The sequence below is a fragment of the Hypomesus nipponensis genome, chromosome 18 (genome assembly GCF_054491055.1).
Source record: "Hypomesus nipponensis isolate SF chromosome 18, ASM5449105v1, whole genome shotgun sequence".
Classification (NCBI taxonomy): domain Eukaryota; kingdom Metazoa; phylum Chordata; class Actinopteri; order Osmeriformes; family Osmeridae; genus Hypomesus; species Hypomesus nipponensis.
In genome coordinates, this window is record NC_140378.1 from 1589849 (window position 1) to 1661937 (window position 72089).

Here is a 72089-nt window from a genome sequence, read left to right on the forward strand (position 1 = left end):
CTCCTAAAACCTCAGGGAGGGCTGCTTTTTGTAGACAACTATATATGAAACTATATTAGTTTTATATATTTCGTTTTGGCTATTGAAAACCTCCCATATGGAGGCATTTGAACTTTCAAATAATCATCATTATTCACACTTCATCACCAAAAACGTATAAATTAATTAAAATGATCAAATAAATAAAATATTGAATTCCTATTATTCATACTTATCTCAGACCAATGCAATACAAATATAAAAAGTTCATTGTTTTCTGTGTCTCCGCAGATTTATTTATTACCCCACGATTCCGTCCATGTTTTGCGAATCATGGAAATTATGTGGTGCTAGTGGTGGCATTGCTAAGGTTGACAATAGAGGCAGACTACAAATGACAATATGTTCCATAAAGCCTTATAACAAATAGAGCTGCATCAAAATCACTAATAGCAGCGGATAAATGTGAACAATGACTCTGGGGGTTCATAATTTTGTAATAATCTTTTTTTATTTTATGTTTAAATAGAGAGCAGGCTTTTGCTTTTCAGAAGGCATTAACAGATTATTTGACATAGAATCCTGTTTCATAACAGGATTACTATTTTAGATAACATTTGTGTTAAATCAATTTTGTAACAACAAAACATGTTGCAATGCAGTGTGGAACATCAAAACATTCACATAGCAAAACATACTTTTCAATTATTGCAGGTTATATCAACTGTCATCATGTGCAAGTGAAATTTGACTTCAAACGCACAATTCCACTGTTTCAATAAGTATATAAACCCACACGTACTCAAAACAAAATGTGAGTTTTAGAGTATCTCCAGCCAACCAACAAACTCCCTCTCCGGGATTACATTCCTCATCGGTTATCTTAACACTGAAAATGTGTCAATCCACACACATGCCTCCCATCCCTCACACACTAGCAAGCTCCACACAGACATACACAAACACAGCCTTAAGGTAAATTTTCTAACTAATACAAATATTATGACCTTAAACTGTTAAGCTGTGTAAAGCTGTTTGATACAAAAAGTAAGTACTTACTTTTGAGTAAAGTAAGTTATTTACTGAACACATAGCCTATTTAAGTATATTTTCCTGTGACATTAACTGAAGAACCACTGTTATTATTCTGTAAAAGCTTCTCCGGTATCATCTTGTCTCAGAGAAGGTGTCCACAGCAGTGTCCCAGCTTGCAGGGACTAATCTGCTAGTCACATGCAGACACAAACACACATGCAGACACAAGTACGCAGACACAAACAGGCATGCAGAAACAAACACATATGCACACAGAAAGTACGTGTGAGAAAGATATTATGTTATAAAAAACATTTCCCTGTGCCAGGAAGGCAGACACCAGTTTACTGAAAAATGAATTCCAGTAATGCACAATACATATTGCAACACTTAAGGTAACTACCATGTAGCTACATAGATACCTGTGCAAAAGCATTGTAGGAACTGCTATGTAATCAAATGTAATAGAAGTATTAGCGGTATAGGTTATTACAAAACTGCAGGAAGGCACAGTATAGGTGAGGGGTGTAAGTAGTGTTTGTGTTACCAAAGAAAGATCACAACTTAAAATACACCACCTATTATCTTCATATGAATGAACAGAAAAGGCTAGAAGGGTCTTCAATGCCATTAACATTTTGTCTGAAAATAAAGAGTATCAGAATGTGTTTATTTAACACCTGCAGAAGCCTTTAATCAAATGGAGTAAGTCACATGGAGACATTTCTAATAAAATTGTTGAAATACATACTAAGATTGAAACATGGTGAATGACACCAGCAGGGCAAAGGTGTTTCTGTTCCCAATGTATACATTGAAATACAGAAAAAAAAGCTGTATGCTTTCAACAGGCTGACCAATGACTTCATAAATATAAAGCACTGGTGAGAACAAGAAATCCAAATAGGAGGATCCCTTAGACCAGCTTGTTTTAGTGCTCACAAATGAGACAACCTCTCAAACACCTTTATCTCATATGAAATATGAAACTATTTCAACATAAACCAAAAACAATTATTCTACTGAAACGTTTTTGTTCAATGTACTGTTGATTGTTTTACTCTGTGATTTGGAAAGTATTTGTTCATTTATTTATTGATTACTTCGGTTTTCATTCTATGACAGTTCAAAAATGTATGTGAACACTTACCTCAGTCACTTCCTCAGTCTACGACCTGCACTGACTTGTGGACCGCAGTAGTTGTGTCATTGACAAACACAGACTTGTTCATTCCAAGCTGTAACACACACACACACCACACAATAATACCTTGTTAAATTAAATGTCCCTTACGTTTCCTAAATCTTATTTTCTCATTTGGTGGTGTATCATACACCATATTTATGTTTAACTAAATATAAAAAATATTGATAAACTATTTGGTATCACTGTGCTTTGCATGTTTTGCTCATCTGATTATAGAACTCTCTACATCATATTAAAAATCCCTTCTCATCTATCGCCTTTGTTTTGGTTTCGTTGAGAACCTGTATTCCAGGATTCCTTTCCTTCCTTTGTGCTTGGTCAGGCCAGGTGAGGCAGCGAGCTGAGAATAAGGATTAGTGAATGCAATGGAAAGAAACACCCCTGCATGTGTATGTATTAGCCCCTACGGTACCTTTTTCAGCAGCCCTTGCGTACTCCTTTCATTCCAGAGGCTATATAACAAGAGGGAGGCTGCTTTGCTAGCCTTGGGAAAAGACCTGAGAGACACAGAGAGTGAGAGAGGCAGATAGAGAAAGAGAGACAGAGGAGAGAACAGACTAAAGATATATGTGATAAATGTACTGAAAGATCATCTGGCAGAGGTGGAACCTGTTTTTTGAGTTGTATACGGGGCCAGATGGCTGAGCAGTTAGAGGATAGGGCTATTAATCAGAAGGTTGCCGGTTCGATTCTGTGCAAAATGATGGTTGTGTCCTTGGGCACTTCATCCTACTTGCCTCGGGGGAATGTCCCTGTACTTACTGTAAGTCGCTCTGGATAAGTCTGCTAAATGACTATATGTAAATGTATAATTGCCGAGGACGTTTTGAAGGATGTCTTACCCGTTCTCACTGAGGTCACAGAGTGATGTCACCAGGTCTGGAGTAACAACTTTCTTGCCGATCTCAGGGTCTGCTAATAGCAGACTGCGGGCAGTATGAGACGTGGTGGCCATTAGGTCATCATTGTTGCCCATATTCTTGCTGCCAGAGGATAGGAGGGTGACCAGGTCAGGGAGAAGCTGTTTAGCTGGACAAAAAATAAGAAGCAAATCCATGTCAGTTGGATGCATCTGGTCAGAGCTAAGAACTTGACTGATGAATACTTTTTTCTTATATTTAAGTTACATTACCTACCACTAGGCCTACATGTAATTTATGGAACTAACTCTAATGTTCAACTAAAATGCACATTTGCATATTTCGGGTTGCAGGCGGGAGAGTAAGGGTCTCGCACTCTCTTGTGCAGAGAGAACGAGACTACCAAAAACTGAACTGAACGAGAGACGAGAAGAAAGATAGAGAATTACATTTACAGAAAAGAAAGAGAAAAAAAATATACTGGTTTCCTGAGTTATTTCTGTTATTGTTTTGTGAGTAAATAGAGAGTAGGGTAGTTGATTGAGAGAAGATTTGTTGTTTTGCCTATAGCTAAAGTTTTGTTTTTCGGTTGGCTAAGCTAACCGAAGAGAAGTCCGAGAACTGTAGGTTAGCTACCCCGGCCGTGTCTTTCTCTTTCTCCTTCCCTTCTATTTTTTTGGGAAATGTAACAGACTGAACTATCGTCTGCGGCGTGCTCAGTTCCCGGAGTGCTGGAGTGGAGTACAGACTGGCAAGCCATCACCATCCCTTTCTAGCTAACCGGGAGGCTAGCGACATCTTTTGAGGTACCAGTCTACGACTGGTAGGACAAGTACCTGTTTTTTTATTTATTTATATATATATTTTTGGGGTCTACATTGGAGCGATTTGCCGGCCATTTGGACCTGAGCTGATCGCTGTTTTGACAGACTGAGTTGGACATTAGATCACAACATCGGTTATACAGGGTTTTCACCGATGTCACGTTCTGGGCGGTAACCCGGATGCGCGGCCATATTGGAGGCACTCGGTGTAAACAACTGAACAGAGTACAACCAAAGAAAGTATATTCTATACTCTTTGGTACAACTGTAGCCATGTCTAAACGACCGAAATGGTCATCAAAACGCGTCCAAGATCCAAAGGCATATAGGGAAGGACTTGGACCACAAGAAAAAGGGTCGATATTTTGAGAAATTAGGATTTATTGGTGGTGCAGATCCCTACCAGTTAACCTAGCTCCACTTGGATTCGTGACGACCCGGTGATTCTGCCTTCAGTTGGATATCCCGATATTGTTAACTACCTTTCTCGCCGAACCCATACACATGCAGTAGTTTGATATGAATTATATTATGTCAATGTCAGCTTTACAGTAAAATAAGCACAGTCAAAACTATAAAAGCAGTAATTGTTTTTACTATTTACTATAAAAAATATTATCATTACAATAGAACATTTGTTATGAGCCGCTGAAATAAACATTTCACAATACCTGACAAGAAATGTGCCGAACAAATACGGATGTTGTCCAGATTTTTCCCTCGTAGATCTTGGTTGAGCTTTGCCAACCACAAGCACCACCTTTACTCAGATAATCTCTGGCATTCCTCTCCCTGGTTTTTAATACCTTTGGATAGGGCTGCACGATTAATCAAATTTTAATCACAATCACGGCTTCCCACGATCAAATTCGCGTGATCGAGCGATATTTAAAATGCGTCATTCCGTTCATAGAACGCTCCGTATCAAAGTTTTTTTTTGCAAAGCCAATCTAGCGCTCCGTAAACCAACCCAGACAGCAAAATGTGTTTGGGCCAGATCTGGCCCAGGTCTTCATTAGCATTTGGCACAGATCCGCTAAACGGACCTGGGCCGGGCTCATCCTTTCCAACGGCCCAATACTGGAACAGGTCGGAATTATGGATCAGAGACAGATCTGGCCCAGAACTGGCCCAGAACAGTTATTAATGCCATGACGTGTGGTGCGGATCTGGCCAGATCCGCGATTCATATCTGGGGCTCATCTGGCCCTGATCTGTGATTCATACTTAGGCTATCAGACAATTAAGGGCCAAACAAATACCCACACAATTTGTAATTTTCAAACGTTTTATTTGAATTTTAAACAGGCACAAGAGAACATTACAGCATAAAAAAACATCTGTTACGGGATTATGTACCAGTTCATTTCAATTTTATTTCATAGCGTGTTGATGTTGAAGACTATATGTGTATATACAGTGAGACTTTGGTACTGACGTATGAGCTAGTCAATGTGTTTGGACGTGAGAAGTCCGTGCTAGCAGTAGCTAGCAGCGATCACCGCAGTATAGTACTATTAGTACTAGCAGCTTGGCTAGCTACAGACAAAAGAGTGGGTATAGTGGTTAGCGCTAACATGGCTACGATGTTGCAGCTAACACACAATGGATACGATATTCAGCCATGTTTGTAAATAATAAGCAAGGATAACCGATTTGGCCTTATGTTCACATTAGTTGTGGATGTTTAAAAGAACCTGCTGTACCAGCTAACTGTAGATATGCTACTAGCTTGTTGACTAAGCCACTTGTTGCACGTAAGCTACTAGTACGTAGGGTGACCAGAAGCATGACCCTGAAAAGGAGGACACTTGGGTCCAAAAAGGAGGACAAAGGGTCGAAAAGGAGGACAACCCCAAAAAGTTAAGGGGGGGGGGGGGGGGGTTCAGAGCTAACTTCAGACCTATCAGTCAGGGGGGGGGGGGTGCCCGGCAGACCTAGCATTATCCTTGTGCAGTTGCGTATAGCAGGCATGCTTTAAGCCCTTTTCCCCCTACTACTCACGTCAATGTCAATGTGACAGAACTTACAGAAGGTATGACATTGATCTTTGCTGCTCTTATGGCAAAGTGGAGTTCTGAACTCCACGTAGGTTAGAAGGAGGTCTTCCTTTTTGGCATCGGAAAACTTACGCGAGTGGTAAATTGCGACGGTGGGCAGGAAGGGTCTGTCCATCCGGACGTCTGGTCACCCTACTAGTACGTCTGAGGTTGTCAGAATAATGTGGTGTAAACTATAAGTTTGTAAACTTTTATGTTTAAAATATATATTTAACAGACTAACATGACTTCAACACCAGGCCTACTAATAATGCACTTACCAACAATCATAAATCACAACAATCACAACGACGTTGCAGCCTGCGGTCTTCCACTCGGTAGTCAGATAGAGTGGCAGGTTTATGCGGGGGAAAAGCGTTCCGTTAGTTGTGGCGCGTCTGGCCTGCGTAGCTCCCGCGGATCCGGCACACACCCGCCGGGCGGACTCGATTCAGTTGTGGCGCGTCTGGTCTGCGCAGCTGCCCCGGATCGGCGCCGCCGGACGGAATGTCACAGCGAGAATTGCTATAGAGGTCTGGCCCACATTTGGTGCAGATCTGCATTGAGAGTGCGACTGTTGCGCGAATCTGCCGATTCAAAAACGGATCTGGCACAGATGTAAATGCTGTCTGGGAATAGGTGGGTTCGACATCGGCTGTGGCTGCATGAAACGACCAGCGAGAGTTGCCGCTTGCTGTCGGGGAGGAGTTATAAACTGCTCCTTAAGTCGGAAAATGTCATTTTATGTATTGGGCTATGGTAAACCAGAGAATGTCTTATATAAAGAGAACTGCCACTCTTGGGAAACTTCCGGGTTCTGAACTGGTTGAAATTCCATGTGAGGGCGCTAACGAGCGAGTGCAGAATGAATGGAGGTCTATGGAGCTATACCCCTCAAAATCCACTTTTCTCAGGATGTAATTTTTTGTCCAGTAATTTGAATTCTGAATTCGAAAGGGGAGGCCCAAAAAATACACACTGCTGGCTGTTAGATTTTTTTAAAGTTGCCTTTCTGTTCTAAAAAGCTTTGAAAATGTAATTGACGTCATACACATCGTACGACCTGAGCTACTGCTTTACGGCAAGCTCTGGTCATTTACTTTTTTCTCTCAGGGCATCGACAACACAGCTGACAGGTTAGGCTCTTCCTGTCAATACACATGCTAGAAAGAGTTTTGGCTTGCTAATGTTCTTGCTAATGTTGCTAATGCTCTGACATTCTGATTCCGCTTCGGATGCCATCAAGCAAGAGCTCTGGTCGTATTAGTCCTTCACTAACCAATCAGCATTCATTAGCAGAATGCTAGCGTGTTATAGGCAACAACGACTCACCCTGTAAGAAATCAAAAGGACATAAGTACTCGTTCATTCAACTTTCGACCTATAATCCATGTTGAACATGCAAAAACTACAATCAAATCGGAGATTTCTCAACGACAATCAGGCAAAAGAGACAAATTTAGCCGTTTAGCTCCATAGACTCCCATTCAACATGCACTCGCTCGCGATCACTCCCAGTGGAACTGCAACCAAATTCGGTACAATGGGGCTTAATAGGGAGTGGCAAGGCTCTCCTTAAACAGGCTCTGGGTAAACTCTTTCTCCAATCTGCGCTGCGTGGAGTCAAATACACCTAATGTCTGTTCACGTGCCTCCATGAGCCAGTCAGAGTTGTTCCCGGCACCATACAGCTCAGTTTCTAGATGTAGACGGTTACAGACAGAGTAACGTGAGGAAAATTCCGCCTCAGATAGAAGTCGGTCATAAGGCTGCTATCTTAACAAAGAAAACAAAAAAAACTACCTGTGACCTGCCTTCGCTAATCCCCTAAAGCCTTATTTTAGATACAGTATAAGTTTAGATTGCTTGCAAATACAGAGGATAGCCTACCGAAGTTGAGTTAGCCAATGTCGTTAGCGATGCTAGCTAACGTTTGCTATAACGTCTTGCAGCTTTTAACTGGGTCTTGCAGCGCTGCTTGATTCACTGAAATTATTCTAAAATGTTATGTTCTACTAGCCATTAGCCTATTTGAGCTTGGCACAGTTTTCCAAAGCCCTAGTGTAACTGAGACGACACAGTAAATAATTCCTCTTTCAAGTAATAAGCCCCCGTTCAATTGTTGATTAAATTAGCTGCAAGGTCTGTAGAGATCTTGGGACTATGCCACTCGAGCGAACACAGATCTGTGTTTTGCTCATGCAGAATTCGGTTAAATAAAATCGGTAAAATAAACGTAATGACGTTTATTTTACCGATTTTATTTGCCCTGTGCCCTGCCGTATTAGTTTTTAATTGATTTTATATTATGAGTTTTATACACATCCGTTATGCAAGTACAATGTATTGTGACAATAAAATTTGATTAGGTTATAATCAACAAATAATCGTGATGATTAATCGTGATCTCAATATTGATAAAAATAATCGTGATTATCATTTTGGCCTTAATCGTGCAGCCCTACCTTTGGAAGTCGATGCTATACCAAATGTTTTTCTCGATCTGTCCTACTGGTACAACCTGAAACACGGCAATAATTCAACATTTTCCTTGACGACGTTCGGGATATACTTCAGTGCCAGTGCTTTGTTGTCATGCGGAGTGCCTCCAAGATGGCAAATTCCGGTCCGATGACGCGTCCTGTAAACCCTCTATTGTAAGTGCGCGTGAGTTTACGCTGCCCCACTGTTTTGTAGTGTTGCTTTTGTCAATGAAAATTATGACTAAATATATTTAGTCATAATTAGTATATCTATATGTGTGAGAGAGTGTAAAGTGGATTTCCATGTGTGAATAGTGTGTGTACTCTTGTATGTGTGTGTATTTGTTTGTATGAGAGAGTGTAAATTGGGATCTTAGTTCCTACCTGACAGACTGCATGTGTACTAAGCATCCCTTGTTGGCCAAAAACTGTAGCTAGTTTTGTCCTTCACACAGCAATCACACTGAACTGAATTTGGCATCAACATGACTTTGAATACCTTATTTATTAAACAAACGATTTTGGCATTAACATGCCTCCCGAGACTACTGCTTAGACTACTTCTGTTTTGATAAAAACTAGACTAAAATGCAATTTTCATTGACTTAATACTAAATGTCATCAGTTTTTGTAGACTAAAAGTAGACTAAAATGTCATCAGTTTTCATCGACTAAAACTAGACATGGATAAGTCTGACTAAAATAAGATTAAAATGCTCAGACTTATAGTCGACTGAAACTTGACCAGCCTAAAAAGAGTATGAACGTGACTAAAACTACTAAAAACTAAAATGACAGCTTGACACAAAGACTAGACAAAAAATAAAACAGGCCGCCAAAAACAACACTACTGTTTTGTATGCTGTAATTAATTGATAAGGTTTCTGAATTAGTTTTTTTTAACCTGAATTGTGTATTGTTATATTTGTTGTATACTTGTACTCTGTCAAAAAAAAATCCAATCAATAATCTCCTTATTAGGGCTGTTCCCGACTAAGATTTTCTTTGATTGACCAAGACTCGACTGAACACTTCAGAAAATAAACTAATCCAAATTTCAAATGTTTTTTTTTTTCTTATATAAGTGTCATGTTTTTCATCAAACCTTTTTGTGTGATGTTTTACCTCACTATTTTAAGAGATAATCTGAAATAAATACATGCTTAAGAAGGGTGATTTACAATACGACAAACATAAATGTCCAAACATTTTTCCCAATCTGACTCAGTGTTGCTGCTGGACATTCCAGATTCAGCCGCAAAAAATGAGCTATTACTAATAATAAGCCTCGTGTCACCAGTCCTGTTGTTACCGAATGCCGATATAATTAAAAATGCCTGATTGGTTATTATTTATTATCTCTTACAATGTACTACAAATTAAAAATATATTTTGTTCAACATGCAAATCATCAGAGCGTGCCAATTAAAGGATGTGTAACACAGAGCCAACAGACAAACCATGGGACCGTTCACACCCTCCCTCCTACCTCCGACCAGAGAAAGGGGTCTCCCCCCCTTTCTTATCAGGAGAAGCTTCAAAGCTTCTGGCCCAGCACGGGGTCAGAAGGTAGACCAAAATGGTCAATCAATATGGAGACAATGGAGTCTGACAGAACTAACTTTTCTTCAATTTATAAGAACATTCCCAAATAAATGTACCATACTAACAAAACCATTTATGAATGTTGTATATTTTGAAGTATAAGCAATCCATGAACATTTGAAATAACTGAACTCAGAGTTATCAGCCAACACCACACCGGATCTAGTTAGACCGGAAACAAAACAACAGGCACGCCACACACACTTGTTTAGCCTTGTGAGCCGGCTAAAGGACGATTAATACTACTCCGTTTTCACGAACACAGGGAACGGCCTCTCCGATGTGAAACGCCCTCGGAGAGCTCTACGTGCACCTCCTGATTTTCCTGACTATATGTCCGTCCGTCCGTCATTTTACGGATAACCCTTGCTGTGATTGGTCCTTATTAAGAACTGCTTGCATCAGGGGTGGGGTTGCCGTGACCATCAAGACAAACAGAATCCTTTGACTGCTGTAAGTTTACAATTTAAATGTGACAAGAAATGGGCAGTGTCGTTTCTGAAAATGTGCTTATTTATTGATGAAAAGGCTAATTTGTAAATTTGCTCCGACTTTTCGATAACCTAGCTAGCATCGCAGTGCAGCGCCACCTACACTTCTGGCAGTAAATTTTTTCCAGCACCCACAGCCTTCGCAGTACTATAAATTCAACGAATCCGTCCAACTCCGTCCATCCGTCCGTAACGGAGTCGGAGTAGTATAAATCGGCCTTAAGGGGTAGTAGGCCAACGTTACGTTTTGAGTGGAAGGCGAGCGCGAGACGCCGAATGGATGGAAATAAGATTCTGAATGGAAAGTTTGCTTTTAAAAAGTTGCCAAATGGTTCAGAGTTTAGGCTAACAGTTACAATTGTGCTTTAAAAAAAATATATATATATATATATATATATATATATATTGCAATATATTGGGTACAACCTTTGTTCTCTCACATATATATTATTATTATACGAGAGTCAGATGGCTGAGCGGTGAGGGAGTCGGGCTAGTAATCAGAAGGTTGCTGGATCGATTCCCCACCGTGCCAAATGAAGTTGTGTCCTTGGGCAAGGCACTTCACCCTACTTGCTTCGGGGGGAATGTCCCTGTACTTAATCGCTCTGGATAAGAGCGTCTGCTATATGACTAAATGTAAATGTATTATTTTGCCACCCTAAGCATCCGTCAACATTTGGACTACATAGAAAACGTTGGTGTCAAAAGTTTTGTCTTGGTAGCGATTGAGTTGCTTGTATTTTTATATACGTTCCATTGCATGGTTTAAGTTGAAATTACGTTTTAGTGGCGAAAAGGGAAGCTAACAGTGGCTAACTTGCTAGCCACAGTCACTGACGTGACGTTATATGTCACTAATATCACAAAAACACCCGTGACTACCTCTAGCAGAACAATAGGTGCGTTCGACATGGACTGCGGCTGCATGAAATGACTGGCGAGAGTAGCCGCTTGCAGTCGGGGAGAAGTTAAAAACGGTTTTGTGAAGTTGGACATTCCAGCTTCTCGTGGTTTGCTGCATTGACATCAGTCACAGCCGATTAAGCGCTGTTTGCTTACTTTACTTTATTTATAATTAAACAGTCTTTCCGTTAGTGAAGAGGCGGACTAAAAACCTTTCTTCAACATATTTTTTATTCAATTAAACAGTTTGGTCCGGATTTGAGCATTGGCAAAACTGAAGGTGTCAGAATAATTACAAAACACACGTCAAAGTTGTCTGTGTGAGTCTGGCCAATCATGAAAAAGCTGTGTCGTCATTAGAACTCGTTCAGTTGCTCTTGAGAAAATGCGCCCGGCGACACAACCGGCAGATCTCGAATCAATCTCACGGTACTTTGATGGGTACGTCACAGTGACCTAGCCTCGGCGCTGTCTCAAGTCGGACAAAAAGTCTAACCAGAATTCACAGTTTCAAGTCAGCTGCCTGCAGCCGGTTCTAGCACTGCATGAAGTCAGTCCATGTCGGACACACCTATTAGTTTAGCAGCTTGTTAACTTCTGGGAGATAGTTTGGGTAACTATAGCTTTACTGCAAGACAGTTGCAGAAACGCCGCAAGCAAAGAGGCCAGGGTGATAGGAAACACAATTGTGAAGTGTAATGTACAAGCTGATCTAAGGAAGTACATCTACTTTGGGAAACAGTAGTCCAGACATCCCAAGTCTCCACATACTAAAGCGGCCTATGATGCATCTGTTTTCAATTGTTAAAATAAAAATTCCTCAAAAATACATTTTCGTTGTAGGATTCATTATGACAGTGGTTTTCAACTTTTTTTTTGGCGACCAACATTTTCAAAATTACAAACCATCGCGACCCAAATGATATGAAAAGGGGTGTTTGCAAATGTACAATTTCCCTACCGCTATTATTTATTTGTTCAAGTTTTAACATAAAAATTAGTTCTAAAGTATCTACGACACCACAGCTGCCTTGCTAATGCACGCACAGTCTATGTTTGATGTGATGCTAGTTCGGAAAGAAAGATAGGTACTTCCACATTTAATGCGCGCGCAGCGCACAGCGCCTGAGCCAACATTTTGGGCCTTTATTTGAGCGCAAAATAGTTTTTGAGCTATATGTTAATAATCACAGCAGTTTTTTCATTGGTAAAACCTAGTCTAGTGAAGGTGATGTCTTTTTGCCTCAATTTTTCAGCCCCACCCTTATGTTTCTTAGCCTGGTTTTCCATCGTTATTCTTCTCCCGGTGCTACCGATGGCCAGTCCGCTACTGCGGGGCTGTGCCGCGGTGGTGGATTTTCAAGTCGTAGCATTTTAAATTCTCGTGCTGTCAGGGGGTGCTGCAGCACCCTCAGCACCCCGAGTTCCCGCGGCCATACATATGTATGTATTTGTTTGAAGCTCATGATCCGATGTTTCTGGTTGGACTTGGACCTCTGTTGACTTGTCTGGCTCTGGTACACGCGTTCTTTTAGTACCTTTTCTGAAGCCAGGCTAACATAACGACTTAACTCAGAAACTCTGCATACTTTTTATACTCCGTATTTATTCTGCGAGCTACACGTGAGTGCGCTATCCTTCCAAACTTCTTCTTCTGCAGGTAGGCTACGTCCGATTACAGCACCTAGCACCAGCTTGTTGCGCAATTATTTCAAAATAAAAGAAAATACCATATAAAAAGGGAAATAAACAGGAAACAAAGCACTATTCGAAAATGGTTGTTAGGTCATTTACAAAAACCTAAGACAAAATAATTATGAAAACATATTTGCCGACCCAATTTTCATCCCCCGCGTGGGTCGTGACCCAGACTTTGAAAAAAACTGCATTATGACATTGACAAGTAAACGATTTGTTGGTGAAATTATCCTTACCTGTGGTTTCAAACCAGTGTAGCTCACTGCAACACTGTAGCCTACACGAGACATTACAGTAGCTAACAAAAACATCTCCACAGCTGTTTAGGAAGTCAAACGTGTTCGGCACTCCCCTTACTTAAATCAAAAGTCTTTCAATAGGTGAAACTATCTGGATACTAACCTGAACTTCATTGCCACAGCCTAACTTTCGTCAATCTGTCATGAAAATAATGAATTTCAACACCGTACAACGGAACGTTGTATCAAATTCAACCAACGTAATCGCTACCAAGACGAACACAGCAGTTGTCTAGTACTGTACTAGTAGTACAATTTACCGGGGCAGCTTCTTCACACAGGGATACATCGCATTTTGCGTTGTTACTGACAATGATCGCTACCAATGACATTTTTATGAATGAGCGATTATACACTAAATAAATGTCATCTTATTTAAGTTTTGCGGGGCATGTTTTCAGTTAGCAGGTTCATTCTACGAACACGTGCCATTTCCCAAACTTAATGTTTGATTTTTAAAGTATAGTTTTGAATGTTTTTAAGCCTCTATTTGGATAATGTAGACCCTTACCTCTCAGAAAAATGTGTGGTGCCATCTTAGGCTTAATTTGTATTTTTATTCTTTTCACATATAATCAACATGCATATTTCGTCAACCCTGTTACTGACCCATAAATCACAGTTTGAAAATGTTTTAAATCCATATTTAGAACAAATCTGATATATTATGAAAGATAATTTCCCCTTTGTTACTCTAAATGTGTTTGTAAAATGAAAGTATTGAGGAATTTACTTTTTTTCATAGATAATGTTTATTTACAATTGACACTATTCCAGCACTTTCTGTTTTAAGAAAATTTGGTGGAAACAAGACATTAATATCCAATTTTTTTTGAGTGGTTTACTGGTCTCTTACGTAACAAATAAAGTAAGTTGCTTTGACAATTGGGATATTCAGAAACTTTTAATTCAACATGATGAATCAGAATAGTTTGGAAAAAGATTTATTATGAGTTTTAGCCAAGAAGATGATGAAACATTATGATGATACTGCGGATGTAAATGTAAACAAATAGTTTTTTTCAAAATATGAAGGATATTGAAATTACATCGCAATCAGATAATATATTGAACATGTTTGGCCTTAACAAAATTAACAAAAGCCTAATATTGCATCTGCTGTACCATTCTTGTCTGCCTACCCAACAAGTTTTGACCAGATGTCTTTTTGTATTTCTATGTGCCGCGCTGTCACTCTAACAGGAGCTGGAATCAATCTTAAGATATCATTGAACATTTACCAAATGCTGTCCTCACGGGCTGGCCAGAAATATCAATTTTGGCCAACACGGTGCATGCACTTCACTTCGGTATATCCTTCGTCTTTTGCCACAATGATTCTAGGGTATAGATTGTTGTCATATTGCAGGACACACCATTCTCCAATTATCCCCTCATCATTCCAGTGGATCTCCTGGGATCCCGGATGTTCTTCTGTCAGGTGCTCCTCTGACTGGGTTGGTTGAGATCTGACTGGGATGTTTGAGGATGCTTCCTCAACCTGGATCATTTGAGGGGCCAGTGGAGGGAAGATGAAGTGGTGAGTGCTGAAACATGTGCAGGATAGGTTCTTTAAGGTTGCACACAGACAGCTGACGTCCCTGGAGATCAGGTGGCCTTTTCTGTTGGTGACCACCTGGTGTATTCGCATTGTCCCTTTGACCGATGGGATGTTTGCTGGAATGTTACGGTATGCATCCACAATGTTCTCGGTTTCCACATAAAAGAGCTTCACTGTAGTGATGGGAAGTTCGGTTCATTTTACTGATTCGGTTCTTTGAATCTCGTTCAGTAAAATGAACAAATCTTTTTTTGAGTCATTCATTTATTTCAACCGGGGGGGGGGGGGGTGTTATCATATTATCACGTATCATATTCTCATGTAGGTTAGTGCATGACATGTGCACCAGCAGATACTATTTCAAAAGAAATTCCTGCATTCAAATAATGTATCATGAGTTTGGATGATTTGGTCATGAATTATCACTTCAAACAATTACACTGCACTAAACTGTAAGTGTAAATGTAAAGTGAAAATAACAAAACCAGTCAGTATGATGACTTGAGCAAATATCATTCACGTCTTCCTAAAACAGCGGCCACGCGAAAGGGAATAAGGAAACTGTTTCCTCTACTAAAAAAAACAATGCAGGTCACGTGAAAAAAGGATCCAAAGACTCGTAGAAAGACCGAGTCGGGAAATGAACGAATCGTTCGTTTCCTCTAGCTACAGATCCTATGCAGGTCACGTGAAAAATGATCCAAAGACTCGTAGAAAGACCGAGTCGGCAAATGAACGAATCACTCATTGAGAGGACTCGTTACTCCCGAGTCCTTATAAGGATTTGTTCTAAATGAACGAATCGTTCACGAACGACATATCACTACTTCACTGTGGTGCCAGTTGTCAGTAGCGCTCGGTAGAGTGTGGTGGCATCAGGGATATCACGCCCTTGACTCACAAGCTGATCTGCCAGTTTTTTTAACACTCCCCCAACACCATCAGGAGCTCCTTTCCTGTGGCTTGCTTCGAAGATATTCCAGGTGCCACTCTCAAAGCCTTTCTTGCTCAATTCCGTACTAAACAGGATTGGATTCTGAGATGGTGCAGAAGGAGAGGGCTTGCAACTTCACCAACATATAAAACACGAATGTGAGACGAATGTCGAATATGAAAATAATTTATCCTTGGTCAATGAACACACTGTTTCGATGTATTTAGTGTGAAATGCTCCCACACCTTGGATGACTTGGGTCGCACTGATTTCTCTGCCTCCGCCATGTGTTTCTGAACAACGTTCCTCAACAACGTCTCTCCAATGGCCTTTCCTCTACCTCCGCTCCACGCTCAACTAAACTTTTTTTAAATACTTAAACATCTCCGCAACATATTGAGTGGCGTAATTATCGCGCAACACAACAAATCGATAATGAAATTTGTTTCCAACGTTTTTAATAATCGATTTTAATCGATTTAATCGATTCGTTGTTGCAGCCCTAGCTTGCACTTTACATTAATGTTCTTGTCAACCTGTGACAAAAAGATAAAGTACTTGCAATATTTCCATTTGGTAAAACAGCTAGAGCTACTTGCTTCAGTCGAGTCCGAAATCTTCCACGTCAAACCGCAAGAGCCCACGCTTATGCAGCAAAAACTCATGTCTCCCGTGCAACTGTACTACAGCTAACGATTTTAAAGAGGCAGCGTTCACTTTTACACTAAAATGATACATTTTTATTTGTATTCAATTTAGATTTATACAGACCTGTTTGACTAATTTACAGTATGTAACGCAAGTACCTTCAAGTAACTGTAATTAAATTACCTAAAAATGAACAGTAATCCCTTACATTACTTTTTCAGTGGATAAGTAATTTAATTACAGTAACGCGTTACACCCAACACTGTGTATAATACATTTATATGAGGACTTAGTTCTCTGGAGAATGAGAACTGCTGCTTGATGTAGAACACATGCTTCTTGAACGTATGCTGTAGACAAGTGAAATGCTCAATGAGCTCTTTAAAAACAGCCTTCAATTAGTTTTTTTGTTGTGACTTTGTAAAGTACAGACTCATGTTCTTGTGGTATGGTCTTTTCTTTCTCCTCAATTACCCACTGTGTGTATCTAACAGGCATTGTGGTATCATAAACAGTAGGCATAAACAGTACACAATAAAACTTTACATCATAAAAGTATACATGAAAAGTTACTTTTTTTGTAGTGCTGTCAAACGATTAAAATATTTAATCGCGATTAATCGCATTAATGTCATAGTTAACTCGCGATTAATCACAATTAATCGTACATTATAATCTATTCTCAATGTCCCTTGATTTCTTTTTGTCACATTCTTTTTTTCAAATTTTAATGCTCTTATCAACATGGAAAAGTGGTTCGGATTGCTTCGTGCCAATATTTTTTTTATTGAAAACAACATTGCAATCGCCTGGCTTTGACGAGGGGCCGGAGAATTCGCATCAGCTGTGTGCTTGGCCATCATGTGGTATTTCAGACTGGACGTGCTGCGATGATAGCTCAGTTTACAACGACAAAACACACAGATCCCTGGTCTTGTCAATGGAACCATTTGGCAACTTTTTAAAAGTAAACTCTCCATTCAGAATCTTATTGGCATCCATTTCGGCATCTCGCACTCGCCATCCACCCAAAACGTAACGTTAGCCTACTACAAGAGAATGTCTAATATCCGTAAACGGGCTCTGCTACTACTCTTTAGCCGGCTCGCAAGCCAAACAAGTGTTTGTTTCTCTTTAGCCGGCTGTGTTTGTGGCGCGCCTGTTGTTTTGTTTCCGGTCTAGCTAGATCCGGTGTGGTGTTGTAGTTTTTCTAAAGTCGGTAATTGTTGCAACAGCATGTGAAAAAAACTACAAAGTCTGCAAGGCCAAAAAGAGCGTTAATCGCGCGATAAGAAAATTGATGCCGTTAATTTGGGTTTGCGTTAACACCGTTAATAACGCGTTAAACTGACAGCAATATTTTTTTGTATTACACGTTTCTTTTGAAATTAGATTGAGCAGGCACATGAGTGCCACACTTATTGAATATGTCCTAATTTGCATAGGCAGAAACACCATTCATATGTATGACAAATACATTGGCCCAATCATCATCCTACTGCCAATGGGTGATGGCAATGCTGCTTTTAGACTGGCCTTTAACCTGAACTGCCTGGCTTGGTTGTACCTGCCAGGGGTATAACCCCCACCGGTATAGTCTTCAGGGTCACGGAGGAACACAAGCCTCCCCACCACGACAAGGTAGCAACAATCTCCAGTGGAACCTCAAACTCTGGCACTGCACTACAGTGGATCTCATCCTATCTTTCGGGAAGATCCTACCAGGTCTCCTGGGGAGGCAAAGTGTCAGGACCCCGCCAGCTCTCCACTGGTGTCCCACAGGGCTCTGTCCTTGGACCCCTCCTCTTCTCCCTGTACACCACCTCACTTGGACCAATCATCACCTTCCATTGCTTCTCCTACCACTGCTACGCTGACGACACGCAGCTGTTCCTGTTGTTCCCCCCGACTGATCCGGGGATCTCAGCAGGGACGAGGATTGATCACAGACATCTCCGTCTGGATGACCAAGCACCACCTCCAGCTGAACCCCGCCAAAGCAACTTCTCATCATCCCGGCCAAAACCCTCCATCTCCCACGATCTCTCAATCATCATGGGATCTGCAATGGTGACCCCTTCATCCTCTGCCAGGAACCTCGGGGTTACCATAGATGACAAGCTCTCCATCACAGCCCACATTACTGCAGTCACCCGGTCATGTAGATTCACCCTCTACAACATCCAGAAGATCAGGAGATACCTGTTTGAGAATTCCACCTAGCTGCTAGTCCAAGCACTTGTCCTCTCAAAGTTGGACTACTGCATCTCGCTGCTCGCCGGTCTCCCAGCATGCGCAACCCGCCCTCTCCAGAGTATTCAGAACGCAGCAACCCGCTTGGTCTTCAATCTACCCAGACGCTCCCATGTTACGCCGCTCCTCATCTCCCTCCACTGGCTACCAGTTAATTACAGACAAATACTCTATTTTCCAGGCTGCAATCTTACCCATGGTGCTTTGCAGGCTGGCAGTGCGGGAGAGGTTTCCCACCAGAGACATGGCTGACTTCTGCAGGCTGGGGTTGGGAGACTGGATCAGGGGGGATACATAGCCTAGAGCACCCAGCTTCTGAACCAGGGTCTGGCTCATCACACTTGACACCTAAACACACCGGGAATAGAGAAGGGTCAATGTAGAAAATAAAAAATTCTCCTAATCCCTCATTCAAACATTCCATGTCTCTCTCCCTACCCCTTTCCCTCTCCCCATTAGTCGCTCCCTCCATCCATTCCTCTCTCTCGCTTTCTCTCACCAGCCCCTTGTTGGCAGTGAGGTTCTGCAGGGCTCCGCAGCAAGCCTCCAGTGTAGCTTCCTTCTGGGCGGAGCCGAGCAGAGATAGGTACATCTGCATGGCCTTGGAGTTACACAGCCAGGACACGCCTTCAGGCTCGCTCTCCTCCACAGGCACAGGGTAACTGAAACTATCCTGTGGAGACAGAGAGAAGGAAGATAATGAAAGCATCCAAACCAACCATTCTGAGCTACACTGAGCCAATGTGAAAGTATTTGTGGACTGCTCACCTCTCTGTTGAGTTTGCTACTCTTGGGGCTGAAGCAGCCAATAGTGGGACTCTTTTGTCCCCCTGAGGGCTGCTCTGTTGAGGAGCTGAACTTGGAGAAGCACTGGGGGGCCTCCTTCTCTAGCTGGAAGGTCAGATTATGTAGGATGCATGCACAGTTCTCCACTGACTGAAAAAGAGAGGGAGAGAGAGAGAAGACAATGAGAAGAGATTTAATTTGGGTTACCATAGTGACATAGTAGTACATGCGAACACATTTACACTACATTCTTCTCATCTCTTGGAGAGTACTTTTCGTCACATGCAGGCATTCAACTCAGCCTACATACTCCTTACCCTGACTAATTCAACGTTGTATGTAATAAATGTTTAGTCTGTAGTGGACTGTGACTGAAGCACAACATCTGTCTGAATTTCTGGTTTAGTTCACTGACAGTGGCATGCCTTGCATTTCAGTCCAGTTCAGTACCTTGTCATCTGGGTTGTCTTCAGCAATGCAAGACTGGACGTAACTCATGAGAGAGTTAATGAGGCCAGGACACACCCGCATTGCCTGTCTCTCTTCCATCTGGGCAGAGCTAAGGTTGCTGCACATATACAAACATAAAACACACAGATTACATAAAAGCAAACCACAACTACTCTTCTGGAGGATAATCAAATGCTGTTTAGAGGCCTCACTGATATTTCAGCAATAACAAAATATCAAGGTGTTGTTTTGGAGAGTCTGCTTACTTTGGTAGCAGCACAATGGACAGTAATCTTCTAGTTCCAACACAAACAAACCCAGGGTGCTAATTTGCAACCTGGTCGGTACAACTCAGTGAGGTGAGTGACCAGGGCATTACCGTAGGCAGCCAGTGGCACTGTAGAAGACATCTGGATGGATGTTGTGATTGACGCTGCTCTCCGACCAGCAGGTGAAGGGGACCACCACGCTCTCGGTCAGAACAGGCAAGGCGCGGTCTATCAGCTCGCCCTTCAGCTCGTCTGCGCTGGACAGATTCCACAGCAGACCTGCATAGGTATGTGGGGAGATTGGGGGTCAATGAGAGTAAGGGGGCATAGGCAGGGTGAAAGAGAAAAGGTATAAAGAGAGAGAGGGAAGGAAAGAAGGGAGTCAGGTGTCTGAACGGTGAGGGAATCGGGCTAGTAATCTGAAGGTTGCCAGATCGATTCCCGGCCGAGTCAAATGACGTTGTATCCTTTGGCAAGGCACTTCACCCTACTTGCCTCGGGGGGGATGTCCCTGTACTTACTGAAAGTTGCTCTGGATAAGAGCGTCTGCTAAATGACTAAATGTAAATGTAAAGAAGAAACCACATTAGCAGGAGAGTAAGAACCAGCAAAGGTATATAGCTATCACATGAATTACAATTGACATGAAAACCTGTCTACATGCAAACATGTGTTTATACATGGCATGTGCATCCCTAAACATGTCTGGGTGTGTGTTTGTGTGTTTCTTACCAGTGAGTTGTTTTTGGGTCTCCGTGGTGTCGGTGTCCTTGAGCAGCTGCAAGGCGTGGTCTATGCCCCCACAGGCCTGTACCTCCAGCTTGTTCGCCCGGTCTCTGAACACCAGGTTCCTGAGGGCTGCAGAGGCGCTCTGGGTGACAGCTGGGTGGGAACTGCTCAGGAGGGCAACCAGGGGGGGTATACCGCCAAGCTTGAGCACCTGGGATGGGGAAAGAGAGAGACAGAAAGCATATTTAAAGGCCTAGCTGGTGTACTTCTCCCTTTTGCCTGAGGGCACAATAACTAAAAACAGCTGCCTCATTCAAAATGTTGCTAATGTCAACGATCACGTTGCCCAATATATGATAGAGTCTATCACACAGTAGCCACTAGCACCTGACCGTACTGTCATACATCCACAGTCATTGGTCAAAAAGTCAGTTGCCTGTGGGCTGAATTAATTTAGCCCAAACTAGCAGCCAATCAAGGGGGGGTGCCTCAAAACTTGTCACACACACTATGAAGATGAATGGTAGTTGATGCGTTTGGTCCTTTTTTGTTTTTTTGTGCGACTATTTGGTGTTGATGCTCTAGGTGCCACAGCATTTTAAACAGTCTGTTTTAAGTTCTTTTAACAATAGTTTTCTTAACTTTATTGCAAACGATAAGGAGGGCTTAAACCTATACCAGCTGTCCCTAAGTATATGTGTGTGTTTATAGTGTGTTATAGTGTCTGTCTGTATGTAGGTATGCATGTATGTATCCACCTTATTCCTAGCTCCCATGATCCATTTCCTGAATTATGGGCGCGACTTCCGCAGCCGGCGATTGTCATGGTAATGCTCATAAACAGTCATTGCGGTATGCTAATACAAAATTAAACATGTGGGGACACAGCCTGTTACACCAGAATCTGGACAGTTTGATCATACCTCTACCTTCTACTATCGAGGGATGGGAGGCCGACCTGAAAAAGGGGCCTCAAATAACGTACAATAGCATATTTAGCTACTTTATTAACTCTGTTGCTACGGACGGTGAAGCGATAAATAACCTGAAAAGCTCTGAGTCTTATCAGTAGCTAGGTACCTCCACAGCAATAAAGTTGGTCGCGTTTTAATAAAGGAGGTGGGACACAACCTTATTTACCTTAAAGCAGACATAGAGCCTAGTCAGAGCCTCAAAGATCACCGGTCCTGGGTTTTAGTTTCATCGAAATAGAAACGGCTGGGTGCTCATGTGTAGCTGGACCAGCACACTACCAACCCACAAAAATTCCTATATGAACACTTGCATTCCACCTTTACTGACAGTACTGCAACTAAATCTGTGGAGGTCTTTCGTAGCCTAAACACAAAGTAGGATGCGGATTTCCTCCGTCGGCTTTTTGTCCACAAAATGAAATGAGTACACATACCATAGTGTTTTGGGTGGTCTCTTCAAGGCTAAGTTTTTCAGCTACATTGTTTTGTGGTCCTCATATGTTGGCAGGCGAAGGAAACTGTACCGTTTGTCACAAGAACAATCGCTTTTTGTTGTGGGTGTGTGTTCAACACACTGTCGTTGAAGCTACAGATTTAGCTAAATCTGGTTGTTAGCTAGTAAAGCCGCGAACAGAGCAACAGGTAGCCTACCAGAGCTCCGCAATGACATTTTATAACAATGATGATAACAATCAAATGACAACAAATGTTTATAAACAAACCAGTTTTAGTGAAATTACAGTTGAAATTACTTTAGAAAGAATCACTGTTGACGGCTGGCTGGGACTAACGTATGGCAAACCGCAACTTCCGCTACTCACCGGAAGTTGCACCCATAATCATTTCTACAGTAGACCACCTGAGAATAAGGTGGATACATACACACATATATACTGTATATATGTGCTCCAACCTCTTGTTTGGAGCAGTCCTCCTTGAAGGTGGTGTGTTGGATGAAGGAGGCTCCACACTGCTGATAGTTCTCTTCTGGGCTGGCCAGGAACTCCACAGCCTCCTTCAGAGTCATATCTGCCATACTGACTGTAGCGTCCACTCTGCAGAAGCATAGAAAGAGAGAGAAATAGATTAGATACATGGAAGGGGTGGATATGAAGGGCCAATGGAGAAAGACAAATGGAGAGAGAAGGGAGAGCAAAGACAGAGAAGCCAATTGGAATGAGGAGAGAGGGGATACAAACATTGACCATTTATTTGAAATAATTAGAAAATAATTTCGTATTTTAGTAAAACGTTTTTTCTGACATTTATGACATTAAACAAATGACAGTATTTGCTCTTTTAATTTGACCTGGTCTTGAGCTTACGTAAAATCCCCAGAAAATTGTTAGGTAACTCCGTCTATAAAATCTAGACACTCACTCTGACTGCTGCTCAGTCTTGGTGGCCTTGGTGACTTCTGTGAGTGAGGTCTTTGTCTCATGATGCGATTGGACAGAGGGTGGCTGGATAATGCGCGATTGGCTGCTGACCAGGAAGCTGTTGCCACTGGTGATGGAGATGTTCGGGTTCTGCGATTCTGTGATTCTTAGACCCTTTGCCCGTTGCTGGAAAACAGACATTAGAAAAAGAATAATAAAACATTTAAGCGTCTTTCAAAATATTGCTTTCAATATCAGACCATATGTTGGTTACCTGTGGTAGAGGGGCAGGCACAGGTGCGAGGCCCAAGGCGGGGTCGCTGCGACTCGGCTTGAGCCCATTGGGTGACTGGGGCCAGATTTTGGAATGCATTTGTTGCTCCCATTGGCTGGAGCTGGTGAAATGTTTTCGCCCCACAGACAGAGAACGGCTCTTCTGGACGTTCACCTAGAGAGAGGAACTATTATGGTGGTGTAGGGTCCTCAAACACCCATACACAGCTTTTCTTCCCGTGGTCACGGTTATAGAGTTGAAGAGGTCAACAGGGAAAGGGAAACTTTCAAATCTTAAGGTGTTTATTGCACCAACATAATATTGCACGTTTAAAAAAATTCAATGTAGGCTATAATGTGCACACCAGGTCAGCTCATACTTATATGCTTGTCGTTTTGCTGCTTGGGGGAAATTCTGTTCAACAAAGTATTTGTTCATTCAACAAGAACAAACATTGAGAATACACTAACTGCAGAGGTGAGTAACACATTCTTTGTTCAAACAAGAGAGACCAAATACACACCAAACCAGAGCTCCTCTCATCTTACTCTTGACATTATGTATGCTATGTTATAGGCTGGTTTACATACCCATCAAAAGTCACCACAGATTTCACTTACAGCCTCTTAATAACCAAACCAACAATACATCAGCAGAAATATTTGATAATACTAATAAAGATAAAATGCATGAAAGTGTTTTTCAAGACACTTCTTTCTTATGACAAGAAAGACCTTTCCTTCAGAAAGACTTAAAATATTCAAATCCAGCCTCTTCATTTAATCTAACAACACTATTAGTCTGCCTTGGACTTTAACCGAATGTTATTGTAAGACAATACCTGGCCACAGGTGGAACATAAGTTCCCACAATGTAGCTCTGTGAGTTCTGACAAGTCTACACAGCACCTGTTAGACCAGTCTGTCTAAAACCTGGTGCTACTTCAACGTTACTTCTCAGGGATGTTAGCAAGAAATGCAGGCCTAGGAAATTGAAAGACTCATTTCAAGAAAAGAAAAAAAGAATTATAGTATAAAAAAAGCAATTTCTTTCCCTACACTGATTGGTAAAAGTTTATACAAACTTTAATTTTAAACAATTGAGGATACACTGCAACCACTTTTTTCATTGTTTGATTGTACTGAAAACTTTGTGAGGTGTGTGAGTGAAAGCTATTTCATATCTCATGAGCAGAGATAGAACAAATAGCTTCCCATTACTGATATCCTGACTATCCTATCATCAATGTCGGTATAGACAAATCTCAAATTCACACAGTTTATCACCCTGGGTTATCTACATCAACCTGCTTGTATCTGTCTGTTGTGTGTGATCTCTGTGTATCATTTGAGGTCTTCGTTGACAACTCTGCATCCTCTACACTGGCAAGTTTCTGTTTCACCTGGTACTACATATAATACATCATCTGAAAGAAGTTTGCTATGTCAAAATAACAAGACACATGTTCTCTTATGTCTGAGAAGTATCAAACATTTTGTTGACTTTTGAATCAGTCATTTGTTGATCAAGATTTCCATCCCCCCAATGATAACAACCTCGGGCTAGAAAGCATGGGTAGCCACATAATAGACCCAATATGTTGATGCATTTCGTGGCTTACCAGGTTAAATAGTAAATATGGAAATTAGGGGTGGGGGGAAAAGATTCACATCGATTCACGAATGTAAAAATTAGTTGTTATTTTTGTTATGTCTTTTTTTATCAAAAAAAATAATGAATTGATTTTTTATCGAATCGTGACCCCAGAATCGAAACGTGAGGTACCAAAAGATTCCCACCCCTAATGGAAATGTCTGTATTGCAGCAACCATGGCACAGCAGATTAAGGACACACTTAGGCAATACTCCAGTAGCAGAATCCCTGCAATCATCACTCTCTAGAAATACCTCAGCTCAATGACAGGTCAGGTCAACCAGCAAAATGAGATCACTCTCATCAACAGTGGATAATCTGCATTTCAGACTTGACCCTGCCTTATCCTGTCTTTTTCTGGCAACAAATCCAGTATATCAACCTCATCCAAATCAAGTGTGGGCAGGTATTTGATAATATTGTGCTTGTTACGATGTTTCCTTAAATTTGTTAAAAGTTCAAAAGGGGGGTTGAACTAAATGGTGGTGCTGTGTAGGGCTGCAACTAGCGATTATTTTAATAATCGATTAATCTGTCGATTCTTTTTTCGATTAATTGATGAATCGGATAAAAAAAACTAAAAAGCATTAATTTCCAACCCTGTATTCAAAAACAGAACTAACTGTGCAAATTCACAGTGCAAAAAATCTTCAGAATGTGCAGGCACACAATTTTGAAAAAGTTATTAATATTAGCGTGGATTTAATGCTATTTTCCAAGATTAGCAATTTATTTGAGTTTTGTTGAAAACTTTATTGAAAATTGAAAGATTGTGGAAGTAAGCCAGACTTTATTAGAATAATCTGATGTATATTTAAGATTTTTTTACACAATTTTGAAAAAAGTTAAGATTTGCGAGGATTAAGCTATTTTCAAAGATTAGTGATTTTCTATTATTCTATTATTATTTGAAACTTAATTGAAAAATTAAAAGCTGTGGAAGTATACCAGACTTTGTTAAGATACTCTGGTGTCTGTCTGAGGTTTTATATTCCAAAAAATATTATAGAAGTCTACATTTTTCAAATGGGTTGTTTTCACCCGGTCCCTAACTGCAAAGTAGCGTCTTCCGAATGTGAGACGAATGTCGAATATGAAACGAACTTCACCTCGGTCAATTAACACACTGTTTCGATGTATTTAGTGTGAAATGCTCCCACACCTTGGATGACTTGGGTTGTACTGATTTCTCTGCCTCCGCCATGTGTTTCAGAACAACGTTACTCAACGTCTCTTCGATGGCCTTTCCTCTACCTCCGCTCTGCTCCACGGCTCAACGTAACTTTTTTTTTAAATAATCAAACATCCCCGCGACATATTGAGTGGCGTAATAATTGCGCGACACAACGAATTGATTATGAAATTCGTTGCCAACGCTTTTAATAACCGATTTTAATCGATATAATCAATTAGTTGTTGCAGCCCTAGTGCCGTGTGAAGAAAACATACACTAGCAGGGCTCCAGACTAACCTTTTTTACTAGGAGCACAGTAGCCCCTGCTTGAAAATTTTAGGAGCGCAAGCACAAGATTTAGGGGCACACCTGATATTGACCTGCAATGCATTTATTTATGTAACTGGAGAGGGTACAATTCAGTGGCAATTTTAGACCCTTTTTAGAAGTGCTCAAGCACTCCTAATATTAAAAAAATATATATAATAATATATTGTTTATTATCATTTGATGCTGGTAGTTCATGAAGAAAGGGACATCCTTAGTTTTTTCATTCAATATTTTGCATAATAATACATAAATGTATTAATTGTTATCCAGTGAAATTAGGGATTTATATTAGCAAGGGGGTTTACGTTTAGCACTTTTGCAAGGCACTGTATTCATGTCACATTCTCATTGGGGGCTGAGCACCCCTAAAGGTCTGATCCTAGAATCGCCCCTGCGACGCACCATATAAGCTTGAGTTTAAATACATTATTTAATGTGACATAACGTACTGTACATGCAAGTATTAGCTAAATGACTTAAATGTATGATGCACTTCGATCAGTCCTCCGACACCACAACACGATACTTGCCGAGTATAACAGCGCAACAGCTCAAACACAGACAGGGATACAGTAGCAACGCTAGTGCTAAATAAGTATTTAGCTGCTAGGCTCCATGACGCCGGGTAAGAAGGACTCATGAAACTGCTCACCAAAAGAACGAAGGGACACCCACTTGTCTGGCAAATTAAGACATGTTCGTAGGAACCTAGCGAAAAATATCCTAAACTTTCCAATACTTTTTGCTAGGTTTATAGGTACCTAGCGAAAAATAGCCTCAACTTTCCTAGACTTTAAGCTATGGTACGAATGCAGAAGGAAAGCTGATATAGCTGTCTTACTAGAACGTCGTATGTATGCGTCGTTGCTAACGTGTGCTGACATTGTGCACACCCAATGAATTCAAAATTTGTAGGTTGCACATGCGTGAGTGCTTGTAAAAAATGCTCGCACTGTCTCAAAAACTGATCGCAAAATGCGACCATTTGGTCGCAGTCTGGAGCCCTGACTAGGGTGCTGCTCCAAGAGACCTATATGAAAACATGTCATGCATTTCATGCTTGATTCACTCGAGCCAGATGTAGGTCTCGGATACACAAAGCTACCACTATCACAACAGTTGACTTTTACCCTTCCCATCCTGACAAGCATTTTCAAAGGTGTATTCATTATTTTTTTAAACATGACTGGTGACATAAAGAACACAAATAGATAGTTTCCCACAAATTATAAAGCAATTTGTGGCAGGGGGCGGGGATTGTTTCATGTCAGGGGGGGGAGTTCAAAATAATGTATTCGTTAATAATTCATAACACAGAACTTTATTATATAACATATTAATCCAAAATGATTCACACCTTCACAAAATCAACAACAAACAAACAATTTCTGCATATGCAGGTAGCAACGCTAATGCTAAACTAGAAAAGGCTGTTCCTGCGAAACAGCAGTGAGAATGCTGAAAACCTGAATGGAGATAGCTGACCATGCTAAAAAAGCTGAAAATAATGAAAATGTAGTAGAAAGTTATAAGCTGAATGTCTTGTGAACATTTTAAAGGTTGAATGGTGTCTCTATCTGAAAGTATGCTGAAGTAGTTACGTTTGAAAGAGGAGGACTGAAAGTATGCTGAAGAAGTTAAGTTTGAAAGAGGAAGCTTTTTTAATGATTTGAAAGGATTTACCATTACTTTTAAAGGGAGAATAATTTGCACAAAAACCTTAACATTTTTTTAACCTGTTCTCGTTCCTTGGCTCGCCGGCGAGCCAGAAACACTGCGCCCCCTCCCTCAGTGAGAACGCACTCAATTCCCAATTTTTTTTTTTTTCGACTAGTACACATGTTATACATCGTTGGAAAGCTACGATTCTTGTGCTTCCATTGAAATAAACCAATTCAAGCTCAACTCGCAACAGAAAGTACAATCAACGTCTTTGTCCGGTGACCGTTCATTCAACAATGCCAGAGAAAAAAGTTGTACTTACCTACGATGACTTAGGAATGTTCCAGGTATGCACACAACTCATCAAAACCTCATCTGCTTACATTCCCAAGGGTCCAAAGTATCAAACCATGTCGAGTAGTTGTCCAAACAATGAATTATATCCACACATAGCCACGATCTTGTTGCTTCATTGTTCCGTCGTCATTTTTTTTTTTTGATTTGTGTCACAAGTAATTGCTCAAAGCTATTCATGTGAGTACACTAGAACCCCAATGATAGTTTTAAAATGGCCGCTACACTCTGACCTCTTGATAGACACCTTGGTCGAGCCAATAGGAGCTTCCATGCCCCGGTGACAGACCTCTAAAGCCAACCAGGTCTGTGCGTCCTGCCCCCCCCATGCCCCCCCCCCCCCCCCCGCCCCCTCTACACGATTTTTTCTAACTGGCTTACAATGGCACTGAAATGACCTAGGTATCCTTGTAGCTTAGCGCTGGCTGTAAATGGCGATACCCCATATGCCAGGGTTTGTGGAGCCTTCAAAATAAAAGTCGATTGCGCAATATGTCAGTGTTCTTTGTGCGCCAATCCTGGGAATCAGATAAAGCACTCCAATGTGTTCATGCTTCAGTTTTTGTGTTTCAGTAATATTAATGAGGGATTTAGCTGTTATTTATGATAGTTCTAAGTACCACCTTTCATTAGAGATAACAATTATACCTTTTTATCCTAAGAATTTGACCTTGGTTACAAGGGTTTTCTGGACTCTCCAAAAGGCCCTTTTTAGAAAACGCATGGATGTACTCTTATAAAAACATGTGTCAAATATGAATATATTGTGGTATTATGTTTGACTTTTGATCTGAATTGGGTAAGTCTTCAACCTGTGGTCCAATGCTGTCTTCCAGCTAATACCTACCACCTCTAGGCCTCTTCAGGCCTCTGTTTTCAACACAAAATCTAGGCGGAAATAGAAACTTTCACTTTCCTTGTGTTCAAGCTTCTATGACTCAACACCAGTAGGACTGACAGGGGTCCTGACAACAAGGAACATAACTTCAGAGTGTCAGCTTTCAAAAGAGTCCATTTACATGCATGTACTCCAAATGGTTCAAGAACAGCAGTCAATTTAGTTTGGGTATGCTGTTTAGGCGTTTTTGGGCACATTTAACAGGATCCAAAAGGGGTAAGTATAAAAGGGAGAAATACCAAAACACAGCACACACATCTCCTGAAGGAGCTGAACGTTTGTTTTTTTATATATATATTTTTTTGTTGTTGCTGAAAATACAGAAATGAGAAAATACCAGCAAGCTGAAAGCTGAAATGAATTTCAAAAATGTGTGAGTCACACAAAAGAGGCAGTGTGGAAGCTGAACTGCATGATCTAACAAAGCTAAGAGCTACAATGCCTACAATGAGGGAGAAGCTGAAAGCTGAACTGTTAAACAAAGAAGTAGGCTAGCTAGTCATAACAAGAATATTATCGTTTTAACAGCTGAAAATATAGTTGAGATAGTAATAGCAGTAGCAGATGTAGCCTACCATTGAGTGCATTTACTCGGCTTTCTTAGTACGATTCAAACATACAGCAGTAGGGCCGATACAAGAAGACACGGCGACACTTTGTTGCAGAAGGATGATGGTGCAAGTTTCGTCCGTGAAGCATACAACGATTAATAAAAAAGAATCATGTAGAAGTGTTTATTGAGTAATCGCATAACTAATTACACATGTAAACGGAGTAATTGTATTATTGGCATGAACCGATAATTGCTAGTAATCGGGTTTGATGAATGATGGACTTTATTGGTTCGTCGAGAATAACAGAAATTTGCCTAGCATCCATACCTCAAACAAGTTAAACTAGACGCAAAACTACACGTCCAATCCAAAAAAATTGATATTTTCCGAGACCCAAGACTCTGCCGAAACCATTGATATCCGTTATGTGTCTGTGCGGTCAGAAATACAACTCTTTTGCAGTTTCCAAAACGTTACCCAATTCTGCTTTCATGGTGCGTGTCTGTTTGGTTGCCACTGCAATGGAGCAGCTGTACTCGCTAACGAGCTGGGCAGAGAGAATGACACATTTAGCTAGAATCCACACCTCAAACAAGTTAACCTAGACGCAAAACTGTACATCCAATCCAAAAAATTAGGATATTTTCCGAGACCCAAGACTCTGCCGAAACCAGAGATATTCTTTAAATGTCTGTACAGTCAGAAATAGACTCTACCTGCAGTCTTGAAAACGTGTTCCTTTTGGTTTCCTGGTGTGTGTTTGTTTGGTTGCCACGGCAATGGAGCAGCTGTGCTCACTAACGAGCTGGGCAGAGAATCACGAATTTAGCTGGATTCCACACCTCAAACAAGTTAACCTAGACGCAAAACTATACGTCCAATCCAAAAAATGAGGATATTTTCCGAGACCCAAGACTCTCCCGAAACCAGACATGTCCTTTATATGTCTGTGCGGTCAGAAATACGACTCTACCGGCAGTTTAAAAACACGTCTACTTTCGAAATTCTCTGACAAATTTTACCCACCTCTCCATTGAAGTTATTGAGAGAATTTGAAAGGCTGCTCTTGCTTCAAGGCTGAAAGCTGAAAATCTGTAAATGTGAGCTCTTTAGGAGTTACATTGGCTGAAAGAGGACAAGTTATCCTACATTTTAAGGTATAACTTTTTTCTGTAAGTTAAACTATATGAACGTCAGAGGAATTTGTTTGACACTTTAGTTGAATATCAGAAAAAAGAGCAGCCAGCTGAGTGTGCCACTCTGCTGGCTGCTCAACCATAAAAATCAAGAAGGAGCTACATTTTTCATGTATTTAAAACTGTCACGATTCAAAATTGGCTGAATATTTGAAAAAGCTGAATCTTTTGGGAATAGCTGAATGTCTTGTGAACATTTTGAAGTTTCAATGGTGTCTCTAGCTGAAAGTATGCTGAACTAGTTAAGTTTGAAAGAGGAGGAAGCTTTTTAATGATTTGAAAGGATTTACCATTACTTTTAATGGGAGAATAATTTGCACAAAAACCTTAATTCTTTAAAAAGTATAAAAGTGAGAAATACCACAAGTCATAGCCATCATCTCCTGAAGGAGCTGAACGTTTTGATACCAAAATTGTAGGAATCGGTGAAAGTATGCAGGACTAGTTAAAGGCTAAAAAAATGGCGGAAGAACTAAGAAGTTGATATAACTAGAAAAGGCTGTTCCTGCGAAACAGCAGTGAGAATGCTGAAAACCTGAATGGGGATAGCTGACCATGCTAAAAAAGCTGAAAATTGTGAAAATGTTCAGAAAGTTATAAGCTGAAGCTTCAAAGCGACCGAAAGGTATTTTAAATAGGGGCTGGAGCCGGACGAAGGCATAAAACTACAGAAAAGAGAAGAAAAATGCTAAACAAAGTGAAAAAAATCAGAAAGAAGAGAAACAATGCATAAAAATGTGAACATTTAGCAAAAATATATTTGCTGGAGTTTCAAAAGTCCTGAAATGTATGTTAGAAAGGACCTGCACAGCAAGATGACGGCAGAAATACAGAAAAGATAAGGAAAATGCAAAAGTACTGGCAGTTAGAAGGTACCGCTGTAAAAGGTATTTTTGAAAGGACCTGGTGCAAGATGAAAGCAGAAAAAGGAAGAAAAGAAAAAGGGGAGAAATTCAGAAAGATGAGATGCAGGAAAATGTGAAAATTGAGCAGAAAACCAGTTGCTGAAGTCTGGGTGAACAAATTGGAAGGTAAAAGGACAACACTGGAATGACTTGAACTTGCTGGAAAAACGTAGCAACCGTTGGTCATTGGTAACAGACTGGCAACATTTCTAACCTAGAATCTAGGTTTCAGGTTCAAGACGGAGGAGAAACTAATCATGCGTGCCTGCACACCCAGTCCTGTTCAGACACTTAATTTAAGATGAAATCAAAATGATAATTCATAGTGCAGGGTTGCCGATGTTGTCGTTGTCCCTGGTGAGTTTTTTATACGTAAATAATAAGATCATGCTACATCTAACCAGCGGATCAGTTCTTTCAAGTGTGTCAAAGTGGTATGTTTTAACACCGTAAACTTGAATAATAACCGAAGGCGTGAAGCTAGAAGATGCAATGGAAGATTTCCTACATAAGCTTGATGTACAACTTCAAATTGTAAACGGAGAAGATATTTAGAGTAAAGACAAGTTACTTTACATCTGTGTTCAATATCGTCAATTAAAAGTAAAAGCTTTCCAGTTACTAAGTGTTTGTTCGTAGGATTACAGTAACGCCAGCTGAAGCAAACACTTAGCTAAACTACCCCAGCCCTGATTTGGCTGTTCGTGACGGTCAGCTATGACAGTCGCGCCTCGATTTTTGCATATTTCTCTAGAACTTGCTAAAATAAAAATGATATAGCTGGATTATGTACACTTTAAGATCAATGTACATACCTTGTAAGAGGCGAATGGAGAGCCATATCGCGCTAGCTCGATTAAAAGAGAAAAACAAACATTTACCTAGCATCCACACCTCAAAAAAGTTAACCTAGACGCAAAACTGTACGTCCAATCCAAAAAATAAGGATATATTCTGAGACCCAAGACTGCCGAAACCATTGATATCCTTTATGTGTCTGTGCGGTCAGAAATACAACTCTTTTGGCAGATTCCAAAACGTCACCCAATTCTGCTTTCATGGTGCGTGTCTGTTTGGTTGCCACGGTGATGGCGCAGCTGTGATCGCTAACAAGCCGGGCAAAGAATCACAAATTTAGCTGGAATCCACACCTCAAACAAGTTAACCTATACGCAAAACTATACGTCCAATCCAGAAAATTAGGATATTTTCCGAGACCCAAGACTCTCCTGAAACCAGACATGTCCTTTATATGTCTGTGCGGTCAGAAATACGACTCTACCGGCAGTTTAAAAACACGTCTACTTTCGAAATTCTCTGACGAATTTTACCCACCTCTCCATTGAAGTTAGTGAGAGAATTTGAAAGGCTGCTCTCGCTTCAAGGCTCAAAGCTGAAAATCTGTAAATGTGAGCTCTTTAGTAGTTACATTGGCTGAAAGAGGACACGTTTTCGTACATTTTAAGGTATATCTTGTTTCTGTAAGTTAAACTATATGAACGTCAGAGGAATTAGTTTGACAATTTAGTTGAATACCAGAAAAAGAGCAGCCAGCGGAGTGGCTGTCAATCATAAAAATCAAGCTAAATGAGCTAAATGTTTTATTTGCACAAAAACCTTAATTCTTTAAAGTATAAAAGTGAGAAATACCAAAAGTCATAGCCATCATCTCCTGAAGGAGCTGAACGTTTTGATATAAAAATTGTATGAATCGGTGAAAGTATGCAGGACTAGTTAAAGGCCAACCAACGGCGGAAGAACTGAGAAGTTGAAAAGCAATAGTGAGAATGCTTAACAGCATTCTCACAATAATAATAATATACAGAAACAGAAAAACAATGCTTAACAGCATTCTCACAATAAGTATTTAACTGGTCGGCTCCATGATGCCGGGTAAGTAGCTTGGGCTCCTGAGACGGCTCACCAAAAGAACGAAGGGGAACCCACTTGTCAATCAGAAAGACATGTCCATAGGTACCTAGCAAAAAGTAGCCTCAACTTTCCTAGACCTTTAGTTATGGTACTAAGGCCAGCCCGAGGTAGCATCTATCTCCGATACTAGTTTAGCTGCGCGCTGCTCTGTGTAGGCTACTTATAAGGAATTACAAAGAAGAACGTTTTGAATTATAACAAGGATATTGAAAATGGACCACGGTCGTAAATGCTGTGTTCCAGGCTGTACAGGGAAGGCTAACACTCACAGTCTTCCAAAGGAGCTAAACATTCAACAGGCATGGCTGCTGTTGTCTATGAGAAGATCCCGGCGAAGTTCGACACTCAATTATTCATTTGCTCTGAACATTTCACCCAAGACCTTGGACAATTTCAAGCAGGATTTGCTAGGAAGCTGAACCTGGAAAGAGGTGCTGTTCCGACTGTATGCCCATTGCAACCGCAAGCTATAAGGACAGTATGATGTTGTGCTAACAGTTATTAGCAATGCTAACATTTCCTGTATATAGCATACCAGGTAGAATGCTAAAAACGTTTTTCTACACACATCAAATGACTCTAGCTAGACTAGCTGTAGTCGGCATTAGAAGGGAAGCTTCTGAAAAATAGCCAGAAAACGAACAGCAGTCTGGCTTATTGCTAACGCCTGTATAGTTAATCTATTTGAAAGAACTGGAGAAAGGCAAGTGCTAGATACAGGATACGTTAGCATTGCTAGTAACTGTTAATAGTAGTAACACCTAGACTGTAGGCATGTAAACAAATTGAGCTTGCTAACACAAGAGCATAGGTTGAATGTGTGATCATTTAGCCTAGTTTATTGGCAATGGGGCTAACGTTGATTAATGTTCCTGACTGTGTTTCTTTCAAATAAATAACCTGTGTCATGTAAATCTACAATTCAAGATGCATGTTTGTCCAGTTCTTTGTCATGTTATTTTTGAGCAAGATATCTAGAGCTAGCTAGCTAACTGAGGCCGAGTAGAATCACGATATGGTTTGGTTGCTAAGCTGTAGCCTAACTTTCTACCCACCTAAGTCAATCCAGTTTGCTTCAACAACAGAAGTGGAAACAAGTAATGTTATCATTTCAAATGATATATAGTCAATCTGTTGAAAACAGTGTTGTGTAGACACAATAGATTTATTTGCACGTTTTTATTTCAAGTCTCCAACTTCGGTGTTTCAGCGAGTGCTGCTGTTAGCCGTGTTGCGTTTTTGCTCCCCAGCTTCACTCGTTGAAAACCAACCAATCAGCGTGCAGCTCATCTAAATATTAATGAGCATACCATAAAAGGAGAAAAGTGTTTTTTCCCGGGAACATTTCAGAGGATCTGTCAGTGGGCATAGAACAGCACCCGGGCCATTTTCAACCCAACCAATGTTACATACCCTATTTGGAGACCTTAAGGAACAGTGTGAAATACCCCCCAAAAAAGGCTCGCTGATATAGCTGTCTGTCTTACTAGAACGGCGGATGTATGCATCGTTGCTAACGTATGCTGACGTTGTGACTGTGTGTGTATGTGAGAGAGACACGTGAGTGACACAGAGACGGAGGGAGAGCAGGGAAAGGAAATGCAGCTGAACAAATACGCTGCGTGTTTTAGCCTAGATTGTGTTTATTTTTATTTTTTTACAAAACGCAATATGTGGCGGCTGGTGTTGATTCTGTGGCGCACCGCCACAAATTAGTCCATGTGTGGGAAACACTGAGATATATTTAAGCAATAAGGTACGAGAGGCAGTACTTTATCATCAATAAAGTAGGCCTACGTGTTCCAGGGTGTTGTTAGACAAACCCTGGAACACGTACTTTCTTGACGATAAGTACTGCCTCGAGTACAGGGGCGAATCTAGGTTCCCTCTTTTGGTGGGGGCTAAGCCCCTAGATAAAACCTATTATTTTTCCTGTGACCCAGCAAAACTAGGGGGGTCTGGGGGCATGTTCCCCCAGAAGACATTTTTGAAAATATCCTTTTAAATAGTGTCTTCTAGTGGGATTTATGAAAAGAAATTAACACATTTTTTATTGAAATATGAAATATTTTTTTAAAGGTTTTTATCAAAAAAATTGGGGGGGCTAATGAAACTTTTGAGCTTGGGCCCCAAAATAGGGCTAGATACGCCCATGCTCGAGTACCTTGTTGCTTTCATAATACGGTTACCAGCGACATTTTAAATAGTAAGCTGCCTTTCAGCAAAAAATAGTTATAGCCAACAAACGTTGTGTATCGCATTTCAATAGCTGAGAGAAAATAGTCCCGTACTTGTGGTTGTTGCTATGCAATGGCCAAACAGCATCGTGAACTTCACGTTTGTTAGCCTAGCTAAATCTTGCACCATCTCATTCATTCACATTGCTCATTTTATAAAAGTTGCCTTTAAAATAACAACAATGACAATAGGACACTTTCAATAAAATAATATTTAATTTAAACATTAGGCCTAAACATTCTAAATCAATCATAAATGTTTCATAGGCACTGGGTATATGCTAGCTAGCTACATATGCTGTAAACTATAGTTACAGTACGAGTGACTTGGGACTTGATAGACAAACATTAGGCTGTTGTTAAAAATCCGGTAAAGTAAATTCCATGTTTTGCAGTAACGTAATCAACAACGTCACAAAAGAGCCCTTGGGTTGAATTTGTTTTCAACAAACAACATATTACGTTGCTCTGATTGGTTGTAGGTCTATCCAACTGAGCGAAGAGGCATTTGTTTTACGAGTTCGGTTGAAACACGCCCCATAGTCACAGCCCAACGGAGAGTTTTCAGACTCATATTCTGACTAGAATTATGAGTATGACAACGTCAGGCTGAAGAACACCCAGATAGCAAGGCGACATTGAATTAATATTGATTTTCTATCTAAATCATCAGAATGGTTGAGATTGAAATCTCAATGCTAAATAAACGTTGAATCACTATGGCAATATCGATGAAAAATAGGGTAGGCCTACATTGGAACAACATTGATTTATAGTTGTCCTGATTAATTGATTAAACATCGATTTGTAGTTGACCGGGTAACAGACACATTGTTAAAAAGTCATTGAATTATAGTTGACTGGTAAATGAAAACCTGATTAAAGAGCTAGTTGACCGGGAACAATGATTGAAAAGTCATTGAATTAGCCTATAGTTGACCGGGAAATATGATCGAAAGGTCATTGAGTTATAGTTGACTAGGAAATATGATCTAAAAGTCATTGAGTTATAGTTGACCGGGAAATATGATCGAAAAGTCATTGAGTTATTAGTTGACCGGGAGACCATGGTTTGGTAAATCAACATCAGATGAACTTGTTCTTCTCATTTTTGGATCCACATCAGGTAAGCAGAATATTGATCTAATGTTAAATTGTACCAAATGTAATATTCGCAGACGTTTATCGTTTATTTTCGTCGTCGTCATCGTCATCTGCCGCTTGTCCGGGGATCGGGTCGCGGGGGCAACGACCTAAGCAGGGAGGCCCAGGCTTCCCTCTCCCCGGCCACTTCCACCACCTCTTCCTGGGGGACCCCGAGGCGTTCCCAGGCCAGCCGAGTGACATAGTCCCTCCAGCGTGTCCTGGGTCTTCCCCGGGGCCTCTTCCCAGTGGGACGTGCCCGGAACACCTCACCAGGGAGGCGTCCAGGAGGCATCCTAATCAGATGCCCGAGCCACCTCAGCTGGCTCCTCTCGACGCGGAGGAGCAGCGGTTCTACTCTGAGCCCCTTCCGGATGACCGAGCTTCTCACCCTATCTCTAAGGGAGAGCCCGGACACCCTGCGGAGAAAGCTCATTTCGGCCGCTTGTATTCGCGATCTCGTTCTTTCGGTCACTACCCATAGTTCGTGACCATAGGTGAGGGTAGGAACGTAGATCGACTGGTAAATAGAGGGCTTCGCCTTTCGACTCAGCTCCTTCTTCACCACGACGGACCGATGCAGAGCCCGCATCACTGCGGACGCCGCACCGATCCGCCTGTCAACCTCGCGCTCCATTCTTCCCTCACTCGTGAACAAGACCCCGAGATACTTGAACTCCTCCACTTGGTTCAGGATCTCCTCCCCGACCCGGAGATGGCACTCCACCCTTTTCCGGTCGATAACCATGGCCTCAGATTTGGAGGTGCTGATTCGCATCCCAGCCGCTTCACATTCGGTTGCGAACCGCTCCAGTGAGAGCTGAAGGTCACGGCCCGATGAAGCCAACAGGACCACATCATCTGCAAAAAGCAGCGACCCGATCCTGAGGTCACCAAACCGGACCCCCTCCACACCCTGGCTGCGCCTAGAAATCCTGTCCATATAGGTAATGAACAGAATCGGTGACATAGGGCAGCCCTGGCGGAGTCCAACCCTCACCGGAAACAAGTTCGACTTACTACCGGCAATGCGGACCAAACTCTGGCACCGGTCGTACAGGGACCGGACAGCCCCGATCAGGGAATCCGGTACCCCGTACTCTCGGAGCACCCCCCACATGAGCCCCCGAGGGACACGGTCGAACGCCTTTTCCAAATCCACAAAACATGTGTAGACTGGTTGGGCGAACTCCCATGTACCCTCCAGGACTCCGCGGAGGGTATAGACCTGGTCGACTGTTCCACGGCCAGGACGAAAACCACATTGCTCCTCCTGAATCTGAGGTTCGACAATCCGGCGGACCCTCCTCTCCAGGACCCCTGAATAGACTTTCCCAGACTTTCGTTTATTTTTCATTGTCTATATTAAATTCAGTCATAATCAAGTTTCCATCAATATTGTATTCTTGAATGTGTATAGCCAATTTACCAACTCTGTACTGGTAGGCTACTGTAGCTAGCTAGTGCTAATGGCTAGAACTATTTCTAGTCCCTCGTCAGAAATGTGGATATAAAAAAAAAACGTTATGACAAAACATTGTACTTTAATAGTACACATACCATGCTCAAAACATTCCGGCTAAAAAATCCAATGGTTATATGTCGGGAATCATCCTTTTCTCAATTTGGTAGAGAGACTGTGCTAACGTAGAGCTAGGCTAGTCTACCGGCGTGATCGACAGCCCAGCCACTTTCAATAGAGAAATGTCAAGTTTGACGCTGCACAATACAATTATGATAAGATACGTTGTTAGTTTGAGATAGTGTTTAGATATATCAATGTAGGAGGCTACTTTTCTTAGTTGCTGTGGCAAATCTTTAACAAATTAACGTAAGAAACGGTCGCAACTGTAATGGGGTGGAACGTTGGAAAGTTTGACAGCAGACTTGATTACACAGAGAATATATTCATCAGCATAAAAATTACAAACTGAAAGTTATAACTTTGTGTTTGTATGTTTTCTGTTTTAGATGATCTAACTGGGGGCAGGAATATCAGAATTTGCATTTGCCCAGGCCACTCAAAAATGACTTTGCTATGCCCCAGACAGTGGGGCTGGACGCCAAATAGAGGAGTGAATGTTTTTTTTTCTTTTTTTTAAACAAATAAATATTATTACTAATAAAAATTGTATTTTTTCATTTATATATCACATAAACCTAATGTGCAGGATAGCCTTCATAACATTTATCCTGGCTGTAAGCAGGACATTTTTACCTATTATACGTTTGGTGGTTTGATCTTTAGTTAGGTTATGATTACAACGTTGTTTCGATAGTAAGTGCCAAAAAATGCCCTATCTACGTCATTTCGCCCCATCTACGTCAGATCACTGAATGGCTCCTCCTGCTGTACTGTAATTGTAGCTTACATCAGCTAGCTAGCTAGCTTCAGGATGTCTCTCACCACCCACAACTGCATCTTCCCTGAAAGCAAGAACTCCAGCTGCGCTGCAACGCCATTTAAGTTCCCTGTTGATAATGAAAGGAAAAATAGGTGGATATATTTTGTGAAGAACCACGCTCATGGAAAGCTTCAGATAAACTCCAACAGCCGCCTCTGCGCCACTGACCATTTTACGGTGGACAGTTGTAACATGGACCAGAGACAGACGGGGTTCACTAACACACGGCTTCTCTTGCAGCCCGGAGCCGTACCGAGCTGTTCATACTCCGTTCGCACCTGGACCATCAGCAGTTCATAACTCAGTTCTGTGTGCTTGTTTTAATTATACTAGATAACTTTTCCAGATGTATCTCTGCTATAATGAGTGCAAACCGCTAACTTGATTAGGCTACTCAGTGTAGAATTATGGTATTTTGGTGAAATGGTAGCTAATGTGCTAGAAGTAGTTAGAGAGCTCACTGTCTGCTGTCTCTGCTGTAAATGTTTACTCCTGTGTTACAGCTCAGGGGAATTTTTCATTTTTATGCATCTGTATGTTTCACTCATTGAACAAATACATTCTAATTCTATACTGTTTTGTTCGGCTTGACGTAGCGTCCATTATCTGGGTTGTAGGTAGCTTACTTGAGAGGCGGCTCATTCCAGCGAGGGGGCCGAGCTTCAGCTGCTTCAGGTGACACGTCCCCCCAGTCTCGAACAGAGAAGACTGCTGTTTGTCTTACGATTTCAAAGCCTAATTTTTTACATACTTATCTGTGTTTTTTTTTCATTCGAATTCGGATGGGTGGTTAATAACACATTATTCTGTGGTGTGGTGAACTTGAAACTCGTTTTTAAATCCACTTTACAGGATCTTTAAGGTTTGCTTATGTTGATTTGGATATCGCCATTAATTGTGCATGCATGGAAAACGTAGTTTTAGGAAGCCAAGAAGAACAGGGGCCTATTCCATAAAGGCCGCTCAAAAAAGCTAGACATAAAGTCCTAAACCAGACTTGAATAAGTTTAATTATTCAATCGGGGCTTAAGCGGTTCCATAAAGGCCAATTTCAGCTCACGCAGTCCTACTAATTCAAGTCAGATTTACGGAGTCAAGCTAATTGCGCGTGCACCCTATTTTTTAACAGCCCGAGAGGTAAAACATGGATCATACAATCCACCACGGCAAATGCAATGCACACGGCCACATGACGTCTTCCAGAAAGAACGTCCCCTTTAAATCGTGTACAATGACAGCTCCCTCATCCACTGCTTCAATCAAAGTAAAATGACACGCCATGATTGACGTTGTGAAAGTAGACCTTTGTTGATTAAAAAATACCCTCTAAACTAATCTAAATTGACTTTTTTGACATTGTTTAAAATAAATAGCCTACTATTAATTAAGACATTATCCAGTAGCCTAGTGCTAACTTTTTAACATGGGTTTTGTGTCGGGGAAATGGAGGGCGGATTTAGGTTTGTTTTGCAATTGTAGGATATGCCTACTGTTAACAATTATATTGCTATGATAAATATACTCTGATAATTTAGATTGAGATGTAGGCCTATGCCTGATGCCTAAACATTTGAAATCACAAACTAACATCCATACATTTAACGGCTATGGTGCGTAGCCTATCAAAGCATTGTTCATCATTGTTTAATGCATTAGGCTAAATGTTGTAGCCTATGTAGGCTATTTACGTTGATTTTCTATCAATGTTGAACTGATGAGAATAAGGAAATGAGAATATACGTGGTAAATCATCGTTTTCCCGTTGGGTCAGTGTTACAGGAATGTCTGGTTAAGCACCAAGTCACGCTAAGCCTGACAGTTAGTCTGACCCTGACCAGACTAGTTTTGTAGCCTAAGTTGCCATAGTAACCGAGTTCGAACTACGTTGAGCTAGTTTTATGGAACCGAATGAACAAGAAATGAGTCCGACTAACTGACATAAGTCTGGCTTATTCGGTAAACTCGCATTATGGAACAGGCCTCTGGTCATGTAATTGCGTGGCTACGAAACTCAAATTAAATAAGTGGATATCTAGTTAGCAACTAATGGCTAGACCTGAGCTTCCGTGCAAGGTTTCAGTAGCTAAACCAGCTAGTTAGCACTGATAGCACGGGACAGTGCAATATTATTGCTCAAAAATTAACCGAATGTTGCTAGTCAAGCTTGCTAATCAATAAACTGTTGAACACGAGTACTTGTAGACAGTCTTTTTCTTCGGCAACCTTATAGTTATTTTGAGTGTGCACCAATATGGAACTCTCCCCTTTAAAGTAATTGTAAACAGGCGTACAATACTTTATTGCTCATTCTAAAACTGGTTGTTCCCATCCTTGATTATGATTGGCTATATCGCTTCCATGCCGTTGTAAAATCCAGCATAAACTCACAGGTTGTCCTCATAACATTCTTTAACATTCCATATTACTGCGCATCGAATATTTCAAATTGAAAAAGACGGCAAAGGTGTCCATCTGGCTGTTGCGTGGCAACGATTTATGTAGGAACTATACTTTGTAGTAGCGGAAGCATGACGGTTTATTATTAAACTATTTTGTTTCTAATTGTTTTTATTGATGAAACCATATCAAATATTTGTAGTAACAGTTTTAGAAAAGCAATAAGCCCCGCGAGTCTGTGGTTTACGCTGATTTTAGAACAGGTAAGGGGGTTTTCGGCACACCGCTTCGCGACGTGCCTAACAACTCCCCTTACCTGTTCTAAAATCAGCGTAAACCACGGCCTCTTGGGGCTTATTGCTTAAATAAAGCACACCCCATGACTCCCTCTTAACCAATCAGAATGATTGATTTCATCTACCCGTATTATAACAGGAAATACCATGGCGTAAAGCAATACACAGTTACTCAATGGAAAGTCCTGGGGCCTCATTTATCAAGCGTGCGTAGAAATTGTTCTTACTTGGAGTTTTGGAATATTCCCACAAACAGTTGAAGGTGCGATTTATCAATCATTCGTACGAGCGCCATATGCACACTTCTAGGAGATTATCCTTGATAAATCTCACCTGTTCTTAGTGCACAAACACAAGCATTTGAATACGAAACGCCCCATATTATCTAAATTAGTTGAATCACCACCAATAAAAAGGGAGCTAACAAGTTCAACTAGAAATTGGTAATGAAAAGGTAACAAGAAAAGAAAGGAAAGAAAAGAAAAAGAATTTTTCGCAATATGAAATTGAGGGTTTAGTGTCGGAGGTTGAGTGCAACCACAAAGTTTTATTTGGAACACTTAGCGGTGTTTTGACCAACGAAAAAAAGAATATGCTTTGGTAAAGGTAGCGATTACTGTTAACGCAGTATCTTCTCAGAGGCGCTCATTGGCAGATAGGCCTATAAAAAAAGGTGCAAAAATCAAGTGCAAAAAAGGCCATAGCCGCACACAGGCGAGACTGGAGGTTGCAACTCCAGCTGCAACTGGAGGTGGACAAGTTGAGACGAGCGATCCTCGCATAATTCCACTAAAATGGGTTTAAGGAGACGATATCTACTAATGAGCCACTCATTACTTTCTGCAAAGAAGTCATATCTGTCTCTGAAAATGCGCTCTCGGCGAACTGCGGCGTGTGCTAAATCTTCCAACACAGCTAGATCTTTTATAGTGGTCCACAAGCATATTGTAACATTACACTACATTACATCAATTCGCCAATATTAACAACTCCCCTTATGGTGTTCAATTAGGCTATATCATTACAATATTTCATGATTTTTAAATTTTATTTCATGGAAATCCCTGCAAAATGGTTTCATTATTGATTTCAATCTTATAGGCCTACATAGAGTTCCCGTGATCACGACGCAATTGCCTTGTTTCACCACTTGGAATTGTTCATACTCAGCTACGCATAGTAGCCTATTGACCATTTTTAGATTTACGCACACTTCCAAGAAATCTCTTGGCATGATAAATCGCAACTTTTGCGTGGATTCATTCGTACGAACGGTTTAGGCACATTTTAGTGCGTACGAACGGTTGATAAATGAGGCCCCTGAACTTGGCCTGGCAAGTATAAAGTATGACTTTAGCTTAACATGAATGAAGGATAGTTGGTGATTTGGTTTACCGCTTTGTTGCTGGCTCCTTTTCCAGAAGAGTTGCTCCTACTGAAAGTGCCATTGGCTTTTGAGGGAGAGAACTTGAAGGAACCAAACTCTGCAAACATAGACAAACTCTGAGGACCTGGAGAGGAAGAAGAGTAGGGGAGAGAGGGGTCGTGCTTTATGAAATACATAAGGAAAAACAACTATTTGTACCATTCCTAATCCCTCAACTATTATTTTGGCACCCTTTATAGCCTTGGGTAGGTAAGTTAAAGTATGGCATAATATATGTTGACACAATAAACAGATCCAATGTCCCACCCACATGGACACTGTAGTCATGGTAAGAATTACACTCAACCAAACACACACAGATGCAAATTTAAAGTCTGCTCTCCATCAGGCCAGACAGTCTCCAATTGAATGGGACAGACAGGCAGTCACTTTAGTTTACGGAATTGGTTTGTCAATCTGCATGTCCTGCAATAACTAAATCAGTCCGTCATAAATCTTGTCTGTAGGAATGACTCATTGAGAACACAAAGCACCTGGGCTCTATTTAATCACACTAGGGCGTTGGTCTGTCTGGTTACTTGCATCTTTAGCAGATACCGTGCTCCTAATAACACAGAACCATGCAGGGGAGAAAGAGTGCACGATACATTATTTTAACACTAATTGTAATTTTAGAAAAGTACCTAACTACACACTGCTACACCAGTCTTAGAGGAAGTGCAAGCATGCCAAACTACAATCTAATATATGCAAGTCCCTCAGGCAAGAGTTGTCATGTTCTGCAACAAGTGCACATTTTAGGTTACAACGTAATGCTACGCATACGACTTTGTTTTCACTGTACTTTTATCTATTTCCATCTATTTTTCTGTCTGTCACATGCACATGCACCCCAGAAAACTGGATGTCTGGGCAACATTTCAAAAGTCTTCATACATAGATTTGAGGTTTTATGGTCTACATGACACATTCATTTGTACAGTCATATGCACTTTTTGTCATATTTGCCAAAGTAACTTAATGTCTTGATAGCAACCAATATATATAAAGGTTTGACGGTAATATGAAATCCTTCCGACATCTGTGGGCGTCGCAATACTGTAATAAAAACGACCAATGTTTGGGGCTGTCGACCAATCTATCTACGTACGTACCTAACTGCGTGCACTCTGCCCCTCCACAATGCTCCATACTGTAGTTTTGTGGGAGTGGCTTTGAAGGGAACTAAAATAGCTGGCTTCGCGCAACTTGCTTACCCTGACTTTAAGTTAGATATTTGCAGGGCACTGTAGGAATAATCCCAAGAGCGCCAAGCAATCTGGGACGATAACAATACTGTCCAGCTTTCCAACGTTGTCTTTCTTTATGTTACACATACAATAACTTCTTTTATTTTGCCCACTGCAGAAGGCGAACCAATACAGGGAATTTTTTCAAAATTAAGGGACCTATTTGAAGTTTTTTAAATGACGCACCTTAGCGCAAAGTCAACAGGCTATCAGTTATCTTACTATTATCTTATTATCTTACTTGCTGGTGAGAGTGATCCGTTCTTCCCTTGTTTCGACTTGCTCCTCTTAATGGTATGAACTTGATCCAGCACCCGCTGTTGCCCAGAGCGAAGCTTACTATCCGAAGGCAGTGCGAGCGACGTGTCCTCTACATTACCGATGGACCTTGCCGAACGCAACGGCTCCAGCGTCATCTTACCAATTGGTCGGTAGTCAACAATTCGTTGGACACAATGGTATTTAAAAAAATCACCCACACGTTCTGCAGTCGTAGAAATGTACGTTCTGAGTTACTACACAGTCTGGTCTCCGCCTGGTAGGCTAACATGTCTTCTCTTACCTATAAAGAGCCCCACCCATGGGACCGCGCCCCAGTGAGAGATAATTTCACAGGGAGGTGCAAAGTGTGAGGAAAGCATAAACACACATAACAGGTTATAAATTGTATGAGAAAAAAATAATTAAGTTTAAGGGCTTAATTCAAAATTATATCCTAAAACATGGCTATCCTATTCACAATTTAGGGGGCCACTGTCCTACCATGTTATAACCTACTACCAGAGCCTTTATTAGACATTCTCTGCTACTACCCAGAGCCATAGAAAATGTTTCTATGGCTCTGCTACTACTAGTTACTTTACTTAAAAAAAAATTAAGCAAATGTCCAAATTTACCGCAAAGATACATAGACAAACATCATGGCCCTTTCATCACTTTATTTATTTTTCCATTTTCAATAAAGGGCATCTCTTAGCCTTTCCACATAGTGTATTGTAATTGTAAACATGTAAAAAAAAAATGGAATATAAAACTCAGCCATTCACTTGAACGAATATTAAGCCTGTCCACACTATCTGACCAAAGAAATATTCCTCACTTTAAAATCTCATTGAGTTGACAGCAGTTTTAAGACACCTCTCGCCTGGACATAGAGTGCATTTTACTGTAAAATGTTTGTCCTTTCGAGCAACAAAGTAAAAATAATGACAAGATCGCCACTGGCTGAACCCTCCTGTCTCCGTCTCATCCATTTCCCCGCTTCCCTCCTTCTATGCCAGCCCAGGCTCTGCGCCAACCTAGTATCATGTGATACTGGGTTGTCAATAGGTGCATTCGACTTCATGCAGCGCAGCCGGGCTGACTTGAAGCAGCCAATGGCATTCTCAGTTTCAAGGCAGCCGCCTGCAGCCGGCTGCGGCGCTGCATGAAGTCAACCCATGTAGAACACGTCTAATGTCTACGCACCAGCAGCTACATCACTCAAATCACTCAAATCGGTCTCTGTGGCAATGGTTCCCAGACAAGCAAGCACATAGGCAAGCATGCATGCGCCAAACAGACAACTTTTCGGACTGGCAAAAATGGCTTGGGTAACGCAGTTCCTGAGGTCTCGTAAAGTAGTGTAGTTACCAATATTTTGAGTGTAATGCGTTACTTTACTTCGTTACCTTTAATAGTAATATCGTTACTGTAATCTGTTATTTTGTAACTCATTACCCCCAACACTGTTTGTATGTTTCCAATGTGAAATAGCCATATCGAAAATTGATGTATATTAATTTCTAGCCAATTTGAGTTGGCACTGGTTTTCAAAGTCGGCCAAATTGAGACGTCGTATCGCCTTAATTTGTACAGTAGCTAGCTAACATTGTTATCGATAGCACTAGTTAGCTCTAAATCGGATGCTTACTCACTAGTGGTGTCGTCTCTTTAAGGATACAGAAAATACAAAACAGCTGAAACTACTTTTGGACAGGGGAAGGCTACAGCTGTGGTCAAGTAGCAAACTACTTGGACAGTAAAGAATTTATAATACATTACAGTACAATTCTAGAACTATAATCATTAGCTGTATCACGGGCATGGCACTGTCTATAATTCCAGTTATTAATATGTGTGGCAACTTAATCACCAAATGCATCATGGGCACTGTGCACTATATAGCAACGGGAACAATGCTCGTAAGACTTTATAAAGGATGCATGTATTAAAGTTATGTATTGTGCTTATTAAATGTATGTCTTATGAACTTAGAACTGTGCTCAGGCTTAAAGCATTGTGTCTCACACAGGGTGTGGGAAACAGGCTGTATTTTGTGTTGTTATCTCTCCATTTCAGAAGCAACCTTGAATCCGGGCTGAGACAGCACCCGAGCAGGTGGGATGCGTGGGGAAGAACAAACTCCCTGATACATGAGAGAACAAGCTCAACCCTTTTTGATATTTCTGTTTCAAGTGCACTGTATAATATATGCTGGGGCAGGGACAGATAGCCAGTTGGACTTCGTGAACCAACCCAAACTCTGTTGCGGGTAGGAAAACGTAGACAGCTCCAGAGCTCTGTACTTGTTGATTTCCAACTGCTGCATTAAAGCTGATATTATCGGACCTCTGCGACTCCAGACCACTCTTTCTAGAACACATATTTGTGTCATTGAATACCATCATTACATATTGGATTAGACACAAACAATTTGAATCCTTCAACAGTTAGACCAGTGTTTCCCAAACGTTTTTTCTGGGGACCCATATCTTAAAAGTCACAAACCTTCGTGACCCAAGCCAATAGAGATTATTCGTAAATCACAAAATAAAGGTGGATTTGACCATTATTGAACAATAATTAGGATATTTTACTGTTATTTTATTGTTATTTCAGAACTTGTACGCCAACTGCCATTGTTAATAAGCTATCTCAGACTGAGTGATCACTTCTCTCTGAACAATTGAACCAGCAATGTTTAAAGAAGGTATCCAAAAAGTGCCTAATTGGACATTAGATGTCGGCAATAAAAAAAAACATATAGCCCATGTATTCTTATTTTCAACATTCAATTGAACCAGCAATATTGGAACAAAATATGAAATAATAAAAAAAATCTTACAAATTATACAAAACATGTTGTACCATTTCTGCATTGCTAATGGGAAAGGTGGGCCTGTCTGCATTTTTGTAGTGCGTTTCAGTCCGTGGTTCAGGAGGAGAGCGCAACACGCATATCAGACGCAGCATTCAGTCAGTTTCTGTGCTCATGTCTTCATTTTTGTGAGCACAGGAAATCCCAATTCACACACAGTGGCAGTTCTAGCACATTGTGCGCCCAGGGCAAGTTTATCACTTGCAACCCCCCCCCCCCACCCCCCCCCTGCCTGAAGGGAGCGCCAATATGCCAAACCCCACAAACTGAAATGATCTATAAGAGAAAACCGCGCAGATTTTTTTTTTTATGCTCGTGCGCCCCCCACGTGACATGAAAAAATGCCGCCCTGGGCAGCTGCCCGGTCTGCCCGTGCCTAAAACCGCCCCTGTTGCACATGTACATGATAGTGAAAGGAATAAGCATTGAATTAGAAATACTGGCCCTACTGAGGACAGGATATTCTGACAAAATGCTTATCCAGAAAGGTCACAGATCCATAGCGTCAGTACGATCGCAGCTGGGCTGCAACAACTCGGTTTCTTCTGCAGGACTAAGCGTCAACTCAAGCAAAGCTTGAGGACTCTCAAATTCAAAGGAATTTTGCATCCACCTTTTATAATTCAGAATGGCATACCTCCCTTTTGGAAAATAGCGATCGAAGTTCTCAAGCGCAACAAGATGAGTTTGATTAAGCGCAGACGGCTGCTGGTCTTTCAAATAGGGGAAGTTCATTTTCGGCCTAAATCATATATATTTTACATTATTTTTCTAGTTCACTGGCTAGTTCACCCTTACGACACTTGCCTACTTTATGTATGTATGTATGTAGTATGAATCAATGAATGAATGAATGAACGATCAATGAAACAATTAAACTCGAAGAAAATGTGGGAATTAGGTTAAACTGAAACAAGGCATGTGGTATAATTGTATGAAATGTATGAGGAAAACTTGTTAGCAACTTCACCAAGCAAATACCAAGAAATAGGTTTCAGCAGCTCTTTCGACTACACTTAGCCTACAGAATCCGCGATGGGACTGAGCTTGAATAGCTTCGGTGACTTTTTATAGTACAAAATTACTGTCAATCAAAAGGAGATGTCTTTCGACAGACCCTCCAATCATCACGCGGAAGCCCTGCATCCAGGCCAGCCCACTCCTCCATTCACCCCCACCTGAGCGTCCATGGGCGGGACGTAATTGCAGCATTTATCCAATACCGAATAGTTTCGAAGCACTGAAAAAAACTGTTCAAAGCAGCACCATTGAAGTCCATAGAAGCTGAGCTTCAACAGGGAAATGCACTGTGGCACTACGGGAATGTATGAGAAGGAAATCAGTCAGTCGACCTGCTAATATATGTAGCTGATTCTGAATGAACTCGTCTTCGATATGAACGTGTTTTAACGCATTTAAAATGTTAACACAATAGTAAATATTTGACCATTAATTAGTTTATCATATAATTAGAAATCGCCACTGGCAGAGATTCAGATCGTGACAAGGCGACCCCAAAAAAATCTCTTGCGACCCACCCGAGGGTCGCGACCCAGTCTTTGGGAAACACTGAGTTAGACTACTAGTAGAGCTACAATGAACCAAGACGTTTTGCAAGAAAAGTATCATAATGACAGTTGGCTGTCATTGCCACTTAACGTCATTGTTGTCCTGGTTACGGACTCAGACGCTCATGATCTCTTACCCAGCTAACAAAATGACGTCCCCAGGACGTCCCCTGAACGTCCCCGAATGTTATCAGGACGTCGCAAGGGAACGTCCCCATGACGTTTTTTTGTAGGGTCCCTTGAAAGTCCCGGGGATGTCGCAGACAAACGTCCCCGGGACGTCCATGTATCGTCCTCATAACATTTAGGGGACGTTCAGGGGACGTTTGTCTGCGACGTCATGGGGACGTTCCCTTGCGACATCCTGATAACTTTCGCATACCAAATGCAGAATCAATTTCTCAACCTTAATTTATAGTCACATTTATGCATTTAATGGATATTTTTGTATATAAAGTATAAAATGCATATTAGCCTATTGTCGTCGTCGTCGTCATCTACCGCTAGTCCGGGGATCGGGTCGCGGGGGCAACGACCTAAGCAGGGAGGCCCAGGCTTCCCTCTCCCCGGCCCCTTCCACCACCTCTTCCTGGGGGACCCCGAGGCGTTCCCAGGCCAGCCGAGTGACATAGTCCTCCAGCGTGTCCTGGGTCTTCCCCGGGGCCTCTTCCCAGTGGGACGTGCCCGGAACACCTCACCAGGGAGGCGTCCAGGAGGCATCCTAATCAGATGCCCGAGCCACCTCAGCTGGCTCCTCTCGACGCGGAGGAGCAGCGGTTCTACTCTGAGCGTCTCCCGGATGACCGAGCTTCTCACCCTATCTCTAAGGGAGAGCCCGGACACCCTGCGGAGAAAGCTCATTTCGGCCACTTGTATTCGCGATCTCGTTCTTTCGGTCACTACCCATAGTTCGTGACCATAGGTGAGGGTAGGAACGTAGATCGACTGGTCAATAGAGAGCTTCGCCTTTCGACTCAGCCGCCTGTCGACCTCGCGCTCCATTCTTCCCTCACTCGTGAACAAGACCCCGAGATACTTGAACTCCTCCACTTGGTTCAGGATCTCCTCCCCGACCCGGAGATGGCACTCCACCCTTTTCCGGTCGATAACCATGGCCTCAGATTTGGAGGTGCTGATTCGCATCCCAGCCGCTTCACATTCGGTTGCGAACCGCTCCAGTGAGAGCTGAAGGTCACGGCCCGATGAAGCCAACAGGACCACATCATCTGCAAAAAGCAGCGACCCAATCCTTAGGTCACCAAACCGGACCCCCTCAACACCCTGGCTGCGCCTAGAAATCCTGTCCATATAGGTAATGAACAGAATCGGTGACATAGGGCAGCCCTGGCGGAGTCCAACCCTCACCGGAAACAAGTTCGACTTACTACCGGCAATGCGGACCAAACTCTGGCACCGGTCGTACAGGGACCGGACAGCCCCGATCAGGGAATCCGGTACCCCGTACTCTCGGAGCACCCCCCACATGAGCCCCCGAGGGACACGGTCGAACGCCTTTTCCAAATCCACAAAACATGTGTAGACTGGTTGGGCGAACTCCCATGTACCCTCCAGGACTCCGCGGAGGGTATAGAGCTGGTCCACTGTTCCACGGCCAGGACGAAAACCACATTGCTCCTCCTGAATCCGAGGTTCGACAATCCGGCGGACCCTCCTCTCCAGGACCCCGGAATAGACTTTCCCAGGGAGGCTGAGGAGTGTGATCCCCCTAAAGTTGGAGCACACCCTCCGGTCCCCCTTTTTAAAGAGGGGAACCACCACCCCGGTCTGCCAGTCCAGAGGCACTGTCCCCGATGTCCACGCGATGTTGCAGAGTCGTGTCAACCAAGACAGCCCTACAACATCCAGAGCCTTAAGGAACTCCAGGCGGACCTCGTCCACCCCAGGGGCCCTGCCACCGCGGAGCTTTTCAACCACCTCGGCGACCTCGGCCCCAGAGATAGAAGGGCCCCCCCCGATGTCCCCAGACTCTGCCTCCACGTTGGAAAGCGTGTTGGTGGAATTAAGGAGGTCTTCAAAGTATTCCTTCCACCGATCCAGGACGTCCCCCGTCGAAGTCAGCAGCGCACCGTCCCCACCGTATACAGTGTTGACAGAGCACTGCTTCCCCCTCCTGAGTCGCCGGATGGTGGTCCAGGACCTTTTTGAAGCCGTTCGGAAGTCATTCTCCATGGCCTCGCCGAACTCCTCCCATGCCCGGGTTTTTGCCTCCGCGACCGCCAGAGCCGCGTTCCACTTGGCCTGCCGGTACACATCAGCTGCCTCAGGAGTCCTACCAGCCAATAAAGCCCGATAGGCCTCCTTCTTCAGCTTGACGGCATCCCTCACCTCCGGAGTCCACCACCGGGTCCGAGGGTTACCGCCGCGACATGCACCAACCGCCTTGCGGCCGCAGCTCCGGTCAGCCGCTTCAACAATGGAGGCCCGGAACATGGCCCATTCGGACTCAATGTCCCCGGCCCCCCCCGAGACATGATCGAAGCTCTCCCGGAGGTGGGAGTTGAAGCTCCTTCTGACAGAGGGTTCCGCCGGTCAGGCCTGGCAGGCCCAAACGTAATGTGAGGGTCTGCTGGGAACGGCTGGAAAGGCTCTGGATCCTCCCCCACCATCGGAGCCAACTCACCACCAGGTGGTGATCAGTTGACAGCTCCGCCCCTCTCCTCACCCGAGTGTCCAAGACATGCGGCCTCAAGTCCGACGACACGACTATGAAGTCGATCATCGAACTGAGACCTCGGGTGTCCTGGTGCCAGGTGCACATATGGACGCCCTTATGCTTGAACATGGTGTTCGTTATGGACAAGCCGTGTTTAGCACAGAAGTCCAACAACAGAACACCACTCGGGTTCAGATCGGGGGGGCCGTTCCTCCCAATCACGCCCCTCCAGGTCTCACTGTCATTGCCCACATGAGCATTGAAGTCCCCCAGGAGGACGAGGGAATCCCCGGGAGGAGCGCTTTCCAGCACCCCCTCCAGAGACTCCAAAAAGGGTGGGTACTCTGCGGGCCCCGGTGACCCGCTTCCGGGCAGGGGCAACTGAGAACCATTGTTGTGTTTCTTCATGGTTGTTTTTTTTTTGCCTATTATTATTAGCCTATTGTGCAAAACTAAACTGAATGTGTTCACTTAAACTCAACAAGGTAATTTAACTTCTTTATTTAAAAAAATCAACTGTAAGGATAACAGGCTGCTGCTAAGTATTGTGTATTGTAACTTATTATGTGTATGCTTGTACAAGAAAAAACACAATTTACAGTATAAACACACACTTTATTCAAATGCATTTTAAAAGCCTGATTAATTTTTTTCTATTTTAATTGTGTCAACCCCTTCTCATCCTCTCCCTACTCCTCATCCTCGTCCTCCACCAGTTTGTCCGGAATCAACACCTGCAACATGAATTAGCTACAGTTAGACAGCAGTTCAAATGCAAAGAACATTAAGTGGAAGTGTATTTTATCCATATGCTCCTGGAGTTATTTTTAGGACCGTAACAAGTGAAACGGAAAGCTTCCCTGACCTTCAGTATCCAGATATTTACAACCATCTAGCTAGTGCTAATCAACTTTCCTTCATACTCATCGTGAACATTTGTCCGACGTAGCAACGTAGCATATCATTATGCTACTTTTCTTGCAAAAAGTCTTGGTTTATTGTAGCTCTAGTCTAGAGATAACTGTCCAAAAGTAGCTTGCTACTCTACAATAGAGCTAACGCTACTTGACTTGCTAGGGCTGTAGCCTTCACCTGTCCAAAAGCAGCTTCGGCTGTTTTGTATTTTCTGTATCCTCAAAGACACGACACCAGTGTAGGCATCCGATTTAGAGCTTGTCCAACATAGCAACAGTAACTAGAGATCATGCGCGTCTGAGTCTGTAACCAGGACAACAATGACGCTAAGTCGCAATGACCATAGATATATATGGCAATGACAGCCAACTGTCATTATGATAGCTACTTTTCTTGAAAAACGTCTTGGTTTATTGTAGCTCTAGTCTAAAAGTCCAAAAGTAGCTTGCTACTCTACAATAGAGCTAACGCTACTTGACTAGCCAGAGCTGTAGCCTTCACCTGTCCAAAAGTAGCAGCTGTTTGTATTTTCTGTATCCTTAAAGACACGACACCACTAGTGTGTAGGCATCCGATTTAGAGCTTGTCCGACGTAGCAACAATAACTAGAGATCATGCGCGTCTGAGTCCGTAACCAGGACAACAATGACGCTAAGTGGCAATGACCATAGATATATATGGCAATGACAGCCAACTGTCATTATGATACTTTTCTTGAAAAAAGTCTTGGTTTATTGTAGCTCTAGCAGAGAATGTCTAATATAGAGAGAACTGCCACTCTCGGGAAACTTCTGGGTTCTGAACTGGTTGAAATTCCATGTGAGGGCGCTAACGAGCGAGTGCAGAATGAATGGAGGTCTATGGAGCGGTACCCCTCAAAATCCACTTTTCTCAGGATATAATTTTTTGTCCAGTAATTTGAATTCTGAATTCGAAAGGGGAGGCCAAAAAAATAAACACTGCCGGGTTTTAGATTTTTTGAAAGTCGCCTTTCTGTTCTAAAAAGCTTTTGAAAATGTCATTGACGTCATAAACATCCTACGACCAGAGCTACTGCTTGACGGCAAGCTCTGGTCACTTACTTTTTTCTCTCAGGGCATAGACAACACAGCTGACAAGTTAGGCTCTCCCTGTCAATACACATGCTTGAAAGAGTTTTGGCTTGCTAATGTTGTTGCTAATGTTGCTAATGCTCCGACATTCTGATTCCGCTTCGTATGCCATCAAGCGGGAGCTCTGGTCGTATCAGTCCTTTACTAACCAATCAGCATTCAGTAGCAGAATGCTAGCGTGTTATGGGCAACAACAACTCACCATGTAAGAAATCAAAAGGACATAAGTACTCGTTCATTCAATTTTCAACCTATAATCCATGTTGAACATGCACAAACTACAATCAAATCGGAGATTTTTCAACGACAATCAGGCGAAAGAGACAAATTTAGCCGTTTAGCTCCATAGACTCCCATTCAACATGCACTCGCTCGCGATCACCCCCAGTGGAACTCTGGTGGAACTGCAGCCAAATTCGGTACAATGGGGTTTAATAGGGAGTGGCAAGGCTCTCCTTAAACAGGCTCTGGCTCTAGTCTAACTGTCCAAAAGTAGCTTGCTACTCTACAATAGAGCTAACGCTACTTGACTAGCTAGAGCTGTAGCCTTCACCTGTCCAAAAGTAGCAGCTGTTTTGTATTTTCTGTATCCTTAAAGACACGACACCACTAGTGTGTAGGCATCCGATTTCAAGCTCGCTCGTTAGCTAGCTAGTGTTATCGAGAACATTGTTAACTACTGTACAAATTAAGATGATACTGTACGACGTCTCAATTTAGCCGGCTTAGAAAACTAGTGCCAACTCAAATAGGCTAGAAATTAATATACATTCATCTTCGATATGGCTATTTCACGTTGGACAAACATACAAATACATAGATAGTAGAGCTAAAGTTTGTATTAAAACATATTTACCTCAAATTCTGTCCTTCGGGTGGCCCACCTTCTCAGGAGTGCGCTAAATTACTAGCCAACTACACAAAATTAAAAACTATTAAAAACACAAAAACAAAGAACTAAACTATCAACACTAAAACTTAAGTTGAAGATATATTTACATGAATTGATTATCAAACGGTATTATAGCTATAAATGAAGGATGCGGGATCAAAAAGTTTTGCTGTCTCTCAACAACTTCACTCAACAACAGGGCTCACGTCACGAGCGGTGACGTCCGCGAGAGATGTGCTGTAATAGGCTAGTATGGAACATTTCTAGAGACACAGCTGGTGCTTGGATAGGCTGGATCCAGCTTAGATGTTTTGTTTCAGTACATCCCCAAATGATTTATGACTATAATGTATTGCTTCGCTCAAATGCAAGTTATTGGTACCATACATAAACAATTGATTTAATACTGTACAGTTTCCAGAGTGACAGTAGGCTAGCTCGAGCAATTCACATCACAGAATGACACAAAAACGAAAATATCAGTTCGGAATTTAGATGGTTATGTTATGACCAACGAATGACGTTCTGGAACCCCCCAAAAGTTTTGAACATAATGTCATATCATTACCAACCAGGGACGTTCCTGGGACGTTCCTGGAACGTCCCGAATGTCCCCCGATATTTTTGGTGGCCAAGCCGCGAAGCCACATAAGTGATTCTACCTTTTCTTATTAGGGGCCAAGCAGCGAAGCTGCGAGGCACCTATTGTTATTGTTAGTATTATTATTATTATTAGGGGCCAAGCAGCGAAGCTAGTATTATTATTATTATGTTAGTATTATTATTATTATTATTCTTAGTACTGGGTGTCTATGGCAGCCCCCATAAGCGCATGGTCGAAAGTTTTGAAATTTGGCACACTCATTGGGGACAGTCCCCTGGTCCAATTCACAAAGCTTTATGTCAACTTTCGACTTTTGAATATCTCAGCAGTTCTTTGAGACAGTGACACCAAATTTGGTATGCCTACTCGGAACCTTATTCTGAGGATGTCCTCCAAAGGTGTCATGTGACTAAAAGGGGGCGTGGCCGGAAGCATAAACGTGTTTTGGCTAATACCTGTTGAAGTGTTTACCTTAATAAAGTAATTTCTTTGTCTGTTGATGTCTTGTGAGATATCAAGCTTGACCATCGATAATATTTCATAACAACCGAATTGATGCGGCCGCCATTTTGGAATATATGGAAAAGTGTAAAAACCTTTTACACGCCCCAAATTTTGTCCAATGTTTACTAAGTTTGGCACAGATGATCGTCAGACCAAGCTTCACAAAGGTGTCAGATGGATTTTCCATTTTCAAAACCGTTTGTTCGATAGAGCCGATCAAAGGCGGCGGCAAAGCTGCAAAAGACACCTGAGAGCGTAACTCAGCAACCATTTGTGCGATCGTCACCGAACTTGGGTTCCATCGTTCCCACGAGGAGCAGAGGAGGCCTGTGGTGTTATACCAGAAGAAAAAAACACTTTGAACACTCACTACTTTGGAACTCAAACAGATATTTCAACCAAATGTGGTGTGTTGCATGAGTGCAAGAGGTTGTTGTGACTTAATTGTTGCGCACGTGCTATGGAGGCCATGTCCTGCTCTGGACTGCTTGGCCCCTCCATTGCTGCTTGCAGCTATATTTGGTGGCCAAGCCGCGAAGCGGCGAAGCCACATAAGTGATTCTACCTTTTCTTCTTCTTCTTATTGGTGGCCAAGCTGCGAAGCGGCGAAGCCACATAAGTGATTCTACCTTTTCTTATTATTATTGGTGGCCAAGCCGCGAAGCGGCGAAGCCACATAAGTGATTCTACCTTTTTTTCTTCTTATTATTATTGGTGGCCAAGCCGCGAAGCGGCGAAGCCACATAAGTGATTCTACCTTTTCTTATTAGGATTCCTCCGTAAGGAGGAAACCTATTGTTAGGGGCCAAGCAGCGAAGCTGCGAGGTACCTATTGTTATTGTTAGTTTTATTATTAGGGGCCAAACAGCGAAGCTGCGAGGCACCTATTGTTATTGTTAGTTTTATTATTATTATTAGGGGCCAAGCAGCGAAGCTGCGAGGCACCTATTGTAATTGGTAGTATTATTGGGGTGTGCTTGCCTTCGGCGAGCACAAACCATTGTTATCTCACATATATATTATTTATTATTTATTGTTTCTTTTCGCCCCCCTAAGGATGCCTCAATATTTGGACTACATAGACAACGGCGATGTCAAAAGGTTTGTCTCGGTAGCGATTGCGTTGGTTGTATTGGGATTTACGTTCCATTGCACGGTTTAAGTAGAAATTACGTTTTTGTGGCGAAAAGTGAAGCTAACGGTGGCTAACTTGCTAGCCACAGTCACTGACGCCACTAACGTCACTAACGTCACGAAACTCGCGTGACTATCTCTAGCAGAACATTAGTTTCGCATCTGTTAACTTGGGGGATACTAGTCTGCAAGGCAGCTGCAGAAATGCCACAAACAAAGAGGCCAGGGTGATATTTAATCATTTTACTTTGTGATGTGAAACATAATTGTGAAATGTAATGTACAAAATTAGCTGATATTTATTAAGTAAGTAGGCCCACATCTACTTTCGGAAACGGTAGTCTACTATTTCACTGAAGCATTAGCATCATGACATTAGCCTCTGTTGCTTGGGCAACACATACTACAGTGGTCATGATGCATCTGTTTTTAATCGTTGAAATAAACATTCCTCACAAATACGTTTTTGTTGTAGGATTTATTTTGACATTAATAAACGATTTGTTGGTGGAATGACCATTACCTGTGGTTTCATATCAGTGTGGCGGCTCACTGCAACGCTGTAGCCTACCCGAGACACTAATGAGTAGCTAACAAAAACATCTCCACAGCTGTTTAGGAAGTCAAACGGCGACGGAACATGTTCGGCTTTCCCCTTACTCAAAAGTTTTTCAATAGGTGAAAGTATCTGACTACTAACCTGAACTTTATTGCCACAGCCTAAACTTTGTCAATGTCAAAACTTTGTCTGTTCATGAAAATAATTCATGTCAGCCTGCTTCAGCCTTGCTTTGCTGTAGGATATACATTTCACTAGGTCTTGCAGCGCTGCTTGATTTACTGAAATTATTATGAAATGTTATGTTTTACTAGCCATTTGCCTTCTTAAGCAAATCACAGTATTTCCCACCCCTCATAGTGTAATTGAGACGACCGTAAATAGCCTAAGTCATCTTTCAAGTAATAAGCCCCCGTTGAAGTGTTGAGCAGGAAATTAGCTGGTCTGTAGAGATCTTGGGTTGGTGGTTTTACTGATGCAGAATTCGCTCAAATAAAATCGATAGACGTAATGAGTGGCACATAACGTGAAGTAGGCCTAACATTGCATTTTATTTTGTTTGAGTTTTAATAACTTGTCCAGTGCATTGGGGCAAGTAGCACTAGCCTAAATTGATCTTCCAGACTTGCCGTACAAAAAAAATCCACTCTTCCCGGACAAGCCTTAGCTACATGGCTAGACTGTTGACACAGATCAGAATCCATCATATCTTGGACACTCAAAATCAGCAAATCTTGCAGCCAAATCAAGTAGCCTATATATATAGGCCTTTATATGGCTACAAACTTCTGGTCGGTTTCTAGCTGGCTACTTGTTACCAAGTTACAACTTTGTTGCAGGGGCATTCTTTGTCCACATTGCGAGCTAACAGTGTCCGGTAATGATGTTGCTATAAATAATGATGTTAAACCGAGACCACTAAGCTCTCAAAGAAAATGTAAGGTCAAAGAAACAAAAGAAAGGTTTGAGGTTACTCTGAAAATTATTAATAAAATAGGCTTCTAATAATAAAACTGCTAAATCCTTCTCTAACTAGGCTCCTCTATCATGCATAATGAAACTTAACGTTTTTTAAGTAATCAATAAGCCTGCGCTTGCCCTCATTACTCAAATGATGCCGTTCAGGGCGTTCAAATTACATAATAGGACGATAATAGGAGGATAATAGGACATAATAGGGCAACCAACAAGTTGTTTATATCTGATTACAATTTAATAAGTTATCTAGCGCTGCATCTTCATGAGCTACATTTGGCCTCCTTCTCTTCCAACCAACCAGTATCACCTCTCCTCCATCTGAGTGATGCATGTCATTTTTACAAACTTATTATCAAGGGAACACAATGGTCAGAACTGTAGTCATACACTTAAATGCTTTTTGAAATATGTAAACACCAGGAGAGTATGGGCAGCTGGGGCAGCCGCAAGCACCCCCTCACAATTTCCCCAGAACTTGTATGCTCTCTAGTTAGGATTCCTCCGTAAGGAGGAAACCTATTGTTATTGGTGGTTTTATTATTTGTAATTCTTGTACCATGGGAGTCAATGGCAGCCCCTAGACCCCATCGACAACTTTTTGTGAAATTTGGCACACTCATTAAGGACAGTTTCTTCTATACCTACACCAAGTTTCATGTCTCCCATTAGACCACTCTAGCGCCACCAATGGGTCAAAGTTGGACTTGTGTTTACACACGCAACTTTTGAACCGTATGACTCATTTTCAAAAATGAGGTACCATTGGATTCCCTGGATCAAGCCGAGTTCAACGCACACCATGGCGTTAATTTCCGGTTATATAGATTTCCCGCCATTTCCGGTTTTATCAAAAACCTTTGAAAGCCTACTCCTCCTACAATTTTTGTCATATCTTCTTCAAAATCACCAGAGATGATCTTCAGACCAAGCCTCACAAAAGTTATCAAAGGAATTTTGATCCTCATAACCGTCTGTCCGGTACAGCCAATCAAATTCATCAGAAAAGCCGCAAAACAGGATGTGAAGTCATGTCTCAGCAAATCTTTGAGATATCAACACTAAACTTGGTAGATCGGAGGAAGACACTACAACATGTTACCATGTGCAAAGGCAAATTCATATCTCAAAAAATGATTGATATAAATCAAATTGAACTTATCGCTAACGCTAAAATTATGCTTTACACATCAGCCATTCAAAAACTGATACTCTGATTCAATCACAAGTTCATATGAAAACTCTTGAGAATGTTCATAACACAAATCTGTGAAAAAGTTGACTGTAAGATGAAAGGTCGATTTTTGGTGAATATTTGAAACATGCTTGCTTGGCTAATTTCTAGGCAAATTTCCAATGAATGTCTCCCTTGCTCCTCCCCGCGCGTGCTCCAAAATCTCACACACACTCAGCCTTCCCTTGACACACGCGCGGCCAAGACGCACACGCAACATTTCAGGAGAGTGTGGGCTGACCAAGCCCCCACTCATTCCTTGGTCTTTAGCAAAGGCCCATGTGGCTCTTGATGGTATTGCATTTCCGATTTTGTATGCAATGGTAAAAAGGTCTCAAATCCTGAAACATTGATAGTGTAGGCCGAGAAACACTTTAACAAAAGCCCATGTGGATCTTGTTGGTATTGCATTTCCGATTTTGTATGCAATGGTAAAAAGTTATAAAAATCCTGAAACATTGATAGTATAGACCAAGAGTAACTACCACACCACAAATGGCCCACCATTACCCATAGGTGGCGCTACAGGCCACGCCAAAAAGCACAAATACACAAGGCTTTCTGGAATGGATAGGCTCACCAAGCCCCCTCCCTTCACTTATTGGCTTGAAAAAAAGGCCCATGTGGCTCTTGATGGTATTGCATTTCCGATTTTGTATGCAATGGTAAAAAGGTCTCAAAATCCTGAAACATAGATAGTATAGGCAAAGAAACACTTTAACAAAAAGCCCATGTGGATCTTGTTGGTATTGCTTTTCCGATTTTGTATACAATGGTAAAAAGTTATAAAAATCCTGAAACATTGATAGTATAGACCAAGAGTAACTACCACACCACAAATGGCCCACTATTACCCATAGGTCTTCCCTTGACACACGCGCGGGCTTGGCAAGACGCACACGCAACATTTCAGGAGAGTGTTCCTTGGTCTTTTGCAAAGGCCATGTGGATCTTGATGGTATTGCATTTCAGATTTTGTTAGCCATGGTAAAAAGTTCTCCAAATCCTGAAACATTGATAGTAAAGGCCAAGAGTAACAACAACACTTTAACAAAAGCCCATGTGGATCTTGTTGGTATTGCATTTCCGATTTTGTATGCAATGGTAAAAAGTTAAAAACATCCTGAAACATTGATAGTATAGGCCAAGAGTAACTACCACACCACAAATGGCCCACCATTACCAATAGGTGTCGCTACAGGCCACGCCCTAAAGCACAAAGCACTTCACTTCTTGTGAAGATTAAAGCGCTTCACTTCTTGGCTTGAAATAAAGGCCCTTGTGGATGTTGATGTTATTGCATTTCAGATTTGGTATCCCATTGGAAATTCTGCAGCATTGATTTTTCTATACAGTTACAATTTGTCAAGAATATACATTTTTCAATGGTTCGCAATGCTTTACACGTAAGCCAGTCAAACAAGTTCATATGAAGACTCTTGAGAATGTTTAGTACACAAATCTGAGAAAAAGTTGACTCTAAGATGAAAGGTCGATTTTTGGTGAATCTTTGAAACATGCATGCTTGGCTAATTTCTAGGGAAATTTACAATGAAATGTGTCCCCTGCTCCTCCCCGCGCATGCTCCAAATTCTCACACACTCATTCTTCCCTTGACACGCGCGGGCTTGGCAAGACACACACGCAACATATCAGGACTGTGTGGGCTGACCAAGCCCCCACTCATTCCTTGAATATCAGCATAGGCCCTTGAGGACCTTGGTGTCATTGCATTTCCTACTTTGTATGCAATAGTAAAAAGGTCTCCAAATCCTGACACATTGACAGTACAGGCCAAGAGTAACTACCACACTTTACCCAAAGCCCATGTGGATCCTGTTGGTATTGCATTTCCGATTTTATATGCAATGGTAAAAAGTTTTTAAAATCCTGAAACATTAATAGTATAGGCCAAGAGTAACTACCACACCACAAATGTCCCACCATTACCCATAGGTGGCGCTACAGGCCACGCCTTAATGCATAAAAATACAAGGCTTTCTGGAATGGATAAGCTCACCAAGCCCCCTTCCTTCACTTACTGGCTTCAAATAAAGGCCCTTGTGGATCTTGATGGTATTGCATTTCAGATTTGGTATGCCATTGGTAATTCTGCAGCATACATTTTTCTATACAGTTACAATTTGTCAAAAATAAACATTTTTCAATGGTTCGCAGTGTTTGGAGGAATCCGCCATTACTGCTTGCAGTTATATTTATTATTATTATTCTTAAGACTGGGTGTCTATGGCAGGCCCGAGAAGCGCTTGGTCGAAAGTTTTGAAATTTGGCACACTCATTGGGGACAGTCCCCTGGTCCAATTCACAAAGTTTCATGTCCTATACTTTGGCACTCTAGCGCCACCAACGGGTCAAAGTTGGAGTTGTGTTTACACACGCAACTTTTGAACCGTATGACCCATCTTCAAAAATGAGGTACCATTGGATTCCCTGCATCAAGCCGAGTGCAATGCACACCATGGCGTCAATTTCCGGTTATATAGATTTTCCGCTATTTCCGGTTTTATCAAAAACCTTTAAAAGCCTACTCCTCCTACAAATTTTGTCAAATCTTCTTCACAATTACCAGATATGATCTTCCGACCAAGCCTCACAAAATTCATCGAAAGATATTTGATTTTCCTAACCGTTTGTCCGGTACAGCCAATCATATTCTGCAGAAAAGCAGCCAAACAGGAAGTGAAGCCATATCTCAGCAGTTCTTTGAAGCAGTGACACCAAAGTTGGTACGCCTACTCGGAACTTTATTCTAAGGATGTCCTCCAAAAATGGTGTCATGTGACTAAAAGGGGGCGTGGCCGGAAGCATAAACGTGTTTTGTCTAATAACTGTTGAAGTGTTTACCTTAATAAAGTAATTTCTTTGTCTCTTGATGTCTTGTGAGATATCTAGCCTGGCCATTGATAACTTTTCATAATAACCGAATTGACGCGGCCGCCATTTTGGATTTCATGGAAAATATCAATATTCATCATATTTTTTACATGGCTTTTTGTCTCAAATCCTCTCAATCCTCTTAAACTTCAAATCCTTCTTCTTCCTCAATCTTTCAGCTACAGCCACCATTTAAACTTTAAAATGTTGACAAAACCCTAAACTATTTTTTCTGTAATTCAGCCTTTTGATATCTTTTCAACTTTTTTTAATATCACTGATAATGTTTCATTAGTTTTTCAAACCGTTTCTGAGATTTACATGGGTGTCTATGTGAGAGTCTAGAGTGCTGACTGAAACGCTTAGAGTGGAGGGGAGCTTCGAAATCAGTTTCCAAAATTATTTATAGTTTGCCAGCATTGCCACAATTTTCACTCTTCATGCTCCATTTTTGGATCAATAGATAGCTAATTATGTGTTGGTCGTAGACAGTTGTCTGTGGAATCCAACAGACTTACACATTTTTTCAGAGCCCCACGAAAGCGAGACAAAGTCCAACTCTCGCCCCATAGAGACCAATGCAAATCTAGTGACACATTTCTCAGACAAAGCACAAGGACTACGATTTCTAAACTGCCAGTAGAGTCGTATTTCTGTCCGCACAGACATATAAAGGACATCGCTGGTTTCGGCAGAGTCTTGGGTCTCGGAAAATATCCTCATTTTTTTAATTGGACTTATAGTTTTGCGTCTAGGTTAACTTGTTTGAGGTGTGGATGCTAGGTAAACGTATATTATTCTCTCTGCCAAGCTTGTTAGCAATCATAGCTGCACCATCACCGTGGCAACCAAACAAACACGTTAGAGACCAATGTAAAATCTAGGGACACATTTCTCAGAAAAAGCACAAGGAAGACGATTTCTAAACTGCCAGTAGAGTCGTATTTCTGACCACACAGACATATAAAGGACATCTCTGGTTTCGGCAGAGTCTTGGGTCTCGGAAAATATCCTCATTATTTTGATTGGACTTATAGTTTTGCGTCTAGGTTAACTTGTTTGAGGTGTGGATGCTAGGTAAATGTATATTATTCTGTCTGCCCAGCTTGTTAGCAATCCTAGCTGCACAATCACTGTGGCAACCAAACAAACACGTTTTTGAAACTGCTGGTAGAGTCCTATTTCTGACCGTACAGACATATAAAGGATATCTATGGTATGGTATAAGATCACCGCAAGAGTTGGATTTATTGCTTCATTTTGAAAACTGAGTCGATCATACGAGGTAAGACAAGTTTCTTTACATGTGTTATCAATATTGTCAACATTGTTCAAATTAAAAGTCAAATGTTTTAGTTACGAAGCATTTATTTGTAGAACTAGGACTGGAGTGACGTGAGCAAAAAGAAGAACGATTTAGCTAATTTTGGGAAACCTGGATAATAAACATTAGCTAGGACCACCATGTACACTTTAAGCTAAATATTTATAACTTTTTGGGCAATTTAGCCGATTGTGGAATATAGTAAAACCTTGATAGTTACGCGGAGGAGTAACTACGCTGCTAGTTAGTTTTTCGACTTCACCCAATCGGTGCTTGTTGACAGGCAAGCAGCAAATCTCTTCTTATATCAACTTTTTTGTGTGTGTGAAGTAAATAGTTATTAGCAATACTATGTCATATTTTAGCTAAAGATCAATAACTTTTTGGGCCAATGTTGTTGCTTCCGTACATTTGCCTGAGGTTGGGATAGGTAGGTTCAGAACTGCCTGGAAACTGGTGTGCTACTGCAGTTGGATAAGTTTAGCTTGTTGATTTTCTCATGTCATGAAACATCCTTCTATATTTTTGCAGATAGCTATACCCATCCATCATACAGACGTGATTTTAGGATGTTTGTATCTTACTATTCGCAAGGAAGGTGTGAAAGGGCTGTCCACAGTTCAACGTTATGGTTTATCGGATTTGGGAAGAACACACTGCAGGCTACTAATTTGATTTTTTTTCTGTTGTAGAGGTGAAGGAAGACTATCCCTGCAAGAGGAGGAGGCAGCTGACTGTTGATTACCACACAGGAGGAGGACCTACTGAACCAGGAACTGCTGGAGGAAGACCAGGACGAGTAGGAGATGGAAAAATGAGATTTAACCTGATACCCAGCCAGGAACATCATCTGGGTATGTATCAATGTATATTATTTGTTTCTGTTTCCCATAAGACTAATACTCATAATAATCAGATTATTATGCTAAAACCTGTAGTCCCTCCTTTGTCGTCACTTCACACAACCCATATTCCCTAGAATGGAAAAAAATCCTGTAACACAGTGGTTCTCAAATCGGTCCTCAGGTACCACCTGTCCTGCATATGAGATGTTTTCCTGCTCCAACACACCTGATTGAAATAAATGGGTCGTTATCTAGCTCTGTAGAAGCCTGGTAACAAACATGCATTTGAATCAGGTGTGTTGGAGCAGGGAAACATCTAAAACATGCAGAACAGGTGGTATTTGAGGACAGATTTGAGAACCACTGCCTGGCTATGCTATGGCTATGATCGTAAAAATAGGACTGAAAATAAAACAAATGTAGTTTCTTGCGCGCCGAAATGTAATGGCAAACGACTTTGCTTGCTTTGCAATAGGAACTGTTTTCCGTTTTGGCAGTCATCTGAATGTGACCAGTATCGCGACAAGGCGTAGATGGAAAAGGATGTGTTTATTGGTGTTGTCTTCCCCCTGCCTCTTTATCTCCCTGTCTTCTCCCTCTCCTTTCTCAACAGGGATTGCAGTTGAGTTTATGCATTTATATATCTTCTGCTTTGCAGTTATTTATAAAAAAAAATATTTACAGTAGAAAGTTTGTTGTTTTGCTGAGATATCATTCCCCTCACAGTTTAATGTTCAAAACAAATAAAGTGTGTGTTTTATTGAACACATAAAATGCATATTTCAGTGGTGGTGTCCATTATTTTCAGATGCAATTTATTGAATGCAAAGGTATTTGAGAAGTGGTGATGTGAAATTAATCTTGACATTCTAAATGCTTTAGCCTGTTTTCTCATTCATCACTAGAATGGTCATAACTTTTAAACAATACATTTATATCTGTCTGCTATTCTATATTAACCACACAATTATGTAAGTGTCATACACTCAGGCAGCGGCGAAGCCGCCAAACGAGACGCAAGAGCCTATCTCAGCAACCATTTGTGCGATTGTCACCAAACTTGGGTTCCATTGTTCCCACGAGGAGCAGAGGAGGCCTGTGGTGTTATACCAGAAAAAAAACACTTTGAACACTCAGTACTTTGGAACGCAAACAGATATTTCAACCAAACTAGGTGTGTTGCATGAGTGCAACAGGTTATTGTGACTTAATTGTTGCGCAAGTGCTATGGAGGCCATGTCCTGCTCTGGACTGCTTGGCCCCTCCATTGCTGCTTGCAGCTATATTTATTATTACACTTCTTCTGTCATTGGAGTCTATGGCAGCCCCTAGAACCGTATGGTAAAAAGTTGTGAAATTTGGCACACTTATTAAGCACAGTCCCCTCTTTATATTCACAAAGTTTCATGTCTCTCGTGGGGTTTTCAAAACCGTTTGTCCGGTACAGCCAATCAAAATCGGCAACAAAGCAACCAAACAGGAAGTTGGGTCATATCTCAGCTAATCTTTGAGAAATCAACACTAAACTTAATATGATGACTCGGAATCCTCTTCTGAGGCTGTCCAATTAATTTGGTGTCATGTGATCACTGGGCGTGGCCGCAGGAAGCAAAAATGTGTTTTGGCCAATAACTGTTGATTTGTTTGCTTTTATTAAGTGATTCCTTTGTCTCATGATATGTTGGGACATCCCCTATGTGATACATGATAACTTTTGATAATAGCCGAATTGATCCGGCCGCCATTTTGAATTAATTGAAAAATGTTTTTTCTTTACTCCTCCTACACATGTTGTCCAATCTTCACCAAATTTGGCAGAGTGTATCTTCAGACCAAGCCTCACATAGGGTTTCACATGATTTTTTGATTTTCCGAACCATTTGCCCGGTACAGGCAGTCAAAATGTGCCATTAAGCCAGCCAACAGGAAGTTGGGTCGTATCTCAGCAAATCTTTGATGGATTCACACCAAACTTGCTGCATGCACTCGGAACCCTGTTCTGAGGATTTCTTAAGTGTTTTATGGGTCATTTGACTGCTTGGCCACCACATTGCTGCTTGCAGCTATATTTATTATTACACTTCTTCTGTCATTGGAGTCGATGGCAGCCCCTAGAACCGTATGGTTAAAAGTTGTGAAATTTGGCACACATATAAAACACAGTCCCCTCTTTATATACACCAAGTTTCATGTCTCTCATTGGAGCACTCTAGCGCCACCAACTGGTCAAAATTGGACTTGTGTTTACACACGTAACTTTTGAACCGTATGACCGATTTTCAAAAATGAGGTACCATTGGATTCCCTGGATCAAGACGAGTTAAACACACCCTATGACGTCAATTTCCGGTTATATAGATTTTCCACCATTTTGAATTTTAAGGAAACACGTTTTTTCGCTTCAACTACTTCTATTTTTGTCAAATCTTCCCCAGAATTGGCACACATTATCATCAGACCAACCCTCACAGAAGTTATCAAAGGATATTTGATTTTTAAAACCGTTTGTCCGGTACAGCCAATAAAAATCGGCAACAAAGCAACCAAACAGGAAGTTGGGTCATATCTCAGCTAATCTTTTAGAAATCAACACCAAACTTAATATGATGACTCTGAACCCTCTTCTGAGGCTGTCCAATTAATTTGGTGTCATGTGATCACTGGGCGTGGCCGCAGGAAGCAAAAATGTGTTTTGGCCAATAACTGTTGATTTGTTTGCTTTTATTAAGTGATTCCTTTGTCTCATGATATGTTGGGACGTCCCGTGTGTGATATATGATAACTTGTGATAGTAGCCGAATTGATCCGGCCGCCATTTTGAATTAATTGAAAAACGTTTTTTCTTTACTCCTCCTACACATGTTGTCCAATCTTCACCAAATTTGGCAGAGAGTATCTTCAGACAAAGCCTCACAAAGGGGTTCACATGATTTTCTGATTTTCAGAACAGTTTGTCCGGTACAGGCAGTCAAAATGTGCCATTAAGCCAGCCAACAGGAAGTTGGGTCGTATCTCAGCAAATCTTTGATGGATTCACACCAAACTTGCTGCATGCACTCGGAACCCTGTTCTGACGATTTCTAAAGTGTTTTATGGGTCATTTGACTGCTTGGCCACCACATTACTGCTTGCAGCTATATTTAAACATAATGTTGTATCATAACCAACCAGGGACCTTCCCGGAACGTCCCGAATGTCCCCCGAAAGTTTTTAACATAATGTCATATCATAACCAACCAGAGACGTTCCTGGGACGTTCCTGGAACGTCCCGAATGTCCCCAAATTTTTTCAACATAATGTCGTATCATAACCAACCAGCGACGTTCCTGGAACGTCCCCTGAAAGTTTAAAAATAAATGTCTAAATTGTGACCTTTTAGGAACTTTAATAACGTCCTAAGGACGTCCTAGGGACATCCTAAGGATAACGTCACGGTATAACTTATAGGGGACCAAATAGGAATGCCACCGAACGTCCCCAGGATGTCCCTTGTTAGCTGGGTTGTTACTGTAGCTAATTCTGTTGCAGGTGTTGATTCCGGGGGAACTGGTGGAGGACGAGGAGGACGAGGAGGAGGGAAAGGATGAGGGGAAGGAATAGGAGTAGGAGGGGTTGACACAATTTAAATATAAGAAAATGAATTCAGGCTTAATGCATTTAAATAAAGTGTTTGTTTATACTGTAAATCGTATCAGGGGGGCCTCAGGTTGCCAGATGCCGAGTGGGTCAACGGCACCGCGCATAACATTAGAAACATTAAGAGTGAAAACAAAAATAATGTGCGAAAATGTCCGGTCAAAGAAAGCACGAGAATGGGGCCAAAATCCGCGATAGGACTGAGCTCTAATAGCTTTGGCGACTTTTTTTTGTCCTAAATGGCTGTCCATCGAAAAGAGATGCAGTCTTTCGACAGACCCTCCAATCATCAAGCAGAAGCCCAGCGTCTAGGCTAGCCCACTCCTCCATTCACCCACAGAGACGCTGAGCGTCCGTGGGCGGGACATAATCGCAGCATTTATCCAATGACCGTATAGTTTCGAAGTACTGAAAAAAACTGTTCAAAGCAGCCCATTGAAGCTGGGCTCCAACAGGGAAATGCACTGGACTGTATGAGAAGGAAATCAGTCAGTCAACCTGCTACTTAGCGGATTCTGAACAAACTCGTCATCGAGATGAACGTGCTCTTAACGCATTTAAAATGTTTGGCCCAAACCGACCAGGTCCGTGTACGTGAGTTTAATTCCATATATCATTATAACGGAACACGCATGAATACGAAAAACGTTTGTGAGTTTTTTGCAAAAACGGTAAAACGGATTTTGACGTGTTATTTTGTTTTCTCGTTTTAAAACAAATAAACATAAAACAACTTTATATTTGGATTTTTCTCACGTGGGTGGAGGTAAGTGTGAAATGCCTGTCATTGGCCGAATGTGTCGTCAGCACTACCTGTTCCTTCAAAGTAAAAGTTTCCCCCATCTAACTCGATTAGCCTAATATGGGTTATCTATCAATTACATTTTAGGGTATTCACGTTTATAAACTTGCCAATTAATCTTTATTGACTTGGGAGTTCGCTCTTCCAACTTCATTCAATGCATCTAATTTTGTAGATTTCCTACTGATATCTACAGGCTAAATAAACAAATGTCAAAATGCTGTAGGCTTAGTCGTGTTTTTCCATTTTTATTTGTATTAGTAATATTATAAGATCACATCAATCAATTTTATTAGCCCCTTAGTGTGGTGGTGTTGCTGTAAATTGTTAGCTAACTGATAGTGCTTATAGATTCAACATTCCATTGAACTTCTTTCACACAACTGTAAAAATATATACATCATGGCAATTCTAAATGTGCAGAGGAAAATGGAATGTGCAACTGAAATGCAGGGATAGCAGCATGTGAGGTTCTTATGCACTGATGATCCTGTGCACCCTGCTCAGACACAGTTTATGCATGGCGCTACGCGCTTGACCTAGAGGCGGCAGGAGGAGGAGCATGCACCCCTACTCATCAATGGATCGGAAGCGGAGAAGGTCAGCTGCTTCAAGTTCCTCGGGTTTAACATCAGCAATGACCTCACCTGGTCTGTTCACACGGACAAGGTGGTCAAAGCGGCCCGTAAGCGCCTCTTCTTACTGAGGAGACTGAAGAAGTTTGGTATGGACTCAGTCATCCTCACTAACTTTTACAGATGCACTATCGAGAGCATTCTGACTGGTTGTATTACAGTGTGGTATGGGAGCTGCACAGACAGGGACTGCAAGGCCCTACGAAATGTGGTCCGTTCTGCTGAGTTCATCATCGGCAGGAAGCTCCCAGCCCTACAGGACACATACCACACACGTTGCCTAACGGTGCGTTCACACTGCAGCGGGGCGGGCAGAGCGGGGCGTCGGCTTCCCATTCATTTTCAATGAAACCAGGCGTTGACGCCCGCGTAGGGCATTGTGGGAAGGTGAGCGGGGCGGCGAAGCTCGCATAGGGCATTGTGGGAAGGCGAGCGGGGCAGCGAAAGTTGGATTTTCTGAACTTTATGTAAATGAGGAGCGTGAAAACGCCAGCGATGGCCAATCGGGTTGGTTTCTTGTTTCTTGTAACGTAGCAACTGTTGGTAATGGTAAACATTTCTAGGTTTGAGTCAAACTTTGACAATTTTCAAGATGGAAGAGCAACTCATCGTATGTGTCTTCATACCCAGTATTGTATGATACGTCTATGTTAGATTACAGAGACGTAAACAAAAAAAAATATGCCTGGCGCAGGGTTGCTGAGGTTGTCGGCGTCCTTGGTTTGTTGTATTTTGTACTTTAATTCAGTTTCTTCACATTACGTAACTTTCTTCTGTGCTGCCTGCATAGTCTATAGCTCACCCGGCACACGATTGACATTCAACGCTGAAATGCTGGCTGGCGGCCACTCGCTATCCATACAGTGAATGTGTAGAGGCAAGTCTCAATCAGCACTTTTGGGCCGGAGGGCCGCCGGCCCATAATTTTTACTACTTATAAAAATGTTTGAAGAAGATTGAGCGACACGGTTGGCCGGGCCCCCTTTCCCCCCGGTTAGTCTATTCTAAATGAACGTCTATGCAGCCCTTAGTGTCGCTTACACACAACAGTGACACTGACAGATCGAAAGTTAGCTATAGAGATAATATAAAATGGAAAACCAGGTTAAGAAACGTAAACGTAATTACCTTCACTGGACAATGTT

At 41.8% G+C, this 72089-nt stretch overlaps 1 protein-coding gene across 4 annotated transcripts; it reads right to left on the reverse strand.

The window, feature by feature from the left end:
• Nucleotides 1–2164: 2164 nt before the first annotated feature.
• On the reverse strand, nucleotides 2165–47433 carry pkp1a (plakophilin 1a). 4 transcript variants are annotated; one of them, XM_084679927.1, is made up of 15 exons: nucleotides 45738–47432; nucleotides 44216–44331; nucleotides 23684–23857; nucleotides 23411–23595; nucleotides 22944–23085; nucleotides 21060–21267; nucleotides 20438–20606; nucleotides 20059–20176; nucleotides 19591–19758; nucleotides 19322–19495; nucleotides 19017–19170; nucleotides 3064–3250; nucleotides 2634–2718; nucleotides 2503–2561; nucleotides 2165–2252 (listed from the first exon to the last, which is right to left on the reverse strand). In XM_084679927.1, the coding sequence occupies exons 1-15, from the start codon at nucleotides 45910–45912 to the stop codon at nucleotides 2243–2245; spliced, it is 2124 nt and encodes a 707-aa protein (XP_084536053.1). In that variant the 5' UTR covers nucleotides 45913–47432; the 3' UTR covers nucleotides 2165–2242. The 4 variants fall into 4 exon arrangements, with proteins under 4 accessions (XP_084536053.1, XP_084536051.1, XP_084536052.1 ...); XM_084679925.1 differs by having other exon boundaries at nucleotides 2165–2561; nucleotides 45738–47433; XM_084679926.1 differs by lacking the exon at nucleotides 2503–2561 and having other exon boundaries at nucleotides 45738–47427.
• Nucleotides 47434–72089: the final 24656 nt, after the last annotated feature.

What these genes read in the sequence shown, in the direction of transcription:
- pkp1a (XM_084679925.1), bottom strand. Translation starts at nt 45,912, where the DNA reads ATGACGCTGGAGCCGTTGCGTTCGGCAAGGTCCATCGGTAATGTAGAG. An exon ending in TGTGACCTCAGTGAGAACGG is followed by an intron (nt 2,719 to 3,063) that starts GTAAGACATCCT and finishes TGTGTCTCTCAG; the next exon opens with GTCTTTTCCCAAGGCTAGCA. An exon ending in CGCAAGGGCTGCTGAAAAAG is followed by an intron (nt 2,562 to 2,633) that starts GTACCGTAGGGG and finishes CCTTATTCTCAG; the next exon opens with CTCGCTGCCTCACCTGGCCT.